Source organism: Barbus barbus (assembly GCF_936440315.1).
Source record: "Barbus barbus genome assembly, chromosome: 1".
In the NCBI taxonomy this organism is placed as follows: domain Eukaryota; kingdom Metazoa; phylum Chordata; class Actinopteri; order Cypriniformes; family Cyprinidae; genus Barbus; species Barbus barbus.
This window is the reverse complement of record NC_136729.1, coordinates 30,369,138-30,441,226: the sequence shown is the minus strand read 5'-3', so window position 1 is coordinate 30,441,226 and position 72,089 is coordinate 30,369,138. Positions and strand designations below refer to the sequence as shown.

The 72,089-nt window shown below is 37.4% G+C and overlaps 3 protein-coding genes across 4 annotated transcripts in view; 1 reads left to right on the top strand and 2 right to left on the bottom strand.

Annotated features, from left to right (window-relative positions):
• Positions 1–22,305: 22,305 nt before the first annotated feature.
• Positions 22,306–51,729, top strand: LOC306873507 (paired amphipathic helix protein Sin3a-like). Its single transcript, XM_079422844.1, has 21 exons — positions 22,306–22,535; positions 24,326–24,533; positions 24,630–24,803; positions 24,889–24,995; positions 30,043–30,334; positions 30,417–30,668; positions 32,887–33,039; positions 33,130–33,285; positions 33,383–33,469; positions 33,599–33,717; positions 33,880–34,090; positions 34,988–35,104; positions 35,219–35,457; positions 40,275–40,458; positions 40,569–41,136; positions 41,373–41,542; positions 41,619–41,792; positions 45,391–45,483; positions 47,512–47,606; positions 49,414–49,615; positions 50,263–51,729. The coding sequence occupies exons 2-21, from the start codon at positions 24,357–24,359 to the stop codon at positions 50,482–50,484; spliced, it is 3,792 nt and encodes a 1,263-aa protein (XP_079278970.1). The 5' UTR covers positions 22,306–22,535; positions 24,326–24,356; the 3' UTR covers positions 50,485–51,729.
• Positions 51,730–53,429: 1,700 nt separating this feature from the next.
• On the bottom strand, positions 53,430–60,596 carry LOC306873568 (cellular retinoic acid-binding protein 1-like). The gene is made up of 4 exons (XM_079422965.1): positions 60,356–60,596; positions 58,569–58,747; positions 56,378–56,491; positions 53,430–53,895 (listed from the first exon to the last, which is right to left on the bottom strand). Exons 1-4 carry the CDS (start codon positions 60,423–60,425, stop codon positions 53,845–53,847), a joined length of 414 nt encoding a protein of 137 aa, XP_079279091.1. The 5' UTR covers positions 60,426–60,596; the 3' UTR covers positions 53,430–53,844.
• Positions 60,597–66,065: 5,469 nt separating this feature from the next.
• LOC306873550 (solute carrier family 25 member 44-like) overlaps positions 66,066–72,089 on the bottom strand; it is an 8,878-nt gene continuing 2,854 nt past the window's right edge. Inside the window, exons 2-4 of one of the 2 annotated variants that reach the window (XM_079422934.1) lie at positions 68,520–69,182; positions 66,954–67,081; positions 66,066–66,617 (exon numbers count right to left, since the gene is read on the bottom strand). In XM_079422934.1, coding sequence (XP_079279060.1) covers positions 66,603–66,617; positions 66,954–67,081; positions 68,520–69,144 — 768 coding nt within the window. In that variant the 5' untranslated portion in view covers positions 69,145–69,182 and the 3' untranslated portion in view covers positions 66,066–66,602. Of the gene's footprint in view, positions 66,629–66,953; positions 67,082–68,519; positions 69,183–72,089 lie in introns of both variants that reach the window. The other variant, XM_079422933.1, reaches the window with a different exon arrangement.

Genomic DNA, 72,089 nt, shown 5'->3' with positions numbered 1-72,089 from the left:
CCACGCAGCAAAATCTCTTCCAAATTGTAGGGAGTTTCACAAGTCCATTAATTATTAAACAACACCTGCAGCAAATTCTGTTCTTTTGTCCAACTGTCCGAGAGTCACAAGTACTGCTCTTCAGGCTTTATTTATGCCCATAATGAAGTTGTATGCAGCGCTAGGGCTACTCTCTGAAGACATCATATCCCACTGGACAAACACAACAACAGTTGTTATAACCCAATTGAGTCCTTGGCCAGTGAAGCATATGCCTGACAGTTTGTGGGAGCCGTGAGCATGATCTTCAGGCCAGACGGATGATTTACTATTCAGTAGCCTGACTTGAGAACAGATTCTGTATGTGATCTATAAACATTTTCACTCAAAAGTGTCATATAATCAACAAAGACATTATTCTTTCATTTAAATACTTAAAGTGTCTCTTACTCTATCTACTACCAAACTGGGGCTCTGTAATATTTCAGTTACAGTATTAAAAATGGAAAGGTTTGAGTAAAAAATGAGTAAAACAATAAATGTTGTCTCAAACTGCCAGAAACCTTCCGGCTTGCCTGGCGGGCGTGCTTCGTTTTACATTAGAATTTCATTTCAGGAAATCAGAACAAAATAACAGTGGTGTCTACAAAATTACAGAAGAGAAAAGAGATGCTCTAGCATATGTCACACTCAGTCATTCACATTCTGGTTGGTAAAAAAGCAAAACAACAACATGCAATCCATCAGAAATGCATTCAGCACTTCATCATGCAGACAAACTGCTCAGGGACAAAACCAGTGAAATAGAGCTGCAGAAATCATCAGAATCATGACAGGCTGCCATTAGCCGAGACGACTCTGTCTGTTCTGTCATTATGAGTCAGGTTTGCCGCCAGCCACCTTTTGTTCCCAGGCCGCCCAGCTCTGCAGCATCAAAGGACGATGAATGACCTCATTACACACAGACTGCAATATCAGTATCACCAAACAAAGGTTGCCTCCAACATCCCGGCTTCTTACATCACCGGTAATTTATGGATGATACAGGTAAGTGGGGCTTCTGGTTGGTTTGATTTTAAAAAGCAAATGTAGGACAGGATTTGGAAATGTTGATCCAGAGGCCAAAATTTACATTTCAATGAAAAGACGTGTTGCTAGATATCGCTGTTTTCCTCTGGCCTAGATCCAACTGCCCCCAGTAGATCTCCCAGTCTCTTGAACAGCCTAGAAGTCTACATTAAGGACAGCTAAATGTTGCAGAACATTAATATTTTTAACCGCACATACACTGTGCGTTTGAGAAACATGTCAGGGGAAAACAAGACTAGACTAACATAAAAGCAATGCAGGTCACCTTTGGCTAAACTTAGTCATTTTCTCCTGAACAGATTTTAAGTGCACTAATAGAATAAAATAAAGACATGTTGATATATCTAGAGAGAAATGCCCATGGCAGAGCACAATGGAAACAGTTTTAAAGTTGGCCAATTGGTATGCTTAAGACTGAGATGGTTTGTGCGAGACCCAAGGGGCATATGAAAACTAGAGCTGTCACAGATGCTGTGTGTTTAGGGCACTATTAAACCTGCGGGGGAATAGATTTGCATAGATGGAAAGATAAATAATAATGTATAGCCTATTACCTTTCCTTTTTGGGGGTGATTGTAAATGCTAGTACATACAATAGTAGCATTTGGCTTTTGTAAATATTACACAGCTATCCAGAAAACTTGCCTTTAACAGTCAGATATTTCCTAATATTCATTGTCAGTGGCAACTCTGTATTAGACCACTCATTTTGGAAACTAAAACCGGCACTACTTTCATGTTTCTCATATCACATTACAGACTTGCTCTATCATTTCAAATGCAACTGTGTCTATCTTGTATCTCAGTAGTGAAAATGACTTTAGAGGACTTCAGTTATAATATTACTCCAAGTGTTCATCTTGTTGCTAGGCCAGTTGTTTTCTAGACTGTAGTGGTGTATTTTTTTCTGAGGAAGATAATGAGGCAAAATTTTAAGATCAATATTTCATTTCCACTTATTTGGTGAGCAGCCACGTAACAAGCAGGACAATGTACAGTTAGCAGGTCATTACTGTACAATAAACCTCTTCAGGCTGATACAAGACCCTTGAGCTGCACACTGGGTGTGGCTCCCTGACCGTGTCACAGATTAATTTGGAACAATACTTGACAGAGTGTACCGTACATACTCTACTGCAGGAACATCTGCATTGTTGCTTTTCTATTGGTTTATGATTAGGGGTTAAGGTTAGATCCATTTTGAGGCACCTCATTTAGCTGTACAGAGTCAGACAATTTACAACTAATGACCTCCGTGACACTTTAAGTACTGAATCAAATTCAGCTACTAAATTACATTTCTTCCTTTTATTGACTTGAGTTGCAACATAATTAACCTCAATGGGAAGGACCCATGACAAGGTATATAGCCTTTTACTGACAAAGTAGTCATGATTAACTGGCAACGTGCAACTTAGTGTGACCCACACAAGACCGCAAATATACAAAGGCCTAAATGTTCGGAGTCTCTCTTCACTGTGAGAGAGCACAGCAAGCCATCAAAGCTCAATGCAAACCTCAGGAGGAAAGGACTAATATATGTCAAGCAGCAGCAGCCACTCACCCATGCCCTCCTCCAGAAGTAAACAGCATGATGCCAAATAGCATGGCAAGCTGGAAGACAGCACTGAGTGAGTCAAAACAAATTAGGTGTTTCACTCCATGAGACCATGGGAGGATGAAGATAAGCCTAGAGAATTCAAATATAGTCATCTGGAAAGCGTTTCTTGTCATTTGAGTATTTTGGCTGTAATAAATAACTCATTAGCACTTTAATCCATCACCTTGTTTCACTGAATGCAAATTGATGGTTTATTTCCAGGAGTCATCAAGCTCTGCATTGTGAAGAATCCAACTTGTTAAAAATCTTCCCGACAAAAGGAATCTAAGCAAAGGTGGAACCCAAGCTATTAACAGTTGTGCTCATTACATGCAATATCATGTAAGGTACTTCATCTTACTACTGCTAGCTCAGACAGTAGGGCCGTTTGTAGCTTTCATCATTAGTAGGGCACAAGTCCTCGATCAAAAATGTATGCCTATATTTTCATACTCTTTATCTGATACTATTATGGATATAAATTGTCATTGACTGCAGTTGAGTCATTTACAAGCTGCATGTGCAATAAAGAGCTGCTTCATCATTTACAACCAATAGAAGAAATGAGAAAGTTTTGTTTCCTGGATTGTGGTCCACCTCATTCAGCGCTCTTTTTGTATCCTGTTACCATTTCGGTGTGAGAAACCTCTGCAAATGATTCAGTGCATGAGTAAACTGCCTGAATGCATCAACTGGAAAAGTGAACAATTTTAGACCTTTTAGCAAACCTGTTTGACCAATTACATCAGTAATGTTGTCACAATACCAACATTTTGAGAAAATATTTTATAAAAAAGCACTCTCAGGTCAGTAAACAGTAATCTCTTCAAGTATTTATCAGTAATTTTTTACTGGGGAATTTCACAGGGGTTCTTGCCCCAGTCAAAGGGTCAAGCGACACCCCTATCAGACAGTAAGTACTTTCTAAAACTTCAACCTATAAAGCAACAGCATCGAGAAATCATCAGTGTTTCTGAGGAATTTTCTCTATTTTCCATGTCAGTCCTGTCCCTGACATAATAGCACTGCACAACATGATTGTTCGCCAGGAGATTCAGCTTATTGAGGCATCTCGATGGACATGTCCATCCTCAGATCTGACTGCCTCAGTAAAGGCAGAGGAACAATAAAGGAAAACACAATCTCATTCAGAGCTGTCTGACAGCGCTGGGCACCATTATACATCACACTTAGAATGGGCACATTTACAGGAAGAGCCTGAAGAGGGGGAAATGGGGAGTCGGGCCTGATGCACAGGGCCATTTGTCAAATCCCTGTGATGCTGGCAGAAATCTGATTAGCCGAGATAATAATGGAGGTATCATGCTTCGACCCAAGTGCACAGAATAGAGAAAGGTCTCGGACTGTAAGTTGCTAAATGTGTGTTGTGGATGATGCTTGCCCAGAGGCATCGCTGCTCGGCTGGACTTCTGTTCTTGCACCTTGCCAAGCCATCGAACAGGTCTTGTATCTGTTGTCAGAGGTCTCCAGTCTGAAGAATAGACACAGCACAGGGCACCTGAAGGGAGTCTGATTTGCAAAGTGGACACGGAATTGGGACAAGCAGCGGAAAATCACCACAGGAACTCTCAGCTTGAAAGGAAAATGAGACACAGGATGTGTCATTGAAAGGACAGAATAAATTGAAATCGCCTCTGAAATCTCCCACCTCTGAACTTTTCGCAATTGTGCGAGTGAGAAACAGTTTTGAGGATACCTTTTCTGGGGTTTTTAATGAAAACCTGATTTTGATCTTAGAAGGGTCCTCCTTGTTAATTGCAGTCTTTAACGATAACTTTTCCTTTTTCCACATGCCTCAGTGATACAAGTGGTTGTCTCTCTTTTAAAGGATTATGCCCTTATGATAAAATCAGAATTTTCTTTGTGCAATTTACAGATCTCGAGAGATTGTTAATGGAGATTCAAAAGACACACTGACAGAGTCTGATATGGAGATCAAGATGTGACAACCATATGTATGGGTCATCACCACAGCTGAGGGCTCATTTGACCTCCAATACGTTAAATGGATATTAAGCAGAACGACTACTTGAATTTGCATTAATCTGTCGTTTCTGATCATCATGCAATTTCTGATGCCCCCACGGGCATATGTCACGCTGAGGGTAAAGTCGCAATGAGACAGAGAAACGTATGAGCTGCTGAAATCACATTACCATATGTAGAATATTGCCTACATATTGCAGCATTGCAAAAGCAATCCGAGTAAATGCTTTAGAAATACTTCAAAGCCGTTGCATCGTGCTACAATATTTAGTCATTACATAAAAGGAAGAGTTCACAATGGCAAAAATTACAGAGAACCTGGAGTTACTGGACTGTTGCAAAGCATCTGTTGTGTGGCCATACATAATTTATGCACCATTCAGTAAATCTACTCTTGTCATCTTTATTTTCATGCAATCTTTCACTTATGTATTCACTTTACTCCTGCAGCCTTTCAAATTGCCTTACTTTCACATAATGTTCACATGTAACACCTGCAACCTCTGCCTAAACCGTTTAATAAAATGTGTGTTGCTGTTATATTTCACCTATTTTGATACAGTCACACAAGAGAGCATTTTCAAGGCTTATAATGCTTCATTTTTATGGAGTATCATGCCCAATTTAAGATCTATCACAAGGAGTCATCATGAAGGGCAATAAAGTAATTGACATGGGGGATTCATTGCTATAGATGTCTGTGGGTTATGTTCATATTTTAATTAATTTTGTCAAGAAAGAGCATAGAGTACGGGCACAAAACACTGACAATATACAGAAAAAACACACACAAATGCATAATAACAACACATTTTATGGAGAATCATGCACAATTTAAGATCTATCACAGCATTATGTTTACTGCTCGCAAAAAAGGCACTAAATTGCACTGAAGGCACTAAAGTCTAGATGTATTTGTGTTATTATATATGCTGCCTGAACACTAAAAACAATAAAAATAGCTTCCAATTTCTTTGGAACTTATACTTCCCAGCTGAAGTATATAACCTGCCCACACTTAGACCAAGCAGTTTTGCATAGTGGCCAATCAGTTAAGAAATAATTGGAATATTTGACAGCACATTTCTGTTTTGTGTGCAATACTAATAAGACAACCCTTTAAAGAATATTCAAAACATTAGTTGCTTTTATCTAGAACCACCCTGTTACGGGAATCAGGTCAATATCGTTCCTGGACAAATAGTGAATTGATTGTGCTGGCCTGCCTGACAGCATGCCATAACACTTTCAAGTCCACAACAGGGCCTTTGCCATTTCATTCAAGTAGTCTATCACAGGTAATCCGATATCTTGAGATGAGCCAGCATCCATCCCTCACACTCCTTGGCTTAATGTAATCAAGACAACTTGTTTCCCTCAACCACAGAAAGCTATGCAGCATCTCTGCTTTACATTTTTATGTGCTATATGTACCTCGCCATTGCATCTACTCCATACGGCCAACATCTATTCAACAAGAGGCAGCGGTCAGAGGCAGGCTGAAACAAACATAATATACATTCATAATAAAAAAAAAACCCTGACTACAATTTGCTGAAGAATAGTTTACCAAAAATCTAAACAGTTTTTTGGCAATTGACATTTGTTATTGACACATGTGTTTAACATTTTGTGTATAGCATGGAAGTTTGGGACAACGTGAGGCTGAGGTAATAACAAAATGCTAAATGTTTGGAAGAAATATTTCTTCAAGGTGATGGAAAAAGGTCAATAGGCTGACAGTTTCCTATATTTCCATGTAAGTGAACTGTGTCTAGAAGATCCTCTCAAAAGTGAGATGATAAGCCAGCGACTCTTTTTGGTTGAAAGCATTGCTAGGTCAAGATCAAACCAGACTCAATGGAGTGTTCTACTGACCTCCCATCTGATGGTTTCCCTAATGACCATGATATCATTCCTCCACCTGCCAGTCTTCTAAATTTGCCTCAGTAATTGTTTTTCATCTTTGTAAATAGAGTTAAAATTCAAAAAAGCACAATAGTTAAATTTTTAATGTCTAAAAACATGTTTTAATAGTAACAGCTTCTTGAGGGTGCAAATATCACTTCTGGAGCAGAATGTTTCTCTCACAGTCAGCAACTGTTATCTTCGGTGCTCTGGAACAGCACCAACACTCACATGCCAACAACTGTTCCTGCACCAGACTGGCCACTATAACTGGCTTCACTTGCTTGCCCTAGAAACTTCCACAGTGCCATATTGCACTCACTACTGAAACCTCTCAGCTCACCACTAATTAAAAATGACATTGTATTTTGGTACCCCTGTTTGTTTTTGAGGACTAAGCATTTGTGATTTTAGACCCTCTTTAAACCAAACTGTATAGGTGACACAAGGAAGGGCCAAGACATCAATGGTGACTAATACTGATAAATATAGCAGCAATTACCAATGTCATTGTAAGCATATTCGTTCATTGTTTGGTCATAGCATAGAATTTATTACACTTCATTTACTAAAATTAAAAGGTGGCACTGCTACAGTGATATGATAATGTAAGGATAATGTAATGACACATTAATGGCACTTAAAGTCACTATGAAATAAAAATGGACCTTTATTTTTTTTTTAATGCATGTACCCTATACGTTAATCAAAAACATTAACTTCCTAACCCCTCTCCCCAGTAATGTTGTCTTTACTCACGACAATATTCTCTTCCCTCCAACAATCTGTCAGTCACAGAAATTCAACAATCCAATCTATTCAAGATGGATAAAAAGACTTACATTTTTACTCATTCATAAGATAGTCGCAATTTCTGCTTTGTGCCCACTAAGTTCTCTGTAAATACGCCAAACTATTGCGAAAATACATCCTCACATTCAGTCTGGCAAATTATTACCATAGACTCTAAGCCAGACAAGAAATTAAAAAGAAATACACACCACATGCTGGTGCCTACACATGGTGCTTGGCTCAAAATAATGTGACAGTGAGCATACCATAAGTAAATAAAAATACAAAAGTACATTCACATAACCCACTAGATACACCATGCATAATATATGAGTATCTGGTGCAATAGTAGAAATATTTTTTTAAAGGAAATTTGACATTCCAAAGTAGCAATTTTTTTTATTATTAAAAAAAATGTACAGAGCATTTATTATGTGCAGAGTAATATTAATGTAATTAATAAACACTGTTGACGTCTAATCTACTTTGCGGTTTATGCTGGACCAGATCCTCTTACTTAAAAAGAGGCCCAAGCACACCATTCACAGATTGTTTTGTATTTTATGTAGTTGTATTTCATCTAAATGAAATTTTACCTTCAAAAGGCTCACAAAGCCATCCACACACACTACACACACTGAAATAAAACAAACTTTTATCATAAAGTGTTAAAGTATTGCTTAAAAATATTACTCATAAAAATGCAGCATGAGAAAAAAAAAAAATAAGACTGTATAAGAATGTGACATCTCAGTTATCCCGAATCAGCATTTTGTCTGTGCCACATCAGAGAATCTCATCTACACCACAGTCAATGTTACAGCACTGTAGCAGCGGCGGGAAGTAGCCCCTCTAGGCCTTATAAACTTCAGCAAGACTCCAATGTAACATTCTTCTGAGCAACCTCTATTACTTGCCAAATTATTTCCTGCTCATTCAGATTTCTGTCATATACCTTGCAATCTTACACAGAGAAAGACATGGTCAACTAGCACAAATCTTATCAGAGACAAAATGTTCTCATTGCCTTTCCTACCGCTCACCCGCCTCCTCTCCCTTGAGCATATTTTCCATTGTTTGTGTAATTCCAAGAACTCACCTGTGACACTAAATCTTGAGGTTCTGACTGGTGTGTGAAAAATTGAGCTTTTCTGGCGTTCCCATGGTGAGAATTGTGATGGCGTAATGATTAATGAATGCTAGAGCTTTCTACAATAGCACATGGTGTAACATGCTGAATGTGTAATTATAATTAAATAAAAAATACAAATAAAAACCTTGCAGTTTGACTTAATCAGGAATAGTGTTTTATAGTTTTGAGAAATTAGTCCTGGTGTTAGAAAAGGAAATTATGGTTTGTTTGGCAGAATGAGTTTAGAGTGTGTGAGCAATTGAGAAAAACTGCCAGAGCTGACTGTGAACAAGTATACATTTGGACCTTCTGCACCAGTTGAAAATGCCCCTTTGTGTAATTCATTATAGTTGATTCAATAACATGAAAGGGAGCTAATTTTATTAACTATGTCCTTAAAGAGAGAGATAACAACACAAATTACTCTGTCTCCCTCTGCTGTTGTGGGCCCCTCCATACAGCACTGTTCATCACAACTTTCCCAGAATCACCAATGTTCTCTGTCATGTCAAAATAAAATCATGTATGTGTGTATATGTGTGTATATATATATATATATATATATATATATATATATATGTGGCCGGCTTGACGTCCTTATATGTTAAGGGAAAAGATAAAGCCAAGACATCTAGCAAAAGGATTCGTTTATTCTTGACTGAGCCTAAAAAAGGGACTCAGCATTAATGTTTTGTTGGGGGAAAAGATTTGGGATTCTAATCCAATTAGATTAGAAAAATTGTACAAAACAGAGAAATGAAAACAAAGACAAACAAACAGAACACAGAATGAGCAATCAGCACATTTCACCACATGAATGCATCACCTACTTTATACACAGTTCACAGGTTTATCTTCTTTTGAGCATATTAATCGGTAAATAGACTAAAGATAACTGTACACACTTTACACATGGTACAATCCTTTTCATGCAATATACGGAAACACTTTAGAATTAAACGATCAAAACTCACTCTTATAAAACTCACTCTTATTAAGCACACAGAAAAGCTCACGTGGTAATTGGCACTTGTGTGATCTCACGTATTATTTCTCTCCCCTCTAACACAGTATAAAGGACAAGAGTTACTGCATGTTCAGTTAATATATGAAATGAACAGAGTTATTTAACACTTTAACAACTCTTACAACATATTTTAGGTTAACTCGCGCTCAATCTCCGTCAATGTGATCTGAATTCCCCTCTCCCACGGGCGATCTCTCATGTGCAGGAACACAATGCTTGTATGATCGGCAAATTAAACCATTCACTCAAAATCACACAACTGTAGTCATCACACACTCACAAGTTCATATAAAGCTGGAAATGTCCTCTCTTTAACAGTTTTATCAACTATCTCTTCCTCTGTGTAACTCCCGTTTTTAACTTCGCTCTCTTCCAGTCTGACGTGCACTTCCCTCTAGCGCAGGGGTGTCAAACTCAGTTCCTGGAGGGCCAAAGCCCTGCACAGTTTAGATGCAACCCTAATTAAACACACCTGATCCAGCTAATCGAGTCATTAAGGCTTATTTGAAAACTACATGGCATGTGAGTTGGAGCAGGGTTGGAACTAAACTCTGCAGGGTTGCGGCCCTCCAGGAGCTGAGTTTGACACCCCTGCTCTAGCGCATGCACAAACTCTTAAAGGGGACAGCACACATAACTTAGTTAAAGCAACAAAGGTGAATTACTGGGGAACTTAACCAATATATATATTAAGTGAACTGAACAAACGGCCGACGGCCAAGTAGCACGTCCGTTCTGTGCCTTTCTCGTGCACTGGTTCGCCAGGTGAACAGCCAATCAGAATGATCAGATAGCCCGACTGACTGACGAGCTCCGACGCCGATTCAACATGACGAATCGGCCGAAAAAAAGCAGACGGCGCGGAACACACTGAGAAAACTTAGTCGGCAACGAACAAAAACTGCCAGACGGCCGACCGTCGGCTTGGTGTGTACCAGGCTTAAAGATGTCTATGATATAATAACTGGAGAAATCTACTTGTTGGCACACATTAATCTCATTCCTCACACATGCCTAGAGTGAAAACGTAATGAGCATGTGGACGTTGTCATCATTTTCACAACTTTTCAATGATTTCAGTGAAACCGCAGTATAAAATCTGAAATCAGCCATCTTTGTTCATGACAGCTCATGAGCTCATAGTTCTGCTGCCAGGTTATTCTGAGTCAATCACCTTGAGCCATAAATGCCATGTGACTAATTACATTAGAGCCACACGAAGCCATGATGGGACCGCAAAAATGTGCACAGTCCCAAGACCTTCACAAGCAACTATTCTGATAATTGGAAACTATAGTAAAAGATCTAATATCATGAAATATCATGACTATGATGCATTTGACAAAGAATTGATTGGAAGAAACATTTAAAGCATGAATTTTCAAACTCATACATACCAAATATGAATATTACCCTTTAAGGCTTAAGCTATTCAATACTTATTAAAAGCAAGACATACACAATGAGTGATTAAAACAAGGATAATCAAATGTGTGGGTTACATACATAATATGCAGTTATGCATAGAAATGATTAGTTTCATTAAAAATTGAAAATGAAAGTTTTAAGATGATTTTAGGTACATATGGAAGCAGACAGTATTTGTGAACCAAGGAATTTCAGTTGGGTTCTTTGTCTTCTATGCGTGGGGGTAGCCAATCTAAGCAAGTCTGTAGCTCGTGGTTTTCCAGCTTGGAACCCATGTGATGGCCCTCTCTTTGACCACAAGTCTTGATTACTTGCCCCAAATTTGACAGTCTTTTTCCAGAATTTGAATTATCAATAAGTGTTATTTTGTCTCAAGGTTGTAAACTGTTCTGTGAAAGAGGCTTGCTGGTTAGTTTGCTTGCTTCAGACTAGATGGAGCTAGGAATCTGATTTACGACGTTGCCCTGTTTTCGTGGGGCATCTCTGAATCCCAGCTCCTCAGGTTTCAATGTTCTGATGCATCTTAAATTTGTCTGATTCAGTCTCTGATATTCTACAATGCTAACCAGGCAAATATTTGACCCCTTGGTTTAGTTCAGCAAGTTGCATCCATTTTTCATCTTAGCAATACAAATGTTTGTTTTGCATTTTTATGGTCTAGTTTATGTAAAAATGACTTCACATTTAGCAGTCAGATCAAATGATGACTCGAAGAATACATTTAAAATTACTGCTGGTAACCAGGTACCATGGTAACCAGAACACCTCACCCACGTCAGATAAACTTTACGACCTAAAAGTATGTAGAGAGAATCTTCCCCCTACTAAATTCTCTCTAAAACAGACAAATACTGCTATAGGAAACAACTTTTTTCATTAATTCATAGACAGATTTTTCTTTGACCTTCCTATCACATTTCCTCAGGTCATTGTATATATTATTACGGTTCTTGTATATTGTCTTTTCTATTGTATACTGTTTTATGCATGCTTATGATAGAACCATTCGTTCATGTAACCTTTCCTATGCCATGTTTAGTATCTATGAATTCATCTTTGGATGATCTAATCGAGAGTGAATATTACATGTTGATACCTATACAACATATTAGTGTCCTTAGAATCTTTAGTAGTTTTTGCATTAACCCCAGGCGAATTACATATGCAAATTACCATGTTCAGAGACAAAGAGTCGTAAACTTTCCCTCCAAAAGTTAAAGTCACCATTGGCTCTTTGACTCCCCAGAGGTGTGACCTCTATATCATATAAAGCTCTCATATCAGTGACCCGCCTCGCCAGTCTGCGGATCTTTTCGATTCTGAGAAGATGAGGATGTAAGCTAGAACTCTTCTGGACCCTTAAGTTTTTGTGCCAGGCCTTGCGGCCTTGTCTTTCCATTCAACCAAAGATCCTCGGCTCTCAGCTGATGTCTCTTAACTCTTCTTCACTTTTCACCAGGGAAGAAACTCACAATCACCATCGAGTCAGAACATCTTTGGAATTCATCACTCTTCAAACCAGGAAGAACGGGGGGGATCACGTGACGCTTTCATGAGCCAAGCGCTACTGTTGTTCGTCGTCTTTTTTTACATTTGGGGTAGTTTTTTTGTTTGTCGTTGGTCTGGAGATGTCACACATTCGGAAACTCGCTTATCTTTCACCATCATCCTCGCCAATTAAGAAGAAAACAAAACCAGCAGCTGCGGTGGGCCGAGCCGACATTGAAGACAATATGGCGGTCACTATAAAGCGATTTGAGGACATTTTGAAGGCTTAATAGCACCAATGCGCACCGAATTAACCTCTGACATAACTACAATCCAGAATATATGCTCTAAAGTTGACTTTTTAATCGGGGAACAGAGAGAGCAGAAAAAAGTGATTGGCGAACACACTGGCCGTCTGGATGCCCTCGAGCAGCAGGTGACTGATTTACAAGACCGCAGCAGACGCAGTAATCTCCACCTGCTGGGACTACCTGAAGGAGCCGAGAAGGATGACCCGACTGGCTTTCTGAAACGGTCACTGCTGATCTGGATCCCATCACTTGCGGGCAGAGATATCGAGATTGAACGCGCGCACGAGTTTACTCCAGAGCTTCAACGGATCACTCCAAACCGTGTTTCTCTTCAATCTGTTACGCTACAACGACAGGACTTTGATCCTTAATGAAGCAAGACACCGTGGTTCTGTGAAAGCGGGTGATGGTGCGATGTTGAGCTTCTTCCCACGACTTCTCTCACGCGACGGCAAAGAAGCAGAGCTCCTTCAGTGCAATACGGAAGGAATTGAAAGAGGCAGGTCTGCAGACCTTTCTTCAGCATCCTGCTACGCTGAAGATCGTCATGAAACACGGCGAGACCAAACTAATGCGCCGGACGAAGCGAGTCAATTCCTAAGCTCCATTCCTGCTCCTCATTCTCCTGGGATGGACGTGGCATAAGGGTTAGATAATACAGAGTGACTCAACTTCTGATTTACTGATCTAGAACTTCATGTATCAATCGACTACTGGCAGTTCTTCATGTAAACTAGGAAACTTGTTATCACTAATGTACAGTTTTCACTGTACATGATACAATTATTTATGTTTGTTTCCTCGTTATGGAAAGTACACATACTCTTTTTTTTTAACCCCACTTTATCACTCAAAGTTATTCTGTTCTCTTATAATAGGGCTAATGGCGGTGTTCTAAAGAATGGTACTGGCTGCCATGTTACTGTCACTGATTAAGACAGCGGAGGGCGGCAGCCTGGAGTTTTCACCCCAAGTTTTATGGGGTGGGTTTTCTTTATGTTAATTCATTTTTAAAGGCAGACTTGAATTAATTCATTTGCAGTACAACTTTCTCTCATTTGTTCAGTTCACTTATTAGTTTGATAGTAATGACTGATCTTAATATAATAAATTGTAATGTCAATGGTTTAAATGGCCCCCATAGATGTACAAGTTTTTTACAACTACTGTGACGAAAAAAGGTTGACATTGCTTTGATCCAGAAAGCTCATTTGTGGATGGATGATGTTCATAGATGCAATAATAAATATTACGAGGTGGTCTCTTTTGCTGCGACTGACAATAAAACTAAAGGTTTTGATAATTGTTTGATGAAATTTAAATATTTCCATTTTAGACAGAAATGGTGATAATGCTGACAGAATTGCCTGTGCATATCTTGTGAAAAGTAATTCTCCCTGATCCTAACTGATAATTATGTTGTTTCTGCTTCAGTTGTTTGCTCTTTTCTCCTCGTACAATCATGCGGTCCATTGTTGTTTTTGTACTCATGTATGTTTTTTTTTTTTGTTTGTTTCTTTTCTTGAGTACTTGAGATTGCCTTTTAAATAAAATAAAATAAAAATTGTTCACAAAAAAAAACAAAACAAAAAAAAAAACAAGAAGACTGTAATCGCAAGTCCAAAACCTTGAAACCATCAAGACTTTCATCCGAGACTGCATCAGGACACTCGTCAACGACCAAGGCAATGCAAGTATTGTACATTTAACTAAACAAAACAGAGGTTTAGTATAAGATATAGACCCCGTAATAAACGGCGCTGATGGTTTTACTCAGGTGGTTAACTGACTCTTTTCATAGCTTCATTCTTTGGTTTCCTGATGGTTTCATCCATCAACTCTCATTCAACTCCCCATGTATGAGTGACTGTATGTTTGTTTGTTTGTTAGACTAGTTTGTGTTAGTGTTTCGTTAATAAAACTCTTGTGCACAAATTACATGAGTTTCTGATTCTGCCTTGCAAATTAATATCCCTTTACGATTTTGATCCTTACTACATGCTCTAATGCATTAATACTTAGGAAATTATTTTCTGTGGCCACGAAAATATCCTTTCTTAGAGTTGATATGAACTTACACTGAATGTACCCTGGACGATTAGATTAACAGATAAGATGATGGCAATTTAATTCTGCTACAGTTACTACTGGCAGCTGATATAAATAATTGTAATTAATCATAATTAATTGTAATTATTTATATACATTCCCTTTTGAGCTAATTTGCTACACTGATCAGTCACAACACTAAAACCACCTGCCTAATATCATGCAGGTACCCCTCATGCTGCCAAAACAGCTCTAATGTATTGAGACATGACCTTCACAAGACCTTTAAACGTGTCCTGTGGTGTCTGACACCAAGGCAGCAGATCCTTTGAGTCCTGCATGTTGGAAGATGGGGCCTTGATGGTTTGGATATGTTGGTCCAGCACATCCCATAGTTGCTCAATTGGATTGGGATCTTGTGAATGTTTACAGGCCAAGGCAACACCTTGATTTGTTTGTCATGTTCCTTACACCATTCCTGAGCAGTTTGTAGTGTGGCAGGGTGCATTATCTGGTTAAAGGTACCACTGCCATCCAGGAACATCATGAAGGGGTTTATATGGTCTGAAACATTCTTTACGTAGGTGATACGTGTCAAAGGAACATCCACATGAATGCCAGGACAAAAGGTGACCCAGCAGAACACTGTCTCCGCAGGCTTGATTTCTTCCCTTAGTGCATCCTGCTGCCATCACTTCCCCTGGTAAACAACACACATGGACCCAGGCACCAGATCTAAAAGAAAATGTGATTCATCAGACCAGACAACCTCCTTGCATTGCTCTGTGGTCCAGTTCTGACACTCACATGCCTATTTAGATGCTTTCGGCAGTGGAATGGGGTCTGAATGGGCACTATAATCAGTCTGAGGCTACACAGCCCAATACGCAGCAAACTGCAATGCACTGCATTGCTGTTCTAACACCTTTCTATCATGGCCAGCCTTATGTTTTTCAGCAATTTGAGCTACTTTGTAGCTCTTCTGTGTGATTGGAAAGAGCTAGCCCAAGGGCGCAACTGAAAATCTGCTAAGGGGTATGCGTGATCAGTAATTTGTTCAGTCAAAACATGTATTACAATACCACCCCCCTCCCCCCTCCTTTTTAATGCATTTTGTATTTATACAGTACATAAACATTTTTAAATTATACGATAAAAAAAACAATGTTTGATTTTCATGCAAATAGTTTCTGAAGATTTTTTTCATAAATAGTTTTTTAAACTTTTCAAAAGTTTCTTGAATAACAGATATACAGTGTGACCGTACCGAACACGTGTGTGTGTGTGTGTGTGTGTGTGTGTGTGTGACAAAGCCGATGCATTAAAACCATTCATTTTAATCGCTGTTCTATGTTAATGCACTGCTTTAAAGGTGCCATAGAATGCATTGATACAATATCTTAAATTGTTGTCTGATATCTGCATAGAAGGTATGAGGCTTAACAAATACTCACGTTACAGTAATTAAGTAGTTTTTATCAGTAATTGTACTTTTTTTGAGTAGTTTAGAAATGTTGTACTTTTACGTTTACTTGAGTACATTTTAAGTGATGTATCGGTACTTTTACTCCCCTATTTTCATCCGTTTGTGGTCGTTACATGCTTATTTTAATTTATTTATTTTTTTTATCCATTAATGTGATTGGATAGAGAGAAGTCTCGTGACTTTCGTCAAATCAAATTGTGCATACATAGAAAACTTTAACCCCCAACTGCTGTTTATCATGGCTGCTGGAAGTGCATTCTTCAAGCATCAATTCAGTCACATCTTCCTCTAATGTGTTAAGGTAAATTTCGGATTTCTGCTTACTAAATGATTTATATATATGCTTGCCTATCTACAAGGCCTGAAATTTGGTGTGAGGTTGCGGGTATTGGCCTTTGGGAAGTTGGGGAAGTCATGGCCTAATGGTTAGAGAGTCGGACTCGTAATCCAAAGGTTCCGGGTTCGAGTCTTGGGCCGGCAGGGATTGTAGGTGGGGGGAGTGAATGTCCAGCGCTCTCTCCACCCTCAATACCACGACTGAGGTGCCCTTGAGCAAGGCACCGAATCCCCAACTGCTCCCTGGGCGCCGCAGCATAAATGGCTGCCCACTGCTCCGTGTGTGTGTTCACAGTGTGTGTGTGTGCACTTTGGATGGGTTAAATGCAGAGCACGAATTCTGAGTATGGGTCAGCGTACTTGGCTGAATGTCACTTCACTTTCTTTATCACAATAAACGTAAATTTTAAAACTGCTTATTTATAGTGATTCCAAACCATGCATCATGTCATCCCTCATTTTAATGTGTAACATTAGCCTATCTGAGCGAAGCGACTGTCAGCGCTGCCAGTCAGATTAATGAAGAGCACGCAGCTCAAGTTACTGCCAGAGGAATACTCGGACTGATTTCATTTTATTTTTAATATTATTTTGTTTATTTTTGAATTATATTCGTTGTGATTAACCTCCCGCTCTTGTTCGCAGTATAACAATATTCAATCTTCGCATGCAATCACAGAGAATAACTCGATTAAGATGATCAAACTTATTTTTAATTATCGTCTATGGGTTGGAAATATTTCTTTATTTGAACAACTTCAGTTTTATGCAATTGTAGAATATTTCATCACAAACGTAAGCAGTATATGTTTAATACAACAAAGTTTTAAACCTTTAATTTAATCCTTCTATACAGCCTTTAGTCATAATTAATGCGTATTAATGTGATATGTTGTTTGTATAGTTTTCTCGCTGTTCTGTAATGAAATAAGGTGATCAGACTGTGAAGAATTGCCTATACACATACAGTATGGCTCGCACGCTCCTGTTTAAGTCACGAAATACGTATCGGGATATCGTGACAACACATTCAACACATAGACAACACTATGTAATATACACACAATCCCCCACGAAATTCTGGACATGATTAATAATAATTTTGTTTGTATTTTTTTCCCCCTAGGCCTGGAAATTGCTGTTTTCAAAATTTAATAAAAGCAACTGATGCACGCTGTTAATCACTTAAGCTGGCCACCAATGTGATCGGCTGAATGCTCCGTTACCTCTCCCTCCTCTAATCACATGCCGGAACCATTAGCCCACTTTGTTCTAGGACCTCGAAATTTACAAATTAAGGTCTGGTGTGTAGTCGTCTATTACGATGTCTCTGGGACAAAAGCAGCTGCATGAATGCAAAAGTTTGATACAAAAATGAAACCATCAACAAAAAGACTGACCGCATATACCCCTCCATGTTTACAAATACAAGCGCAGTCATTGGAGGTTAATGATGTCCCAGAATTTACCAGTATTTTGGATGGATGTGTGAATGGTGCTTTTCCGGAAAAAATACGGAATGTCGTTGCCTGTGTGAACAGCCCATTTTTGAATTTTCCGGTAAAGTCGTTCCTGTAATTTTATGGCAATTTACTGGTATTACTGTGAGAAAGGGGCTACTGTTTCACACCTGATCACTGAGGCGGCAGCGATTAATTGAACAAGTCATATAACATCAACTCTGCACTGAATATTAAAATCCAAAATATAGTGAAAACACTATTTAATAGTACAGTAACAAGATCGGCAGATAAAGACATACCTTGTAAGTACAAAGCACAAGATACTTCTCTTTTCAATATAAATAAGATTTTATTTATATAAACCTAAGACAAACTAATCTAACACATGAAGACACACATTCACACATTGCAGAAAGAGAGAAAGTGAGAAAAGGATGAGTTTAAGAAAATGATCATGTGAAATCCCAAGTTTACAGCAATATGTGCAATTGCATAGACCTGAACAACCATCAATCACTTAATTAATCCTCGCATTGAGTTTCTCAAGGAGGCTAAATTTTATATTAAATGCACCAGCTCAGCAAAAATCTGGAGTTGTACTTGCTTGCATGTTAAGGGATTCCCTTGAGTCATTGTCTTGCAGACAGTGGCTGTGGTCGTTTGTAGTGATGTCTTGGGAAGCCAATGGGCGTTGGCTGGTGATGGTTTCAGTTGCTAGTTGCAGTTTGAAGCAGGTGCAGTCGAACTGGACTTTGCGGCAAACTTAACTTTTGAACACGAAACGCAACGGAAAAAAAAGAAACTAAAATAAAAGGATAAAAGAATGTAACGGGACTAGGTAGTTTTCCTTCTCATTGTGGTAGCAGCTGACATGTAGGCCAGAGCACGCTGGAATGACATTCAAAGAGCACAGAAAGTGATGACAAAAAGCATGGCTAAAAGTTAGAAGAGCAGAGGTTGAAGCGTAGGGCTGTAGTACTCGAATACGGACTCGAGACATTTTTCTATCGTCTCGGACTCGTTGGTGTTTGCACTCGGACTTGGTTATTGGACTCGCCAAATGTTCTCGTTGGTCTCGACCGAGTCCAGCATTATGCCTTTTTTCTCCTTCAAAACAAAACCACATTCGCATGTCGCGCCTAAAAACGCGTGGAAAAAGCTAGGCGCGCGGCTTTCTCCTTCTTTCCGAAGCACTTTGTAGCTGCGCTCTATGCTCACGCTCCTGTGGCTCCACACAAAAAAAACTTATCACACATCGCAGAATTTCCTCATTTCGTGCAGGACTATTATTACAAAGGCAAAATCAATGCAAATCCGTGGATATGTCTATGTTATACACAATTATTATTATAAAGCAGTATAATATATTATATATAATATTGTATAACAATACTGTTACACTATAATAAAAAGACTGAAAATGTGAAGTTGCTACACAGCAAAAAATCCAGAGTGAAATTAACTCTCCTGAGAGTACGTGTGAGACCACACTCAAGAGTGTGAAATAAGAATGTTAAATTAACACTGAAGCAGAGTTAAAGTTAATGAGGTAATTAAGAGATTCATTGAGTGGTGATTGACCATTATTTAAGACACCTGATGTTAACGAGCAGAATCACCAAAGATGAAAATCACAATTTCTGTGTCACCATTATAGTGGTCAGCGTTTACTTTAGTTGGGCTCTTGACTCTTACATTTTTAAAGTTAGACTTTGCTCTGCTGTTATAACAGAATTATAACAGACAGACAAACAAAAAGAGGTCATGTGATGTTGGTAATGTTTCACATAACAATCATTTGATCTATATCGCCAAACTCATTTAGAGCCTAAAACAGTCAGATTTACCTTGTTGATTATAAAAATACTGTTATTCTACAGTGTTAAATAATTAAAAGGGTTAATAATAGTAAGAATAAAGGAAATTACTAAGAAAATTCAGCTAATAGTTTATTCACACCGCAATGGATGCCATGGATGAAATTGATTGGCGGCACCCAGAATGCACTGCAACATGCTTTTTTGATTGTCACCGTTGTTGAGATTCACAGGTTGATTCTTGATGTTCGTGTGTCTAAATAATAGACCCTTTTCAAAGATTTTTGAACAAACAACAAGAAATCCCTCGACTTGTATTGAAAATGCTGGTAATCCTATGCTAATGAATCACAAGACTGCTATAATCAACAATGATCTAAATCAGAGATTTGGCTCTAATTGAGTTCAGAGATTTAGGAAAAACAATACACACACACACGTTTATATGTGTGTGTATATGTATATATATATATATACACACTTTTTCCTTGTTTGTCTGTCTGTTATAATTCTGTTATAACAGCAAAGCAAAATCTAACTTTATAAATATAAGGGTCAAGAGCCCAACTAAAGCAAACGCTGACCACTATAATGGTGACACAGAAATGACACACCCTAAGACGAGTACATACACTTCTGCCTCGTTTCCACTGAGCGGTACGGTACAGTACAGTACGATTTGGTACGGTAATCCTGATCAGGCTTGCGTTTCCACTGCCAACAGTACCCTTTAATTGATAGGCATGGTGTATGCCGAAATGTAGCGATCAACAATAAAGCGCGACAATAAGCACAACTCTGCCTCTTTTATGTCAGTTTTAATGAACAATAATAGCCATTATAAAAGTATAAGAGTTTTATATAAGAGGAAATAAAGACAAAAGCAAACAATTCACAGTCAAACGTTTGCTACAAAGTCAGCGCTGCAAGTTACTACGGTAAAGTTCAAAATAAATATAAAGTTAAACTTGTGCTCAGTCAAAATGATATGACCACGAACAAATAATAGATTCATGAGACCACGAATTTATATGTTAAATATACACAACACGAATTGATTCTCGTTTAATCACCACAGAGACATCAGAGCCAGCGGCAAATGTCGGAAGGACTAGCCGAGCGTAAGGCTGCTCGAGGCGGATACATGAGCACTGAGCACCCGCTGATCGCCTGGAGCTTCGAAATCGGCATAGCAAATTTTCAAATAGGCGCTATATCTTTATAAATAAACCGCAGATTTGAGTTTTAAACGACTACATTCTCGCCTGATAAACTCTTAAAACTACATTTCATGACAGAATAACAGTAATATTTTGAAAATTATGCGGGTTTTTGGGCAATGACGTTTCACAAGTCCACAAGAACAGACAAGAACACATATTGAGAAACGGCTATTGTCTGTGTGAAAATATAAAAGTATAAAATACACTGTTATATTTTTGTGTGTGTGTTTGCACGCTCTGGTGTAATAAGCAGAACACAGCAGAGCGGAACGAGCGACGGAGAAGCTTTATCCCCTTGTATCACGCACAAGTGACGATTCTAGTAAACCAATCAACTTCTGCAGTGAGTTTAGCTCCACCCTTTTGCTACCCTTTGCTGTGCTAGGTACCCCAACGAAAGGATACCAAAAAAGTGGTATGATACGGTACGCTATTTTGGTACCATTCAATGGAAACGGACATAATTGCGTACCGTACCGTACTGTACCGAACCGTACCGCTCAGTGGAAACGAGCCATTACGAGCTACTTTTAACTTCCGCTGATAAAGACTGCTTCTCTCAAAGAGTATTTCTTTACACTGTTTTCTGCTGGCGCTTGAACACACTTTCCTTATTTTATCACAACAAATGGCCAAGCAAGCGCAGACACTGACAAGATACGCGAGACAGGTTACTGTCAGACTTTCAAAATCCTTCATGATTTTAATTAAGATTATTTAATTTTAAAGCACAGACACCACTGCCTTTGTAATAGTTAACATTTTCATATGTAACTGTAATTTAATTAAAAAAAATTCTCAGTAACTGTAACAGATTACAGTAACATTTATATTTTAATTAAATTACGTAATTCCGTTACATGTAACTAGTTACTCCAAAACACTGCTACATAGTAGGGAAGAATGCAATTGCAAGGAACCATAACCAATGTAACCTGCAAAAGAAATCACTGAATGCAACAGCGAACAGATCAGTATGAATCTTTAGTGAACAGATTCAAAAGAGTCGAGTCTCTAAGATGAATCAAAATCCCCATTGCTATTCCTTTTGTCAGAGGAGGCGGGAGGATAAATCCTGCAGAAACCTGATATATTCGAATTTCACCAGCGCTCCACCAATCGCTGTTCTCGGTTGGAGTTTGTTGGTACCGCCTCCTCAAAGACCACGCCCCCGATAGAAAGGATCCTCCTGCTGAGGTTGTTTTCCCATGTTAGCCAATTAGCAACCTAGCATGCAATTTGAGGTCTGGCGCCTTGACTGAATGGTGCTTACGTGTATTTTAATTTGCCATTCAAATCCAAACCTTACACGATTCAACGTTTGAGAGCGCTGTTACCAGGCTTCATAGGCTTTGATTTATCGGCGGAGCAGAAAGAAGTGATCCGGAGTCTGTTGCGGGGTGAGTTGGCTCTGGGTGCTAGCGGACGCTCGCTAGCTGTCGTCGTCGCAGTGCTTCATTCAGGCTAAAAGTAGCTAACTCTCACAGTTAATGACGCTTAAACCACTATACTCTCTAGATCGCCAGTAAATCACACGGGTGACGTGAAATTCAAAGATAGCGACATTAAATCATGTGTTTGTTTTTTTTTTTGAAGTGATGCATGTCAAGCTAGTGATTATATAAGAGTATTTGTCGATGCGCTAGCTTGCTGCACTTAGCCTGAATGGCTACACAAGGTTTTTAAGCTCTGCTCCGTTCATCAGCTGCTCATCCTGAAGGTCTAACGTTAACTATCATTATATCATATCACTGCCTTTGACCTGTCAGCAATCAGTACTGGCTTATTTGTGTCTTCTGAACTACCGTATAACAGTGCTGCTTTGATCACTGAGCAGTTGTGTGTTTACCGGTAGAAACCATTCAGTAGGACTTCCTGATTTGTAGCTAGAAACAGTTGGCAACATCGAGTGCTAATCAAACTGCCTTATCGCATGTTCTCGTTGTTTGGTGGGTTATTAGATGTTATTTGCCGTTTTTGATCGATTAGGGAAGCGCTAGTGGTCGGATCGTGTTTTTATTTTAGTGTGATGATCAGTTTGTGTTGGTGTGAACTCTGCATCGGACAGAGGCGGTTACTGCTCGCCGCCTCTTTTACGCCTCGTAGAGGTTCAAGAAGGTTTACTGGTTTGATCAAGCGCGTTTTGAGATCCAGAACACTAGTAAACATGCAAACGCACATATTTAAATGCATAATAAATTACGTGCATCCGAGCATGTTTTACGATGCATTATAGTTTGTTGTGAAGTGTGTGGGTCATATGGTCTCAGGCCTGACACACACACATTCAGACGACGCGAAACTATCCGGTTGGATAAAACAGACTTTAGTCATTCAAATAAAAGTGAGACAGCGCACAGGCCCTAGCATGTTTTCCTTAAAGTGTAACTGTCTACACACACTACTCTCCGCCTACACAGGTTCATAGAAAGCTGTAACATTGTTTAAAGTTTTGTCGCAGTCTCATGTGAGTAATGGCAACTCTCATAACATCGCGGTATCCGTTCAAGTAGGACTCGCTGCAGTCCACAATATCCAGGGAGCGTGGTTGGATCCACATCTAGGGGGTGGAGATTGGTGGATTTAGGGATCAGGGGGTGGAGATGAGTAGGTTTAGGTATGTGTAAAGTGGGAGGAGCTGGATCCAACCACGCCCCCTGGATCTTGTATCCTGCAGCGAGACGCCCAAAAAAATGAGTATGTCCATCATTTATGCATTCATTGTTGGCACATTTTGGAATATTAGTGAAGTCTTTGAAACTATGAAATTGCACACATGGAAGTTTGAAAATCGTCCAGTCACAAAATGGTGAACAAATTAAAACTATCCTATGTTTTAGAGTCTGCATAGTAACACTCTGGGCTTTTCTCAACCAAACTTCTTGAAGTGCCACCTGACACTTTGTTTGATTTCACTATCTAGTCCAATTCACACATTAAAAGAATGCTTATTAGTTTTGTTGATTTATATGTGACTGCATGTATTTGTCTACAAAACCTATTTCTTTAGATTATTTTTTGGTTTTTAAAGGAATAGTTAACCCAGACCTTTGGTATTTTGTTGTTCAAACAGTTTAAGATCATAAGAAACATGAATTCAGTCAAGTGTGTCTAACTTTTTGTCTGGTAGTGTATTTATATTTAGTGGTAGCTTTCATATGAATATTTTCTGTTTGTTTGTTTGTTGTAGATTCCGCCGCAGTGAGGAGCATGAGTACATAATGAAGCGGTGCTTGGAGGATCAGGACACAGTGATCGGCTCTCAGCGGCGGCTCCCCGGGGGTGTGGACAGCTTTCAGCACCGCGTCCTTAACTCTGCCTCCTCCCTCTACGAGACGGCACCAGACAACATGCAGCCATCGTCCAGCATGCAGTACTCTGTCTCACAGACCTATCAGGTACAAAAGTCAAAAAGTTATCAACAGTTTTCTGTATATACTCATATTTATGTAAGCAGGCCTGATCATTAACCATTTCTCATTCTGCTCTAACAGTTGTCAATGGCCCAGAGTTCTGGTGGACATGGACATACCAGCAATTCAGCTGTGCACAGTGGGCCTCATCACCATGGGCCAGCTGTCCAGCCTGTGGGCCAGGGTCACTCTCATGCTACACCTACCCCTGCCCCTGCCCCAACACTGGGTCAGCAGCAGTTTCAAAGGCTCAAGGTAAGAGATTTGTTTAGAAGAGCATGGGAATTATATGCGTTAGTTGAGATGGATTGCTGGAGAGCTGAGATGAATGTAATTTCAGGTTGAAGATGCTCTGTCGTATTTGGATCAAGTTAAGCTTCAGTTTGGCAATCAGCCGCAGGTCTACAATGACTTCCTGGATATCATGAAGGAGTTCAAGTCTCAAAGGTCAGTTTGAGTTTTGTTTTTGTTAGATTTTTTTTGTTCTTGGGACTTGTATTGTTTCTGTCCCTTCTAGTTCGGTCTAGCTCCACACTTCGAATGGGTTGGTCTAGTTTTGGTGAGCACCCTTGGGACTTTATGCTCGGCCAAGGTAGCTGAGAGACACTTAACCGGTCTTTGTATGTGCTTGTGGCTGCTTTTGTGCTCTGGCCCCTCTGTTCATTGACAGTGATAGAGGAGAAGAACTGTTTGTGCCAGTAGGCCAAGCACTGAACAGAGCAATTCTTCATTTATTTTGAAAGAACAGTAATCATACCTGTGTACAGTATACTATTTATTTTCTTTTAAAATTCATTTTTGATTTACTGATGAATTCTATTCTTGTTTTCAAATGTTCTGCATTTTCAGATGAAAGTACAAATGCTTTGCAAGGCAGCTAAAGTATAGCATTTCAAGGTGTCAGGCTTTTAAGAAAATAAATGTTAAATTAGAACTGCTCATTACACTCAGTATTCACCTTGAGTTTGAGAACCAACAAAGCACAACAGTTTTTGAGACAGTGATGAGAAACTCTGCAGAGCTGTGGCGCTCCAGAAACTGAGTTTGAGAGCACTGTGCCATGCACTTCTCATCCGTGCTTGTTTACATCAGTGTGCGCACGTCTTTCACGCAGCATACCGCAGTGTTGTGGATTGTGACCAGTTGATGGGAAAAATATTCTTAAAATGCATTCAAAAAATCGGAATAATTTGTAATAATTATTCATGGCATTTTTAATTGCCCACGATAACAGTATCGTGCATATTCATTACCGTGATATATCGCATTACCGAATATTGGCACATGTCTACTGAAGATACGTTATAAGTAACATTATTTTTCTAATAATTCAATGGACCGAAGTCAATTATTCCGCTTATACTACGGTTTCCACACCTCAAGACATTCATCAGATGATATATTTCAAGGCATTCGTCTGGTTTTTCTACTTAAATGTAGGATTATTTCTTCCGCATGTCATCCAACGCCTCCCTTGCTAATTCCAAAACGTAATTTTAAACCGTAACGGATAGTAGACTAATGTAGTAAATACAATAGGGATGCCACTAGGGGTGTGCGATATGACGATTTCTGATCGTGGACGATAAAAATGTCTCCACGATCTGCTTTTGAAGAAATATCGTAGTATCGTGCTTCAGCACACATTATGTCAAATACAGTTCTGGCCTCCGTCTCTATATACTGTACAACACGACATACAGCAGTAGAGTTACTCTGACAGGACACTGCACTTATTCGCGATCGCAAAAGTACATTATTTGCACACAAGCCTTGCTGGTTAAATGTTTCATTGCTGGTCTGACGTGGCTTTTTTCTGAGCTCATACACCTGAAGCACGCACACTAAAAAGCCTGTCTAACAGCGCCTGATTACTCAACTAACTTATCTTTTGCGCTAATACTGTCAAAACACACAAGGTTTACATACAGACTCAGTTGGTTATCTCTAAAATGAAAGTAAATTGTTAAGAGAGAAACGGATGATTGCCTGTATATTAGATGCGTGCAGGTCTTAAAGGGACAGGACACTAAACGTGCTGTTGACTGTCATTAAAGGGATAGTTCACCCTAAAATTTAATTTCTGTCATTATTTACTCACTCACATGTTGTCCCAACCCTCTATTAATTTATTGTGCTGAACACAAAATAAGATATTTTGAAGAATGAGGGTAACCAAACAGTTGCTGGTCTACATTGACTTTGATAGCAGGAAAGAAAACTCCTATGGAAGTCACTGAGGACCAGCAACTGTTTGGTTTTCCACCTTCTTCAAAACAGCATTTATGTTCAGCAGAAGAAAGAAACTCATTCAGGTTTAAAACAACTTGTGAGTAAATAATGGTATAAAAATAAAACATTATGACAGAATTGACAGATGACAGAATATTTATTTTTGGGGGAACTATTCATTTAACGTTAACAAAACAATAAAACGCAAAGAGAAAAATCACTCACTATTCTTGACTGAAAAACTTTAACACAGTTACTTTAGGAATCAGTCTATCTAGTGTTTTATTTTTATATTTGTTCATTCAATTTCATTGAATGCTCTGCTAAATACACCTATTGTACCTGAAAATAAAGCACTGTTTGTTTTATTTGTATATTATGTGTATTTGTAATGTGTGTCTTTGTTCTTATTTTTTAATAAGAAAGATAAAATGATGACAAAGATTTTTATCTTCGCCCACTTTGGCCTAAATATCTGCCATGCATCTTTGTCTTTCTAGTTTGGCTGTAATGCTCAGACAACTTGTAAAACCAAAATAGTAAAACCAACATGACAAAGAATCGTGATATTCCGGTATTTTGCCGGTTAGTCGACCAGAGGAAACTGAAGTCGCCGATTTTTTTAAAAATCGACTAAAATCGACGAATCGCAACAGCCCTAAAATACAGTAAATAACTAAGTTATGAGAGGAGAGAGAGATTACCTCTGTGAGTCTGTGCTTCTCTCAAAAGTGTCAGAGTAGTGCTATATTATTCTGTGATAATATGGTAAGTGTTGTTGTAATGATGTGCGATCTGACATTATCAAGTAGGCTATATCACCAAATCACACACAGAGTGCACGCACGTAATTTATTAGTCCATTAAATCTCAAAAGTCCAGGCATTCACCGGCAAAAAATGCTTCTGTATGCTTTTTATATGTATATAATTTAATATAGTTAACTTAATCTATATCACACAAAGAGTACCGTTTTTCTGCAGATATCAGCATAACATTTAATAATCATTTATACAAGTTCAGTAAAGCAATAAGTGACTTACATTTTACACATAATATTACTTGTTTTTGCTCAATTTTGCCAACGTAAAATAGTTCCAAAGAAAGATCACAGCACTGTTTTGCATCTCTGAGCAATGGACGGTGTTTACTTAATGAATGAATCAGCTTTTTGAACGAATCGGATGATAAAAATGATTCAGTGATTCACTCATTAACACAGTCAAATGCTTTGTTTCTGAATGAATCAGTTGAATCTCAATCACTCACTCATTAACAGTCACATGCTGCCACATACTGGCCGTTTTAATTTCACATATCGACTATTTTTTTTTCATGTCTTAAATAATTTTAAATATCAGTATTCAACGTTTTATGTTAAAAACAAAACATTAGGCCTATTTATGCATCTGTAACTGCAGTTTAAATGCGTCCATGTCCCCTCTGCGATATATTAAACTCTGTAAATGCTATTTCAGATGCAGATTCCAGAAATGTGTTCTTATGTTGGAATGAAAGTCACTAAGAACCGGATGAAGTGCTTCTTATTCTTACCCAAAAATACAAAATGGAAGAAAGATTTAAAACTGAACACAATCTTGCTGCTCAAGCTGTGTATGACATTTTTTTGGATATATTTATTTGCTTCTTTTCCATTTTGCATTTACTTCTACTTTTACTTTCAATACTTAAGTATGTTTAAGATTGAAAACATACGTTTTGTACTTAAGTACAATAAATATCACATACTTTATGACTTTTACTCAAGTAATATTCTAAGCGGTGACTTCTACCAAAGTCATTTCCTGGTAAGGTATCTGTACTTTTACTTGAGTATGGCTTTCAGATACTTTATACACCACTGCGAGTTACTGTTAGTTACTACAGCCCAGAGGTGGGAGCAAGTCACACATGTTCAAGTCACAGTACAAACAAATCAAGCAAGTCAAGTCAGTGGTTCACCTCAAGCGAGTCAAGTCGAGTCCTGATAAAGGTCAAGTCAAGTCACAGTATCAAACAGGAACAAATAAATTTTTGCCACACGACCTTATTATTTTTTTAATTATATATTTTAAATAATAATGTTTTAAATAACATTTTGAAAATAGACAAAATACTACTTTGTATACCAATAAGTCTGTAATTGACGGGCAGGGACATGCAGCTCATTTGCATTTAAAGTGATACACTCCAAAACAGCTCTTTTTGTTTTTAGAGACACCCCAAAATGTGTTATGTTTTCTAGTAGTTATAATAAATGATCAGTGAGGTATTTTGGGCTGAAACTTCACAGACGCATTCTGGGGACACCAAAGTCCAACATTACATCTTGATAATATAATTGTTTCCATTTAAAAGAATAATCACACAATAGGCCATTTTGTCCATGTTTTAATTTTAATAATAAACCCCTTTGTCGCAAAAAAAAATAATTTGTTGAACTTTCATTTGATTAAAAGATAAATTTAAATAAATGTTTTATACCTTCATTTGATAATCAGAAAAATGTAAATATACAAAAAAAAAAAAAAAACTTTAATAGGGCTATTGTAAAAAATTTAGTTGTTTTTATGCATTCAAATAATGCTTAAACAGATTTTGGTAACAAATAACATGATAAAATAAAATAAAAATTCATAGGTTTCAAAGTTTTTTTTTTTTTTTTTTTTTTTTTTTTGTTAAACTTTCAATAAATTGATGTGAAATTTTATAAGTTTCTTGATTTGTAGCATGCTTTTTGATTAATAATTTAATTTAACCATTAAAAACAAGTTCAGGAAAATTAAAACAGAATCCAGAAAAATTAAAACAGAAGAAAAAAAAAAAACAAATTGGAAAAAAATAAAATGGAATTTGGGGAAAAAAATAAAACCGATTTCATAGGGCCCTAAAATAGGTATAAGAAAGTTTAAGATGTAAGAGAGTCACGAATTGCTATGCATGCATCGCCGCTGTTGGTTAGGTTTTGAATGGCCAGTAATCATTCTGTGTTAGTAAATGGGAAATTTTGTAATTTTCAGCATTAAATTTCTATAGTATAAAAAACTAAACTTAATCATCATGTCAAAATTAAATAATAACATGATTACAAATGTTTTAATGGCGTGGTTTTAATTGCAGATCTTTAATGCTTGGTGTTAAGAATTTAGGAGACAGGAATATCCAAACAGTGCTTTTCTTGCAAGCACTTTTATGATCGTATTCTTGGACTCAAGGATACTGCAAATCAAATACCATAAATGCACCGTCCTTGTGTTGTCAGCATTGATACACCAGGTGTGATCAGCAGAGTCTCCCAGCTCTTCAAGGGCCATCCAGACCTCATCATGGGCTTCAACACCTTCTTGCCTCCTGGCTACAAGATTGAGGTTCAGACCAATGATCTGGTTAATGTGACCACTCCCGGCCAGATCCACCACATCACCCCGCATGGTATCTCTGTTCAAAACCTTCCCATAACACAGCCAGCGCAACACCAAACCCAAACAGCAGCTCCCACCAGCACTGCAGCCTTGGTCATCCCTAGCCAGCCAACCCCTGCCAAGATCAGCAAGGTAAAATGGAGTTGTTTTACCCTCTGCACATACTTGGGTTGTATATTTGCAAAGTTGTTTAAATTAATTTTGTTTTCCACAGCCAATGCAGTCTCCTGCACTTACCCCAACCAGCCAGCCTAATCCGTCCATTCCCTCGTACGCCTCCCCGCGCTCGCCCTCGGTCCAGTCCCACACTCCCATCAGCAGCAGCACTGCCGGTTCAACCCCGCTGCAGAACAACCAGCCTGTGGAGTTCAACCACGCTATCAACTACGTGAACAAAATCAAGAACCGGTTTCAGGGCCAGCCAGAGGTCTACAAATCCTTCTTGGAAATTCTGCACACATACCAGGTGAGAGCTGAGGCACTGAGGACAATATCTGTATGTCAGAATGCTCTGTACCGCTGTGTAGTACAACCAACCTTTTTATTCACCCAAGTACGCTATCAAAAGTTTGGGTCCGAAAGACTAAAACCATTACTGTTTTTATTGTATTTTTGTTCAAAAACATTTAATAAATCTTACCGACTTCAAATTTTGAAACCGTAATGTGAAGGGATGCACTGAAATGAAAATTCTTGACCGAAACTGAACAAAATGAAACACTGGGCTGAAGGCCGAAGTCTGAATACCGAACATGGTTTTTCGGGTTTTTTCTCCAATGCTTTTTGCCAGTTTTTTCACCATTGCATAAATCAAATATGCCAAAATATGCTTTTTACGGTTTTGTCTTGTTTTTCAAAGAAAAAAATCAATAACAAAACAACAATTTAAAAATATTTACTTAACACTAAACATTTTTAATTCTAGTAGACATTATACCAACAAAGCACAATTTAACTTTAAATTATACGTTAGTAAAGTCATATATTTTGGCCATTTGAGACCCCCTTCTTGAATCAGGCTTGTATTTTGTACTGGACAAATAAATGCAGCCTTGCTGAGCAGAAGAGACTTCTTTTAAAACATTAGAAAATATTACAGATCCCAATTAGAACACTATTTGTGAATGTTATAACAAATATATTAATAGAGCTGTTGTAATTATTATGCTGTACGATAAATCGAAATGACATCGCGATTAAGCAAAAGCTGCGATTGTCATGTGCATTTTGTCAGTGAAGCAAGGTTCTGTGATCAGCAGTTAATCTCCATCCGAAGGCCAGAGGGCGCTCTCAGAGCAGCATTTACTACACAGAGCCGTAGTTCACTGAGAAGCTAGTCAAGTCATTATCGCAGAACGATATCTTCGATTTCATTATCGTGCGATTCAGTTGTGTGTGAACTCCGGCTCTGTGTAGTAAATGCTGCTCAATCTGAAAGTACGTGCTGGAGATTTATTACTGATTACAGAATTGGCTTTACTGACAAAATGCGCATAACAATCGCCTTCGATTAATTGTGCAGCCCTAATTATTGTTATCATTATTATTGTCTTTTTTATTTTATTTTACAGAACAACAGTAAAATTACAATACTAACATTTATGAATGGCATATAATGGCACCGTCCCCCACCGTCGTTTTGATTTTTATTGTAGTTCGTTTAGTTCAGTTAGAGGACACTACAATTAAAACCGAACGCGGCTACTCAATGCAGCGCACCAAACGAACGACAGTCGCGCATCACAGATCAGATTTCATTTATGACGCGTGAGGAGAGCTGACTGACAAGAAGAGTGAGGGGAAAAAGACAAGACAATGGCGGAAGAGTTTCAAAACTAAATGTAAAAGCGCCTGTTTTAAAAATATTGGATTTTGAAAAGCCTGTTGACTTCTGCCATTAATCTACGTCATAATGGAATTTTCTCATTTATTTGGTTCCTCAGTATTTGCTGATTTTTATTTTATTTAAACTGTGTATTTTTTTTTTGCCATTATTTTACATCAAGGTGTATGCCGTCCGTGCCTCCAAACATTCTTATTCGTTTTGCTAATAAACGTTCTACGTTTCAAAATTATTTGTTCCTCATTCTTTACTGATTTTCAGTTTTGTATACCTATTTAAAGTTATTTGTTATTTTATATTAGGCATAGCATGGTGTATTTTTATTTGTTTTGTTAATAAAAGTTCTATGCTCTACTTCGTATTTTGTTGTTGCTTGAATTGAATTCAAGCAATTGATGTCGAATTGCCGCTATTTTAAAAGTGAAAGTAAAATGCGCACAATGCTTTTATAAGCCATTTAAGCAAAGGAAAGAGGGAAAACTCAAACAACTGCTTGATACGGAATTGCCGCAAATTTAAAAGTGAAAGTAAAATGCGCACGGTGCTTTTTCAAACTAGGCTATTTAAAAGGGAAGGAAAGCAAGGAAAAGAGGGAAAACTCAAACACCCCCCCCCCCCCCCCCACCCCCCACACGGTGATACCGATATTACCGATTAACCGGTGGGAAAATTTCCTCACCGTCACAACCCTAGTGTGCACGTCTATTTGATCGCGTCACGTTATTGTTCGGTTCTATTTGCTCTATTTTCGGCCAAACATTCAGTGCATCCCTAGTAGTGTGTGTTTACAGCCCTTTATGTTGCATGCTTACTGTAAACTCGTGTTTTGTTTGTTGTATAGAAGGAGCAGCGTAATGCTAAGGAGGCAGGGGGAAACTACACACCCACTCTCACAGAGCAGCAGGTCTATGCTCAGGTGGCCCAGCTCTTTAAGAACCAAGAGGACCTTCTTTCAGAATTTGGCCAGTTCCTGCCAGATGCTAACAGTTCAGTGGTAGGTTTTGAGATCTGGTCTGTTGAGATCTGTGGTAATATCAAAAAATCATGGAGCTGAACTCACTCTGCTTTTTTCTCTTATCCTCAGTTATTGAGTAAGACTACAGCTGAGAAGGCTGAATCTGTGCGTATTGATCATGGGGTGACCGTAAAGAGACCCCAACTGAACAGTAAGCAGAGGTTTAATCAGAATGGCTGTCAAATCCGCAGACACCCAGGGCCGCCCACTACGCCCCCTGTTAAGGTAATTTTGAGTAAAACTTTAAATTAAAAATTGCTGGTTTTTTTTTTACATTATATTATCAACCAGCATTATTCATCCTCTTTTAACTCTTCAACAGAAAAAGCAAAAATTTATGGGAAAAGACCATTCGATGGCTGAAGCCAGCAAACTTGGAATTGGTGCTGAATCTCTCTTTTTTGAAAAGGTGATTGCTTTTAATATAGACTTGCAGTAATTACAATGGAATGCAAAAATAATTGCATGAAGTTGGTACAGTAAATATTACAAGGAATATAGTGAGTTATGTGGCTTATACACAGTGTTCCCTTTTCAGGTGAGGAAAGCTCTGCGGAGTTCAGAGGCTTACGACAATTTCTTACGCTGTTTGGTCATCTTCAATCAAGAAGTAATCTCACGGGCTGAACTTGTGCAGCTGGTCTTACCATTTTTGGGGTAAGTGGAATTCAATTTAATTTCATATTGACATACTTTCAGTCTGATTTAAAGGCTTTTATGTAGCCATTATTTCATTTAATTAATTATAAATCAGAAATCAATAAAACTATTATTTACATTAGTTCTGACATTTTTCTTATTGCTTTTTGTGATAATCAGGAAATTCCCTGAGCTTTTTACATGGTTCAAGAACTTCCTTGGCTATAGAGAGTGTGCCCATATTGAGAGCTTTCCCAAAGAGCGAGCCACTGAAGGCATTGCAATGGAAATTGATTATGCGTCCTGCAAAAGATTGGGCTCCAGTTACAGAGCCCTTCCCAAGAGCTTCCAGCAGCCTCGATGTACAGGCAGGACTCCACTGTGCAAGGAGGTGAGTTCACCATCCTGTCACACCTTGTACAACTTTAATTGATTTATTTTGCACACATAACACTCAACCTAAAGATTTTGGACTATGGGGTACCCATTTTATTAGGGTGTGTTGTTTTTACACAATTTCAGCTCTTTGAATTTAGTTTTCAGTTGTTAGGAATTATGCTGTAGAGAGAGTTTTGTTTCTCTTTTTCATTGATACATTTAGTGTTATTAAAGAATGAGTGACGGCTCATTTGGCACTGATATTAATTCTGTTACAAGAAGACACCATGCTAAAGTAGATTAATGAAATTAAATAGGGAATAGTAGCAAAGGTACTAATGTAGGGGTATACTAATATACTGGCATTGATGATAATTGTGATATTTAAAAAATGAAATATTTATATAATGTTAAAGGGGATAGTTCACCCAAAAAAGAAAATCATGTCATTTAATCACCCTCTAGTTGTCCCACAGCTGTATGATTTTCTTTCTTCTGTTGAACACAAAAGAAGAGATTTTGAAGAATGTTGGTAACCAAATATTTGGTGACAGCAATTGACTTCCATAGTATCCATAGTACCTCAATTGTTACCAGCAACTGTTTAAATGAGTAAATGATGACAGAATTTTCATTTTTGGGTCAACTATCCCTTTAATGCTATGCATACAATAATACTGTACATAATCCAGCAGGTTGACAGTTCAACACAGTATTGTACCTTCATTCATAAAACTAAAAATATGCAATTGTAGCTGCTTTTTTGCAAAAAAAAAATCATGTTGGATTTTTCGCAACCAAAAAAAAAAAAATTTAGGTTTCCAGTGTGGGAGGAGTTTGGCTCAGAATAATCATGTAGTGAAAATTTAATGTTGTGACAGACCTATGCTAATGTTGAACAATTTTTCAGGTGTTAAATGATACGTGGGTGTCATTTCCTTCCTGGTCTGAGGACTCAACCTTCGTCAGCTCCAAAAAGACCCAGTATGAAGAGCATATATATAGATGTGAAGATGAGCGCTTTGAGGTAAACAAAAAAGAGATCACATGTTTATATAATTTTAGTTTACCAAAGCTTCATTGTCTTCAGTGTAATAGGATATTCAGTTCAGTGTTTGATCAAACATGTCGTATCTTGCAGCTTGATGTAGTTCTGGAGACAAACCTCGCCACCATTCGCGTTCTGGAGGCTGTTCAAAAGAGGCTCTCGCGCATGTCTGCTGAGGAACAGGCCAAGTTCCGGCTGGACAACACCATCGGAGGCTTTTCTGAGGTCATCCATCGTAAAGCTATTCAGAGGATATATGGTGATAAAGCTCCAGACATCATAGATGGACTTAAGACGAACCCTGCTGTCTCTGTACCCATTGTACTCAAAAGGTCAGCATAAATGTTATTGTCTGAAGGTGACTTCTTCCTAGAAATTTCATAAAACTAAATTTTGATTTGGCCTATTTCAATTTTTAAAACAAACTTCTCCAGGTTCACTTTCAGGGTTTCTGTGGGTCCTTAAAAAGTCTTACATTTAGTTTGGCCACAAATTCTCAATTGGTATAAGAAAGTCTTAATTATGATTTCAAGATTTCCTAAATTTGGGGGCGGAAAGAAAATGTCAGAACTTCAAAAGACTTTTTAAGGACCCGCAGAGAATAAATGTGCATTTTCAGTCAGCTGTCTGCTGTTTTTGTTCAGACCATTGTGAAAATCGACCCATATTTTTACGCAGAAAACACTGGATCGTCAAGAAACGAATACATTATACAAATCTAAACTAGGGCTGCAACTAACGATTATTTTGATAATCGATTAGTTGGACGATTATTTTTTCCCCGATTAATCAGATAAAAAAAAAAAAAAAAAACACTTTTTTTTTCTTTTGACAAAAAACACACTATTCCACATTCTGCCCAATGTCCTTCAGACAAACATGCCAACTGAATGCTATAAAAACATATAGTGCTTAACAATTTATTAGACCACCTGTCATAATGAGAAAACACAAATACTTTTGGAATCTGTCAAAGAAATTGTTTAAATCTAAAAATGTTATTGTCATTTATTGGGCAAATAACAAACTGAAACAACTAAATAGTATTTATTCACATATCAAAAATGGCCTCCTATGCCTTTCATAACAGCATTCTCGCTGGCATTTATGTACCTTTTGACCTGTAATTGGGCATCTGAAGAAAAAACACTAAAACGCTTGACTTTTTTTCGGCCTTTCTTTCATAGATAACAGCAATAATTATATTATCGTATTAGAAATAGCCTACTACTGTTACTAAAGAGCTTATGCATATTGGAGGACTAACCAATACAGAAAGCTTAAAAAATATTTTGTTAATCACCAATACTGTTAGTTTGGAGCAGCAGTGGCTCAAACCTTACATTATTTGTTAAAAACCTTACATAAATTTGTTTTAATAAATTTAAGCACTGTATATAGTGAACATAGTTTAATTAAATATTCACATAAAAAAATTAAAGAGTAAAGACGAATAAAAACAAACTTAGTGTTAACCAACAGGTGAGAGGAATGTTCACTTTGATCACAGTTACTGTCATTTCTTTATGCTGTAAAAGGTGGCTATGAAACGTCTGACATTTATATTCAGACACGCTGTTATCCCTTACAGTTCCTACTCTCATTAAATACGCACACTACATGTTGTCTTTTAAACCTACATTTTTTAAATTTCAGCACAACAAATGTTTTTAGCACTGAATATTAATTCTCTCTCTCTACTGTGTTCCGTCTGTCTGCTGTGCCGACGCTCATTCAGCAAAGATTTAAACTTAACACAGACTGTCAAGATGGACTTTTATGCAAAAATGGAAATGCTTGCATGAATTTGTGACATTTAGATAATGATATGACCGTAAACTGAAAGTTTTTGCGCTGAGGACGCACACACATTTGACAGGGCAAGCCATTGCTCTAATGCATTAGCTTAAAGCTTAAAATAAAGAATTCTCATGTTTTGGGCTGCTTGGGTCACGTATTTCTCCGGCAGCATCTCATTCGGTTTCCTGCACTATTGCACTATTTTTTTAGATGCATGCATTTTGTCCAAAGAAATGCATTTTTTCAGTGCTGTAATTTGACGCGACTGGCTGAAGTTGTACCTGCACTGTGGGCTAATCGACTAATCGATAATAAGAATCGTTGTTGATGATTTTCATTATCGATAATAATCGATTTTATCGATTAGTTGTTGCAGCCCTAATCTAAACCATCGAGACACTAAGCCAGATATTTATATGTTAGGCTGTTTGATTAATATAATGATTGATAATTGTTTAATATAATAATTGATATTAGGGCTGCACGATTAATCAAATGCGATTGTCATGCACATCTCGTCAGTAAAGCCGGTTCTGTGATTAGTAGTAAATCTCCATCACCTGTTTTCAGATGGAGCAGCATTTACGACACAAAGCCGTAATTCTCTTGACAAGCTGTTGTAGACGATATAACCGTACGATTATGAAATCAAAGAAATCGGTCGCGATAATGACAGCTGTTTGCGTAGCTTCTTTGTGAACTACCGCTCTGTGTAGTAAATGCTGCTCCATCTGAAAGCACGTGAAAACACCACATTTAATAACATGCTTTACTGCAAACTCACTTCATAACGTCAGTCGAGTGTTTGAAATAATCCTTCTGTGAGATGATGCGGCTTCTTACACAGAATAAGGCACGCAACATATTTCACAGTATTCAGTGTTAAAGACTGTCGATTAGCACTGCATTATAGATGTACTTTATTATAATGAAAATTATAATAATAAGAAACCATATATTGCCGTAGTCGTGTTTATTAGTCACGTTGAATCAATGAAAGCGGTTAAATCTGTTTATTCAGCTGCAGCGATAGGCATTTCCTGGATTTCTTCTGTGGGGCGTATGTGGAGTTTCCGTGTGAGCGCGCTCTGGCCTTCAGATGGAGATTTACTGCTGATCACAAAACCGTGCTTCACTGAAAGATACGCATGACAATCGCAGCTTCTGTCTAATCCCGATTTCGATTTCATTTCGATTTATCGTGCAGCCCTAATAGAATGGGGGAACGATGACGCCACTTTGTAGGCGGATCGGCTGCTAGCATGAAACTAGTTCCCTTGACAAAAAGCCAATAGGATTTTTCCATAGGCTTTTGGATTATCGCAAAAAATAAGCTCTGTGTTCAATCATAGTTCATGAAACTTATACGTTTTGTCCATAAAGATAATCTTCACAAAAAAATATAAATCTGACGAATTTTGAAGCCTAAATAAAAGCGCCAGAACTGAAAAGCTAAACTTGGGCTATAAACGAACTACTGCACCACGGTCGCTCGCCTTCAGCGTCACAACACCATGCTCCCGACAACTTATTCAAACTTATTTTTAACATGTTCAGTGAAACATATTTACTCTGTATATGAATTTTAATCCACGCTGCATGAACCTTTTCATGTAAACTGGAATAAATACAAAACTAGAGCCAAACAGAAATGAGACAGTACTAATAAATAGTATAGTGAATAAATGAAATAATCTTAACTAACGGACATTTAAAACCGCGTATTTCTGTACATTTCGAAATAAGGTGCTTTAAAAGTCAATAAATCCTTGATTAATATGAATATTTTAATTAAAAACGTATACCCACATAATCTTTTAAATCACAGCAGAGTGCGTGAGTTTTTGGATATGGTAAGATGAAACTTATTTTAGTGAACAAAATACCACATTTCAGCTCTCATTTTGTTAGGGTGGGTACACACAATGTTATTTTATCCTTGCTTCTAGGAAATACTCAATCTATATGCTTTCTAACAGCTTCTTGTGGCCGTAAACATTTAATTTTAACTTTGCTTTAAGCACTATGTATCATTAAAGTTTACTTTCACCAAGTAAAGTCGGTAAATGTGGTGTTTACATGTAATAATCGTAATTAGAGTTTACCTTATGGTCCGAAGTCTCCGCCTCAGTAACGTTAAGCGATAAAACGAGCATCTTCTCTCCGAAGACATGTCGCATTTCGGGGCAAAGCAAAAAAAACATTGTCGAACAACAATATAAAATGCGGGAAACTATTCGTTGTTTATTCTAAAATTAATTGTATTACAAATGATACTACATCTGGAAAATACTGTAAATTTATAAACTGTTCGGCATGATGATGTTTAATGTCTCCGACAGCGCCTGTAGTCCCATTTAGCAACTTGTTAGCAACCGTCTTTAAGAAACGTAACAGCTTAAAAAAATCAGGAGTGTGGTGTAACTGGTGTGTTTTATGTCGTAGAATAAAACGTGAAAGTATCTTGAGCCTGTGTGAACCACGGACCTTATTTAAGGGATTTAACCAAAATCCCATTCAAAAAACCCATCGACGATGCAACCGGAAATGCTAAAATGCTAACTCGCTTCCGAGTTTTCACCTACGAAGTGACATCATAGTTACACCACTCTATTGATACTTTTGACATTTAAAGGCTGAATTGTGAAGTTTATAATTTTCTAAAACTTTTTGTTTTTATGAAAACCTGTATCTGAACTGAAAATCAAGCTTTTTATGGTCATCTTACGGTATGTTACCATACTGTAGATATTGCCCTACCCTGCTCATATGGAAATAATTTTATTTGTGCAGGTCTTAAAAAGGCCTTAAAGTCTTACATTTGATTTTTAAAAGTCTGTAGATACCCTGACTTTATTTGAAGGAAGAACTGATAGCTACAAAAATATTTTAGTTTCTGACCACAGTAAAAATTAGAGACTTTAATGTGAATGCAAAGAGAACCATATAAAGCCATAAAAACTAAAGGGCGTCTGTATTTTGCTGTTTTAAAGAAATGAATATGAATGCCCTTACAGAGTAACTTTTACTCTTCCTGTTGGCAGCAGAATTTGGCCAAAACATGTTTTCACACTTTGTTAAACATTGAATGTGTGATTTCTATGTGATTTTTATGGCTCTTGTTATTTAATCACTAATATCTAAATAGCCTATGTTAAATTACAAACAAAAAAACTAACAACTGCAGTCCTAGTACCGAAGTAATTTACCATATTATTGCTATCCAATAGCTTCATTGTGTTTTCTAATAATCTCAAATCCTTTTTTTTCGGATAGAGAGAGCTCTATCTTAAACGGTTCTTTTCATTTCAGGTTTTCTTCACAGAATTCAATATGTTTGTATTCTTAGGCTGAAAACTAAAGAAGAAGAGTGGCGAGAGGCTCAGCGTGGCTTCAATAAGATCTGGAGGGAACAGAATGAGAAGTATTACCTGAAGTCTTTAGATCACCAAGGTATAAACTTCAAACAGAACGACACAAAGGTGTTTCGCTCCAAGATGCTTCTCAATGAAATCGAGACTCTTTATGATGAGGTATGAAACGTTCAAAGTACTTTTGCATCCAAAAGTGAAAAAAGCATCCAAAAATGAAAGAGATTTTAAATGTTGTCTGGTTGTACATAATGGCCTTTTCATCCACTTAGCGGCAAGAGCAGGCTTCAGAAGACAATGCCGCCCCTCCCTCAGGCCCTCACATGACCCTCATGTACGAGGACAGCCAGATCCTGGAAGACGCGGCCTCTCTCATCATCCACCACGTCAGGAGGCAGTCTGCCATCCACAAGGATGACAAGTACAAAATCAAGCAGATCATATACCATTTCACCCCCGACATGCTGTTCGCCCGACGCGGTGAGCTTTCTGATGTGGAGGAGGAGGAAGAAGAGGAGACTGAACCAGATGAAGATGGGACTAAAAAGCACAATGGGACGACGTCAACAAAGTCTAAGCTCCTCTTCAGCCATACAGCAGCCACCCAGCAGAAGCTGAGTAACTGTGACGATGCCTACAACCTCTTCTATGTCAACAATAACTGGTACATCTTTCAACGGCTGCATCAGATCCTGTGCTCCCGACTGCTACGGATCTACGCGCAGGCAGAAAAACAGATAGAAGAAGATTCCAGAGAGAGAGAGTGGGAAAGAAACGTGTTGGGACTGAAAAGAGAGAAGAACGACAGCCCGGCCATACAGCTGCGTTTGAAGGAACCCAGTAAGTTTCAGATTTCACTCAGGTTTTAAGCAGGTATTCTTTGTGTCTGCACGGTTCACACCAAAGATGAGAACTTGAGTGCGAGACGTCCTAAATTTGTGAAGACAAGTGGATGTTTTATCACCAGTCTTCATGGAAACCACTTTAGCAACTCGTAGATTAAGGCTGTAATTTGTTTATTTATAATGCTGTCGTTGGAGATTGATGAATTAAAAATGTCCTGTTTGTTTTTGCAGTGGACATCGATGTTGAAGACTACTACTCTGCCTTCTTAGAGATGGTGCGAAACCTCCTGGATGGCAATATGGAGACATCTCAATACGAGGACCAGCTGAGGGAAATGTTTACCATCCATGCCTACATCGCCTTCACCATGGACAAACTTATCCAGAGTATAGTGAGACAGGTAGGGATTTTTTAGATTCACGAGCATATTCATTGTTTCGGAAACTCATCTCACAATTTGATCTTTTTTTTCACAGCTGCAGCATATAGTAAGCGATGAGATCTGTGTACAGGTTACTGATCTTTACCTTAGCGAGTTTGCCAACAAAGCCACCGGTGGGTCAATGTCCACCCAAGCTTCTAGAGGAAGTGCCGAATCAGCCTACCAGCGCAAAGCTGAACAGCTGATGTCCGACGAGAACTGTTTTAAGGTATGGCTATCTCTTGTTTTCCCAAAACACACTTGCTACTTCTGAAATCGCATACTGACTGAGTAGGTACTACATTTGAATTTTAAATTGCTTTGCGACCATTTAAAAACGAAGGTTCTATACCAGGGCTGTCCAAACTCAGTCCTGGAGGGCCGGTGTCCTGCAGAGTTTAGCTCCAACCCTAATTAAACACACCTGAAGCAGCTAATCAAGCTCTTACTAGGCATATTGGAAACTTCCATGCAGGTGTGTTGAGGCAAGTTGGAGCTAAACTCTGCAGGACACCGGCCCTCCAGGACCGAGTTTGGACAGCCCTGTTCTATACAGTATGAATATGGAATTATGAAATTACCATGTTACTGTCACGTGACTTACCGCCGTTGCTTCACTGACATTCATAATCCTCTCTCGTGGCCTGGATAGTAAAGTTTCCATCAAATGCACACTTCAAATTTTCACTGGAAGTAGAAGGTCATCTTGGTACTTTACACCTACTGTTTTTCAAAAACCCTGAATTTGGACATACTACTATTTTGGCGTACTGTTTTTCACAAACTATAATGGGGAAGTATTCAATTTCAGATCCAGCAACTGTGTTCTTCTGTCTTTATATAATCAAATAGGTATGGTATGGATGAAACAACTAAAGATGTACATTTAAAGCTCAAGGTATACTGTAGTTTTTATGCATATTCTAGATGAATATCGTCATCAACATAGTATTGTACACATGCTGTACTGTACAAATGTAGCCTGATTTTTCTTACCTGTGCAAACTGAGTGTACAGAGTGTACATGCGCCTTGAGTTTTTTTTTCATAAGGTGGCAACACTGGCCTAGACCACTGTTTCAAGTCAAAAAAAGGAATGGCAGAGACAACAACATCTAGAGGGTACTAGAGACAGCGGCAACAGCAATAGATGTCTTTGTTGACGAGTACTAGTGTGAGGGTGTTAAGAGACACTTAGTTCTAGTTCAAAGAAGTACAAAGACATGTTTATAACGTCAGGAGATAAATAGTGCAGACATTAAACCAAACTATAAGGACAAAACTTAAATTAAACTATAGTATTTAGTTAGTACGCGCTGAGGTTTCGCATTCGTTTGTATGGCTACACTAAACATTTGTGTCAAAACTGAAGCATACTTTGCCCTTAAAGTTTTACACATTTCCTTAAAGGCACAATATGTACGTTTTCGCCGCTAGAGGTCTTATGTTTAAAACAATAACAAAGGCGAAGCTTGATGACGCTGTGAAGACTGGTGGAACGATGGGAGACGTCGTTTTCACTATTGAGAGATGTATGGAATTCACGAATCATGTTCACGGATGAGGTAATGAATTACCTGTACCTTCCACAGTTATTCAAACAGCGAATAAATTATACAGAGAAATTGAGCAAAGAACATTTATGAGTGTCTATTTACACTTAGTGCAAATAGCCCGCCTTGTTGGTAGAGGCTATTTACACTAAAGGTCATTGCACATTGAGTCTGAAATTTTCGCATGCGTTTTTCGTATTCCCCATACTTTCCTATCAAAATGCATGCTACAGATGCAAAAACGCAGAAAATCGAACCTGATTTTTGACGGACGAAAGATTCGGAGGCAGTGTGCAAACGTGATTGACACAACGTGAGGCTATATTTATTTTTTAACGTGCGAAAATTTCGGACTCAACTGTGCAGTGACCTTAACTCGTGTGATTGGGAAAGTCAACATTATAAAAAACGGCTATGAATCATCAGCTCCAGTAGTGCAGATGGTTAAGCGCTTGCCGTGATCTTTTTTAGGCGAGGTTCGAACCCACCTTTTGCCTAACTTTTTTTTCTCCCTTTTCAAATCTCATATCACATCGTAAAGGCATTTATTTTCAATAAAAATTAAGGAAATTACCAAAAAGTTGAAAATAACATATCAGGTAGGTGTAGGGAGGGCTTTATTGTACCAATAAGGTGGCATCCATTTAATACTGTTTTATAATTTAATACAATACTGAAGTGTCGATAATTGCCACTATTTGCAACAAGTAGTATAAATATCAGAAAATCTTGGTATTTTAACACCGCTCAACAGAATCGCGTGTGATTGGTTATAATGCACAACACTTTAAAAACGCGGAAAAAGAGTCATGATGTAACATTGAGCAGATATAAATTTAATGCTGTAGTCAACACTTTTCATTTTAGCCGTAACGGATTTATTTGAACTATGCGGTAGCATTTTTGTCCACGCTTGTAGATTTTACAAACAAAAACCGAGGATAGCGCAGAAATTACATCATTGATAGGCGACCATGACCATGGAGGAACAGGGACCAGTCAATTTGTAAAACTGGAATTTCTCTGGATTTACAAATCTTTGGGAACTTTTGGAATAACGCAAGCACACAACTGCATGAAATATATAACACTGCAAGTGGTTTTTGGATATATTATTACAAAAATCTTACATATTGTGCCTTTTAAGGAAAGCAATTTACAAAAAAAGTGTTGAAGTAGTATCAGTGGTATTACATGGTTATGTATATATTGTGCCATTCCTGTCAGGTGTCATCTTTCAATAAAAGTCTGTTTGCAAAGCTTGCAAACACATAATTCTGTTTGGAGACATTTACATAGTTTAACATAAATAGCTGTTTTCCTAATATTAGGATCCTTTGGAAGGTAATGCTATTTTTAGTCCAGTGGTACTGTTGTAGTATTTCTTCTGTCTGTATAACAAATGAGTGGGTGGGGCTTAATAGGCAGTGATGAAGTAGTAGCCGTTGATCTGTCTGTGCAGACAGTCTTGTGCTGATGTTTTCATCTCTATTATGTAATTAAAACCTAAAAGCAGAAAACGAGCCATTTTGCCACCTTGAATATGCTTGTGTATACGTGTTCAGTTGTACACATATGCCAAGTGTTCACAACAAAACTGAACTATACCTTTGGACTTAAATTTTTATGCTGTCACTTTTTTGAGAAAAGCAAAAAGGAGAGTTTTATCATTAGTTTAGAGGAGATATGATGGTGTGTTAAAAGAAATAAAGTGCTTTTTTATGCTACAATTGTGTTCACAGTTACAAAGTTGAAGTCACAGTAAAGGATGGTTGTATAGGAAATGCTGAGAAGACTTTTCTGTTGGTTTTTCAAGCAAACCAATTGACCATCCATCAAGCTATCGGTCAAAGTGGCTTAATCGGCCAAAATCACCGCTTTTTGTTTTAATGACCACATTTTTCAGTGTCATGCTGTTATCTGCTGCCTCTTTTCACCTCCTCCTCTTTATTTAACTACTTTGTTTAACCACAGTTTCATCTGTGTAAATAGATAACGTATCTATAGTGTCTCTTTTTTCTCAACATTTTAGGTTACATCCTGTGAATTTATAAGGGAAAATGTACAGCTTGGATTGTATAGCATGACTCCTTAACTATTTTTTACAAATGAAAATGTAGTTCAGATTTAATTTAGTCTCTCGATTTATATGAGACCATAGAAGCTGAATGTATAATTATTATAGTTAGTAAAATGCAGTCTACAAATAGTTTTAGAGTATGGATCTGCTACCCATGCATATTTAAACAGGACTTTTATGTTCTTTTCTTTGCAGTTATTGTTCCAGAAGTCTAAAGGGACTGTGCAGCTGGCCATGGAGCTGTTGGACACCGAGGAGGAGAACTCAGATGGACCTGGGGATACTGAGGTACATGCTTGAGACTTGGCTAAAGATTTTGGAGTGTTAACCTTTTAATCCAATCTGCACTGCTGGCGAAGTGTTGCGGCAACATCTTTTGACTCGAGATGTTTTGACTATGGGCTTATTCAGCCCAAGAACCCACTCAGTGTCAGAATGCTGCGTCACAGTGAAAATTATTCATCTACGCATAGACCAACAATTACAAAATTAGCACAGCGAAATGCAAGAACGCATCCGGTTTCAATCCAAGGCGGGACGGTAGTGTGATTGTCTTCAGTTGATTTTGACAAACTAAATATGTTATTTTAAAGCTCACAATCTGAAAACTGATTTAAAATCATGATGTTAGTGCTAATGGCATGGGCCACATAGAGTATGACATCAAAACCAGAGTCATTAAACCCACCTGCAATGCACAGTCTAGTTATGCTAACTTCCAATATAGCTGCCTCTGCAAATTTAGTACTTGCGCTATTCCGTTGCGCTACTTTCTGTGCTGTGCAATAGGCCTTCTGCTGACTCGTGTCATTCTGCTGCATCGCTGTATCCAACAACATCTGCTACATCTGTGCCACTTGCTACTGCAAGACTTGTTGAGGGGAAATGACGAAAATGGTGTCGTTTCCTTATTGCTCTTTCCTGTAGCATCTCAGAAGAGAGGTGACAATGTTCATGAACCAGATATTAAGCCACCAGATGTTTCTGACATGTAAGAAAAGCTGGGATCACACTAATGTCTAAATGGCCCAAGTATCAGAAAGAAATGATGTGACACGGCAAGACTTTGCACTGAGCCAATTCTGCTCAACAGACTATTGTAGGAGGTCTCTTATAGCACAAATCATGTCCTGCACAAAATTCGTGTCTGGTTTTGAAACGGTCTATATATCAGTATTCTGAAGATGGACTCCATGAGGAATGCAGGGATGCATGCAAGACGACTTTGTGTTTTACAGTTCATTGCTGTTGATGAATGAATGGTCGAGAGCTGTACTTCAACCAGTATTTGAAAAAAACCCACAAAGGTGAACAAAAAACATTTGTCCTGGCAGACTTTATTTGTGCTTGGGATTTTGGAGGGAACATCTCTTTGTGCACAGTTCATTTTGAGTTATTACTCTGTTACAGCCCTTGTGGATGACAAATTGTTGGACACTGACTACAAGCTTTTTGTTGAAGACTCTTACACCAGTTCTTCACTCTTCAGGGACTTCCTTCATAAATTGATTTGGGCTTGAGGCACTGTTCAGGATGCAGTGGACTCTTTGCAAATATGCCACAGTATTCTAGGGGACGCTGGTTGTGGGTCCTGCAGAAACATGATGTCAAAGTGCATCTGCTTCTGCATCAGCTCCCACAGTTCCTCAGGACTTTTCTATATTCTGAAGCCCATCAGTCAGTAGCACCACTGGAAGGCAGAGGTGCAGTCTCTCAGCCACCAGAAAAAAAAACAAGTGTGTGTGTGTGTGTGATGTTGCAGTGTGCTCTCAGCCAAAGTAGCACGGTGTAATGTTGAAAAAAGCCGTTTGACTTGAAGTAATTATAAACACCTATTCTGGCCTATTATTGTGTGTTTATTATATATTTTTAATAATATATCATGTTAATACCATCACAATAATCATAATCATTTCTCATCATTATATGGTTATTTGTTTAATTCATGAAGTTATGTAAATTAATAAAGTAAATTATGCAGTGACATTTGTACTTCATGATTTATTTGTTTATTCTTTTGAACTCTTTCTGTAGTATTATGATTTAATTCTGTTCTTTATTCTGCTCATTTTACACTTGGTCAGCTTTGGTCTTGTGCTCCAAAAAGAGACCATTTTTCAAGAGGTAAAATAAAAGAACAGAGCTTTTGCATTATATATGAGATTCATATAAAGAACACAAAACTGCCATGCAGAGCATATCCTGAAGGTGATATCCATGTATTCAACAATATTCAGTAGTTCCAGACAGTAATGCTATTAACAATGACTCTTAATTCTGTAAAAGTAACCTTGAATGTCTGCCTGTGTGTTTCAGCGCTGGCCCGACTACGTGGAGCGATATCTGAACACCAGCTCGGCCTCTCCAGAGCTGCGAGAGCACCTCTCCCAGAAGCCTGTGTTTCTACCCAGGTGAGGCTCAGCCAAGTACACCCATCTTTAGAGCCGTGAGTCCTTTACACTTCCCATGAAGCATCAGCTCAAGACAGGAACATCCCAGGAATACTTTCGGTAGTCTTTGGAAATGTCTGGGAGTCACACTGTACAAGTGCTGCCTGTTTGTAATCACCTGTTTTTTTTTTATTTCTACCCAAACACACAAGCTCTCTGCTTGCTTGCATTTGCACTTTATTGAGAATTTATTTAATGAAAACTCATTGCTAGGCTGTTTATCTTTGCTCAGATGTAGCCACAGTACAGGCATATTGGTTCTTTTACGCTTATTTATACATTGTAAGTATGGTGTTTGTGGGGAATGTGTGTAGAGGTGTTATCTAAAATTATGTGCACCATTTTTTTATTTTAGGGAAAAATCGCAGTTGAGACTTCTAACACGTTTAATGAAGTGGAAATTTCATTTCATTTTTTTATATTTGTTTTTCATCAATATGGAAGATGTTTTTATATGCCTGCTCTTAACAGGGTTCGGTTGAGTCACCATGTCCTTTGGAAGGGCAACTTTCTAAAGAGGCTGAAGATTGTGCATTTAGATAGATGAGCCTGTTTTAAAAAAAAAAGCAAAAAAAAAAAAAAAAGCAGAGTGCTTTGTTCAGAACTGTACTTTCTTTTGAATAGATTTTCATAATCTTTTTAAAGTAGCCCACTTTTGGGTTTTAGAAAACGTCTTTGCTTTCTCGCATAAAGTGTGCTGTGGTCTGTTTGTGTAATTCTATTCACAGATAAATCTCTGTATGTGACTTGATTTCATGATTGTGTATAAATGCTTTTATAGTCTGTAAGATTTGAGTGAATAGACCTTGTATGCTGAGATCTCAGAGACAATGTGTCCTCCCTTTGCTGACTCTCTCTTGAGTTCGATTGGGGATGTCAGTTTACAAAGTGGTGTTATGACTCGAACTTGAACTTAAACTCACCACGGTCTGATGGCTGTATTTCAGAGAGGGGCTTGTCAATAAAACTCTGGTCTGAATTTTATCCTCAAATGCGTGTATTTCTTTCCAACAGACGTTTGAGCTCTAGCATGGGAGGATGATTGATTTGCTTGTTCTTTCAGTTTTCATAATGCATGTTTTATGTGCAGTGCTGGAGAGATGCTCTTGATGTCTCCATGTTCATCCACAAACTGGCAGTCAAATTTTGATTTATTTTTGGATTGATTCATTTCTGTTTATGTGCAGTGTGAGGTTGAGTAGCTGACATTTGCACCGCTGTTTTTGCTAAGAAAATTAATGCAACAAACACTTCTAGTGCATGGTCATGCAATGCATAATGCACAATGTCAACCCATATCCTGGCCATTTAACCTTATTCCCTACCTGGTTTCTTTTTTTGTGACGATTGGCTAGTTTCTTTAAGTGAAGTCCTGAATTCAAAATAAGAGTCATGGTTTCTATGCCCATTCACATCTGTAACCTTTGGTAAGTACACTTCTAATTTTAGTCTTTAATTGAAGCGGGGAAATTACCTCTGTTTTTGTTTTTCCATCCAGTACCTTGATTTGGCACTTGATCGATACGGTTTTGCCATGGATATGAGTTTTCAGCGGAGATTATAATTTTTGTTGATAATTTATAATATCTGTTGAGACACAGGTGCACTGTAGACAGTTGCATTGGTGCATAAATTTTCTTTTTGAGTAGGATGTTCCTCCTTAGGCTGTCAGATGCTGAGCCTTAACATGTTTGATAGCAATTGTACTAAATTTAAGAAAGATTTAGCTTTTTTTGGAAATTAAACCATGTGCATTTTTCTTTTGAAGGAACCTAAGGCGAATCAGGAAGTGCCAGAGAGGTCAGGAGATGCAAGTGAGAGAGGCCAAAGAAACAGCCAAGAAATCCTCAGAGGGCGGCGAGGACTCAAAAATGGAGTGCATGTTTAAGCTCAACTCCTACAAGATGGTGTACGTCTTCAAGTCGGAGGACTACATGTACCGACGCACTGCACAGCTGAGAGCGCATCAGGTATATAGATGATAGCTCAATGGTTCTCAAACGTTTTGATTCAAGAGTCCGACACAATTTTGAAGCCCCACCCCCACCCTCCCATATTGACTAAGAAATGTCTGATATTTCTACTGTAATTATTATGGTTTAAATAATTATGTTTTATGAACAGAAACTGGAAGTGTTGAGATATTGAAGGGATAGTCCACCCAAAAATTATTTCAGTTTTTATTCATACTCAAGTCATTCCAAACCTGTATGACCTGTAAGTTCTACTGAAGAAATGAAGATATTTTGAAGAATATTGATAATAAAAAAGTTATTGACTTTCCTTGTATGGACGGGAGAAAAATAAAATTAAATGTAAATTGAAACTTTTATTTTTATTTCCAATATTTTTCAAAACATCATCTTTTATGTTCCACAGTAGAAAGTAAAATAGTTTCACTGGTAATGAAACCGTTTCGGTCCCCATTGACTTTCCTTGTATGGACACAAAATACCAAATGGCAACTGGAAATGTTTTTTTTTGCCTGTATTAGCATTTTAATTAAAATTATTTACCCCACTTATTAACTTACTAAATTATTTCACCACTGTCATAGAGGAATATGTTTTGAGATCAGCACAATTGATTGATTTCTGTTTATCTTGATGATTTTCAGTCTCACCAGCGAGTAAGCACTCGTCTGCATCAGCGCTTTCAGTTGTGGCTAGACAGGTGGCGGAAAGAGCATGTGACCAGTGATATGGCAGCCACTACTTCCAAGTGGCTGATGGGAGAGGGCCTGGAGGGGCTCCTGCCCTGCAGAACCGTCTGTGAGCCCAAGATCCTCCACTTCCAGAACATCAACAAATACAAAGTTACCTACAGCGCTACGTTGTAAAGCTCAAGTTTTCAAGAGAAGGCAGGGCTTTTCCCTCCATTTTATGTTGTTTTTACAATGACTGAAGTAGCACTGAAATTAAAATCTGACCGCCATTGAGTTCTTTAAAGATTGCTCACTTAACTTTTTTTATTTTTACATTTTTAAATTTTTAGATTGGAATCCCCCCCCATGGACTCATACTCAGTTGGTTAGTCCCCTTCAATCATGAGGGCAAGAAAACACATGCTGCAGCTCTAGTCAGACTTTTATTCGATTTTCAAGACAATAAGAATCTGGCTTTTTGTGAAATACAGGTCAAGTTCATGCCCATTTGTGTATCGTTTTTTATTTTTCATCTCTTCAAGGTGAATAGTAGTTTATTAGCAATATGTCTTTTGTGGTTCACTTCAACCACGTACATGTTCAGAAAATGAGAGAAAATCTCGAATCTGTTTTTAAAAAAGCCTCCATGTTTGGGGCTATGCAGCTAAACCAGGACTGATGATGTGAATTTCCCAAGTGTATTGTTCGCAATATACATGAAATGTAATCAAGGTCTCTCTTCACAGGTTAATTACAGCACCATTAATAAAGGCATTACCGTTAATTAATAGGCATCTAAGATACCAGCCACAATGTGTCAATCAGGAACACCAGAATAAGTAGAGTCACAAAAGCTCTTGTGATGTAAATACGATGTATATATGCCAGACTGTTTATATTCTGACAACCTTCACTGTTACGTAGTTCAGTTCTTAGGCTTCCTTATCAGCTTAGTGGAGGAGGCTAATGCTGGGATGTTTAAGAAAACACTTTGACTATTCTTACCAAAGGGAGTACTTGTTTAAAGTGTTCTGTCTGGTCACTCTGTCTCCTCTCGTTATGTAGTCATGAAAATGTTCATTTTCGACAGCTTCAAGTTTGTCCAGAACCTGAGATGTTGAATAGGATGGCTTTTCATGACGCTATATTTGGCCCTTATCTGAACTTGTATTCAAATTTGTGATATCACTGCCTGTGTTCTGAGTAGAACTTAGAAACAATCCTGTTTGGTCCCATTTTGCCCTCTTGTACCGAGAAGTCTGGAAATGTAACTTGGGGCACATTTGTATGTGCTTTAAGGCTTTGGTTTATGCTGAAAAATATGTAAAACATATTTAAAGAAGGCAATGACAGCATGTTTCTATGTTCTCATGTACAGCCCTTTTATATTATTCATTATTGTTTTAAAGATTGAAATAAAACAGAATTGTAATAGATTACCCTGCTGTGTGTAGAGCTGCCTGGAACTATAAGGATCAATAATGCATGCGTGTTTTCTCACTGAATTGCACTCATGTACTCTGAATATGGAGAATGCATAATTCATGTGCACTGAAACCCACTGTGTAGTTTTTCCACACTGGCAGCAGAGGGAGTGTTTGGACATTCTCTTGGGGGCGTAGTGTAATGTTTTACACTCAAATGTGACTTTAGAGTTAACTTAAAACATTAGGCAAACTCTCATGATCACATTGAGGCATGCAGTTATTAATTTGTAATGATGGAGGGCTTGCACTAATTCTCTACAGTTTTTAATTGGAAATGCAATTAACTCTTTTAACAGTCTTTAGAGTTTAAATAATTTGTGTACAATTAGTTTTTATGAACATACATTTTTCTATTTTTTTGCCCTAAAAAGGCAAGAGTGTTTAAACTCCAAAGAGAGTAATAGAAGTCTACAGTGACATTTAACTTACCAGGGGAAAAGGTGTTGGTTCGATATGGCTCATTATTTAATTGGGATTTGGCCCCATATTATAGTTAAGCAATCCCTGGAGAAATGGGTCATTAAAAGGCTCTCCAAGTCCATAACTCTCAGAGCATAAAATGGATCTTTTACCAGTTTTTAGCCATGTCAGATATTTGTCTTTTGCATAATTGCTGCTTAAAATTCAGTTTTGCCACTACAGGAATAAATTACATTTTAAAATGTATAAAAATAGAAAAAAAATATTTCAAGTTTTAATTAATTCAGAAATTATTTTATTTATTTTGCCAAATAAAAGCAGCCTTGGTGAGCATAAGACACTAATTAAAAAAACAAACAAAAAAAAAAATTATGACCCTCAAACATTTGTCTTCTGGAAAACATGTATTTTATCTATAAAGTCTACAATGTCGGTAATATGCGTGTGTGTGTGTATATATATATGTTTATGTGTGTGTGTGTGTGTCTGCCCACTGTTCTTCAGAAAAGACCTGCAGTGACTATGATTTAAAAATATATATATATATATGTTTATGTTTATGTGTGTGTGTGTGTGTGTGTGTGTGTCTGCCCACTGTTCTTCAGAAAAGACCTGCAGTGACTATGATTTAAAAAAAAAATATATATATATATATATATATATATATATATAAATATATATATAAATATAATCACTAAATGTTTTCACCTTTTATAACAGTTGCAAATGAGTCCCTCTGTCCTCAGTGTGAAAAGATGGATTTCAAAATCATAGTCACTGGAGGGCTTTTCTGAAGAACAGTGGGCAAGTGAACTATTCTGTGGTGTGTTTCTCAAAAGTGTCGTTAGCTAACTATGATTGCAAGCTCCACTGAACTCTGTTGGTAACAACGGAACTCGTGACCATAGATGCTTTTGGGAAACTCACCCCAGGACAAACAAGGGACTCAACTATCACAAAATATAAAAACAGAGTAACACTTTAACAAAGGGACCAGTTCTCACTATTAACTAGTTGCTTATTAGCATGCCTATTATTAATATATAGGCTGTTTATTAGTACTTATAAAGCACATATTCAGCATGACCATATTCTACATCCCTAATACTAATACCTGAACAACTACCTTATTTATAATCAGCAAATTAAGAATTTAGTGAGGCAAAAGTCATATTTAATGGTTTGTTAATGGCAAGAATTGAACCTTGAAATAAAGTGTGACCAAAAACAGTTGTGGAACATTCAACAACAATTATGTCTTTATTTCATCCACAGTCAATGACTACAAAAAAAGTTAATAAAGATCATTAGATATGGGTGGAGTAAACCATTACAAGTGTTCTAAGAGTGTTTGTCAGATATAACCATGAATATAACTAACACCAGGCCGACTCAATTCCTCAGCTGTCCGGCCCACCTTGAGAGTCCTGCAGCACTCCTTAAATCATCTTAGAGCTTGAGCCAGGCCTGACTAACACTGTACATTAAAAACATTATACAAATGAATCTAATGATTAAATTTAATAAACATGGTGATGAAGTCAGAACAGAAGAAAGTATCAACTAACACACAACAGTGCAAGTTAATCTCAAACAAAATGTTATTCCTCCAAAGCTGCAAGTGCTGGGATATCCCTCCATCCAGTGATTATTCCCGTACATATATCCGTGTGCACATCACATCATCGGCCCCAAAGGTCTGAGCAATGAAAATAAATAAAGAGAGAATGCCATTAACTCAATTCATTCTTTCAGTGTTATTCAGTTCATTTTGTTCGCCATGCTTTATTTGCAGTCATAGTTCGATTATATGTGACACTCCTAAAATGAAGACATTTTGCTCTGATGTAAACAATTTGTTTGTAGCTTCTTGGAATTGTTTATCACTGAAGTGCTTTGACTGATGTATTGATGGGATTGAGAGGAAGAGCCTCTGACGTCTCAACGCTAAATTTGGAAATCACATCAAAACAGAACTAGAGCAGCTGACAACACCATAGACCATCTGCACTCCAGAGCAGGACCACCTCACGCACTCTTTTAAAAAATGGTATTAGGACGGGCCATCTGCTGTGTGCACCGGTGCCGTGGGACACATTAGAGAGAGGAGTGTCAGGCCCTTACACACCGCCAGCATTCCTACATGTAACATGATCAATTAGACCCATTTGCAAAGTGTTTTCTGGGTCACTGCCAGTAACTTTGCTCTATGATGCCAGCTTTATGGAAATGTGGCCATTTTCACAAAAAGCCACACACATTAATCACTAGAAGGAAAAAAAAAAACAGGTAAAAATTAAGTAAACTTTATGTAAACCATTTATACTGAAGAGTGCTGCAAAGCACAAGACAAATGGTTTCAAGTGGTTCATAAGAATAATACATTAATTTCAATAAACAAAAAGACAGAAAGCAGTTACCATTATATTCATATGCAACAAGGCATTTTTTTGAATTAGCTGCAGTTGGTCATTATTATTCAGCTCATGACAAAACAGCTGGTCATGAATGGAAAGACATGCATCACCATCATGCATTCAGAAGTGTCTCCTCCTCGTGAGCCTGAAGGAGTTTTGATGTGAGCCAGCTGCATTACCAGTTCACTGTGATGCATCACATTTTCTGCTGTGCCTAAAACACAGATGTGGCTTGTCCGGCATGCTGTAATGCCCCCAACTGTGTCAAGTTCCATGAACCCATTAATGTGGACCAAAAATACGAATGCATACAAGTTGTGCTGTGTTAAAGGTTCAGTGTATTTCCCTGTTGAGCTCATTTATTTAGCAATAACTTTCCATGAATAGAGCACATACGGTCTAAAATGGCCTCATAAATAGCTTTTTCAATGCAACATAAAAGAATAAACAAATAAATAAATAATGAAAAACATAAAATCATGGAAAAATATGTAAAAGAACTGCAAATTTTGCTTATAGCTATCACTCAGTAGCAGCTAATGCTAATTTGGAACCAAATGTTGGTGTGTTGTCATTGATAGAGTTATATTTCCCCAAAAAAGGAAGATTAATATTTGTTTGGTCAAAAACTTGAGTAACAAGGTTAAATGTTTGATCGTGATGGATGCCATCAGTACTTAAAATTATGTAAAAACTATGAAAATTAAACGGAATATTATGTATTTATTGTTGTTATTTCTTAGGCCTAAAAAAAAAAACAATTGAAAAAGTCTGTCAGGGCTCTGGGTTGCTCACAAAATTGCAATCAAGACTTGTTATATATTTAAATATATATATATACACATACACACATTTTATTTAATCAAGTATATCAGTTCAATAGATTATATCAAATTAATGTTATTTGTTGTACATCTCATTTTAAGACTTCTCAAGTGGGACAGTCCAAAATCTCATTTTAAGGGAGTCAATGCATTTGCTATATTTTTGAACTTGTGAATTTTCATGCTAGGCCAATTTTATGCAAGATTAGTGCACTTAGTTCATAACCTCCTCAGTTATGGTGTTTGTGCTTCCAATGCTTTAAAGAAAAAGTGAATTTTGCACAAGTGGCTACTGAATACTGCAAAGTAAGCAATTTCAGAATTGGGCCTTGGTTTTAACTTAGCCTCTATAAACGTTTAAGTACGGCCTACACATCATGCTATTTATAAATAGCATGAACTTTATCAGGATGCATGTGATCCACAAGTGAGTGTCACACAAGGTTAGATGCTACTGTAGGTTGTGTTCGCTTGTTATGCACAAGTTACCTTTACTGAATGCTCATGAACTGCTTTTTTTGGCACATATTTTCAGTGACCCATGTGAAGAATGGTGAAAATCATTTCACAGCGTGAGTGTTTCACCATCACAAGTCTTTCCCAAATTCGCTTTAAAGTTTACAACAGATACTTGAACGAGGAAGACATTTGATGTCCCTCAGGGACAGCAAAGCAAGTGAATAAAGCCAATAATAAAACCTTCTCAGTTATAAGGCCAGTTTACTGTTGTCCATCTGGCCTATGAAACAGGCCAGATGCTTACCCAATCCTGCATTTTTGTAAAAATTCCAAACAAATCCAAGCGATCTGTTTCTCATGGGTGTTAGCAATCACCAAGCAGACTGAAACATGTCACACTCAGAGAAATTCGGCACAAAACACACAATGACAGAGAGAATTGTTTTAAAAGGAACTATCAAGTGATGGACAAGCTCCTCACCAGAATGAGTTCGTTCCCTCTCAGCTCTCGTGTCCAGTATGTCTTAGGGCCGTTACCATCCAGAAGGGTTTGCCTACAGGTCATCTTGTTCTCTGTCTCCCATGTGACCAGGCTCTGTGGACAATGACAAGCAATCTCACAACAGCCTTTTGAAGATCAACATCTGTATCTATATGTACTGCACACCAGAAGAACATTTATAGTTTCTCAGAGGAAGTCTTCTGTCCGATTGCACTTGAATTATGATGTTCATTGAATGTTTAACTTTTAGGACACTGATTTGAGCAAATAAATCATAAGTAATGGACTGAGGACAGATGACCACCTCAGGTGACCTGCTATACGTCATGCCGATGAGTCACAGATATATATTTGACCACCCTCTCATATATTTCATCACCCTCTCTGCTTAATCTTTTGTGCTGCATTTAACTGAATGACTAAATATATAGGTTTCATTTCATGATCATTTAATGTTGCCTCTGCCAAATAACTAAACAGTAAAATTAAAAATGCTTGGGTGTCTATTTATGTCAAAAACAGATGTTTATTTTGTGCTAGGCCTGTGGTTGCTTTGATTTGCTTGTAAAAAGGCAGCAGTCATAAAGGTTAGCTTGTTAAAAAGGCTTTAGTGCAGTTTGGCCTGTTGCCACCCATTGCCCTATCAGCAGCCTCTGATGGGTTGACAGGCTCAGAATGAAAACACATCCTGTCATATCAGTGCTCATCAGTTCTTTAGTATGCACACATTATCTTGCACGGTGCTGGATGTGATGAGAGCAGCCGTTTGAGCCAGAATCGACCTCAGATCCATTCAAATCCTGGAGATTAAAGGTGGAAGACATAAGGGCGACAGTAGCTAGTTTAGATAAGCCTGCAGTGTTGCTTTGATGCACTTGTGTGTCATATAATCTAATTTACCAAACTGTCTGTGACCTGGCTTTGAGGTGAAAAAGAGATTAGCACAGTCACAAACTGTCAATGTAGCTTTAGTGATATTCTTTTACAAAACGTTAAAACATATTGTAATTTCATTCATTTTGCACACCTCTGTGCTGTTACACACACCCACCCACACCGGCATGTTTTATGGGGACATTCCACAGATGTAATGATTTTAATACTGTACAAAAAGTATTTATCTCCTTGGCCTAAACCTACCCATGACACAAAACTCTCTGCATTTTTACATTCGCAAAAAACATAATTCTGCATGATTTATAAGCTGTTTTTCTCATGGGTACCAAAAATGTTCCCACAAGGTCAACAATTACTGGTAATACTATCCTTGTAGGGACATTTGGTATACTGTATAGGCACACACACACACACACACAAATAAATAAAAAATGTAGGGTTGGTAAGACTTTTAAAATGTTTCTAAAAGAAGTCTCTAACGCTCAGCATCGTGCATTTAAAAATAAAATACAGCAAAATTACTAATATTGTGAAATATTACTACTAAAAACTTGAAATAACTGTTTTCTATTTTAATCTTGTAAAAAATAATATTCTTGTGACGTTAAAGCAGAATTTTCAGCAGCCATTTCTCCAGTCCTCAGTCATTTTATTTTATTGTATTTATTTGGTAGAAGCCGTGATACACTTTAGGATTCTTTGATTAACAGAGTGCAACTTTTAATCAATTAGTTTAGTCCTTTCTGATATACGTATTATTCATATATATTTACATGAATATAAATATATTAATTTCTGTAACTAAATAAATATATCTAAATATAAATATACATAAGTTATATATAGCTATATATATAGATATATATATATATATATATATATATATATATATATATATATATATATATATATATAATTAATATAGATTTTTTAATTTTCAAAAATCATGTTTTGTATTATGTTATCATGTTTTTATTGTGTTAGTGTTAGTTGTGTTTCGTTACGTTTTAACCTATTCAAAATAACCCAACTGCAGTTTGATTAAGATTAATTGTAATGCACTATGAAAAAACACGATTTTTGAAAACGAAAATTGTTAAAAACGGAGTTATCGGTTTTTGCAAAATAACTCTTCATACACACAAACACACACACACACATATATATATATATATATATATATATATATAAATAGATCTCTGTATGCTGTATTCTCATTTCTAAAGAATAAAGATACTGATCAAGAAAAGGGAAGCCTTCTAAGCTGTATTACCTTGCACTTTCGCCCATCCACGGTCTCCTCGTTGAACTCTTGTCCTATCTGGAAGTTAATTTCTGTAGTCCTCACAGTGGTGGAGGTTTTGATGTAGAACTGTTCTCCGTTCTGGCGGATCTCCACGTGGGGTTTAGAGGCTGCAGCACAGGCCACCTTTCTCAGCATAGCGTTCACCCCTACATTACACAAAACATCTAATTACGCCACGAGTTATGTCAAATTCGCCACTTTGCTTCTGTAAATGTTTTCAGTTTTATGTCACTGAGGCAGAATGGAGCAAACAAAAGTCTCCAAATGAAAAGGTTATTTTATACAATAAATGATCGAATAACTCAAGCATTCATTGCTCTTGACTGTGCTGTAATTATCCACTTGTATATCTCGCTCTAATTCCCTCAAGATGGCATACTTACATCATTTATTTGAATCTGCTGTAATAGATACTGGGGCAAAGGGAATATCTGACCTGCTTTCACTTGTGTGGCTTTCATGTTTTTTAATGTGACTGACGTTCATTTTTCCTAGTCATAACTGGGGCAAGTTAAGCATTCATACAGCCGTGGTATGCCATATTTTCTGCATAAATAGTTATCAAGTGACCACAGAGTAGATTGTTATCAGCAGATGTTGCAAATAAGGAGTTGCAATGACAGGGTGTTGACTGGAAGGAATGCCACGGCTCTTGGTCTTGTGCAGTTCCTACATGGACAAATGCTGTAACTACAAGGGCTAATAGCACTTCTTTTTTCTTCTTTTTGCCACAGCATTGTAGTGTAAACTACTAGTGCGAGTAACTGTCTGATCACTTTCATAAACATTTCAGTTCTGAGAAATGTCTCTCTTCATGCTTAGCAGTTTTCTGGAGAATTGTAGGTGTCAGTTTCACTCGCCCCTTTTTTTTTTTTTTTTCTCCCTGATATCAGTGAACAAAAGTTCACTACCATTTAAATGTATGGGGTCAGTATAAAAATACTTTTATATTTGAAATAAAAGTTGTTCTTTTGAACTCTCATCAAAGAATATTGAAATCATGCATCACCGCTTCTACAAAAATATTAAACAACACAGCTGTTTTTCAACATTGATAATTAATGTTTCAAATCAGCATATGATTTCTGAAGGATCATGTGACACTGAAGACTGGAGTAAATTCAGCTTTGCCATTACAGAAATAAATTATATTTCTAAACATTAAAATAGAAAACTGTTATTTTATATTAGAATATTTCACAATATTACCATTTTATACTGTATTTTGATTAAATAAGTGAAGCCTTCTTTAAAGACTTTTTTCAAAAGCATAAAAATCTTACCCCAGACTTTTGAACCTTAATGTAAAAATAAATAAATAAAATAATGATAAAATACAAATCTAATTGTTCAGTTTGATCAAATCATAATTTCAGCTGCACAACATATTTTTTTTTTCATGATTATTATTCTTGGTATGAAGCAATTATATATAAAAAAAAAATATATATATATATAATCCACTTTGTTGGTGCATTTTGTGCCCTTGCTAAATCTCTGCACTGTCTCTGTAGCTTTGAGAATTTGAATAAGAATCCAAGCAACTCATGCTGCCAAAGAAACAAAAGAGACTGAAGACGCAGTCCAACAGCCCGAAGATAATAGTGATTTACTCTTCACACTAGTTAATCCATGAATATGCTATTGAAGACTAAACAGCAGACGAAGGGCGGATTCTGGACGGGGCCTAAACAACAGGATAAAACAGTCTATACTACACACTTAGTGAAGGATGAAGTGAGAGAATCACTTACCGAGCGCTTTGAGGAGTTCTTCAAAATTTTCACTGCTCTTCATCTTCCAGGTTCCAGCAAAATTAGGCATCTTGACCTGTTCCTTTTTATCACTCTGGCTTTCAGAAACTTGCCTTTTAATTCAGAAACCCAGTAAACAGATCTTCGACCACTTTTTAGATCTAAGAAGCTGTCAGTTTCTTCTTTTCTTTCTCACCCTGTCTCTTCTAGAGTGTCACCCTCTCTTTCTTTCTGTCTCTGTGTTACGCCTTCTGGACCACTGCTGATAGCAAGCATCTGTGACGCACGTCAGTGGTCCCTCCCTCCCTCCCACCCTCCCTCCCAGATGGATGTAATGGCTTACAGGAGCACCCATTCTCTAACGCTTCTTATTCATCTCACACCCTTGAATTCATTGCTTTAATACTATCCGGGCTGTCACATTTATTCTCATATAAAGCTCCTAAAGACTTTAAGTAGTCAGTTCATACTCTTCTATGGTCTCTTTTATCACTTTGCCAGTTCTTCAACTTTTGGATTAAAGTGAATGTAAATGATAGTTTTCATTTTCCGCCAGTGCACTTTTTAAATCTATTCAGCAGTGCTGTCACTATGACACTCAATATGAATTATAAATACATCCGGTTGATAAAATTGGGAGAATGATTATTGGAGTACATTGCATGAGAAATTACTTTTTCAGTCTTTCTACTTCAAATTTTCATCTTTAATTCAATGTTGCTTGTTACATTTAGTAGCAATTTCTGAATGAAAAGTGTTTCAAAGTAAATTCCATTTTTCTTTCAGTCTGTATGCACTCTAGATATACATTGTATCAATTTGAGTCAATTTTCTTGTCTTTCTTGCACATTTTAAAAACAGCCCTCAACACATTTCCCATGAAGACCCATTCATCCTGGATCCTACCTCCCAACAGGAGAAGGACAGGAGCCCCAGGAGAGAAAGAGGGGCCCCAGGCTGAACCCCCCCTCCCCTCCTAGGCAGTCTGATTTGTTCCTGTCCCGATGTTGTTTCATTTATCTCTTTGACAAAGTGCCTTTGAGACAGCAGTTGATAATTAATGTAGAGAGAGGGCAGAGAGCACTTTGTCATTTCTCCAGGAAGTATCCAGGAGAAGGAACGGACCCATCCACTCGCTTGCACACCCTCATCAGCCACTGTTTGTCCCATCAATCAATTGATTTGGTATGGGCCTTCAGATGTTGCTGTGTGTGAATGTATCTTTTCTCTCCTTTGTGTTTATAAGGCCCTGGTGAATGTGCCAATGTGTGGTCCATGAAATAGACTGTGCTATGCCAAGATGATGTGGAGGACCATTGTTCCTCAAGAACATGCAGAAAGGTTGCATTAACATACTGTATAGTATTGCGTATAGTTATTGCATGAACAACAATGGAATAGAAAATGGAATGTTGCATTTAAGCACTTTTGGGTAATATTTTATTTTACAGTTTCCTTGTTACATGTACTTACTATAGAATTAACCGTAAACTATCCATAATTACAAGCCTAAATCAAAGCCTATATAGTAAATACATTTTGTTAGTCAATATTACTCAGTATATGATTGTGTAATTACACTGTAACAAGGACCTTAAAGTGTAACCCATTTTTTTTGTATGGGTAACACTTTACAATTTGTTAACATTATTGTAATGTATTAGCTAACATGAAGTAACAATGAGTAATATTTTAAGGCACTTACTAACCTTTTGTTAGATGTTTAGTTAATAAAACTGTTCATATCAGTTCACAACACATAACTTTGAATCTGAAAAACATTGTGATTGAGATTAATAAGTGCTGTCCATTGTTAGTTCATGTTAACAAATCAGACTTATTGTAATATATTACCAACATATGCATCTTTCTATTTGTCTTTCTACAAACACTCTTGCACTTTTACGAACAGACTTGCACTTTTAAAAATAGAGGTTCATCATTGGCATTATGGTTCCAAAAAGATTGTTTGACATCCATGAAACCGTTTCATTCCACAAAAGACTCTTTATAGTGGAAAATAGTTCTTTAGATTTTTAAAACGTTTTACATACTAAAAAAAAAAAAGGGTTTTAAGAACCATTCACTACAAGACTCTTTAGGAACCAGAAAAGATTCTTCTATGACATTGCTGAGAAACCCCCTTTAGGAACCTTTACTTTTAAGAGCGCAGATGGACCTGGCTTGAGGTCATACAAGATTAAATCACAAATCACCAATCGACATACACTAATGGAGAACATCCATCAATGTCCAGCTCTGCAAAAGAGACACGGCCCAGTGTGACAACACCCTGTCCACTGATATCACCGATATAGAGACCCCCAGACTCGTTAGGGCATCTATTATGCTCAGTCATTTTTCACTCAGAAATGTACCTAATGGAAGTCACTCCCATTGGGACGACATGCGTCAATGCCCTGGGTGTCTGACTATGAAGAGCAGAGCTTCAAAACAGTCCATCTGATCTTTGCTTGATCATTTATCTGCATTGACCTCAAACTAATCAGGGATTGAGTCATCAGACCTCAGCTTCCCATCTGCTTATCACTGAACGTTTCTCTCAGCAGAAACGTTCTTTAATTAGGATTAAGAAAATTGAAGTACCTATACTATACAGGGATGAACACTGAACAATACTTCTACTCTATTTGTTAAACTGCATACGAAATCGCATACTTCTCCAACTTCACAATATTCATACAACGGTACGTGAAAAATACCCAGATGATGCAATACTTCCAGCAGGATCCTGAAGTGCGGCTCAAATAGAAACTTTTCCATCCCAAGATGCCATGATGACAGCAACACAACTGAAGCTGGTAGGTCACATGACAATGACATCATGGCGAATGTAGTACGTCCAGATTTGAATCATACTACATGTGTTCTACTAAAGAACAAACAAAAATAATTAGTTATTCATAAAGTATCTAATCAGAGAGTATGCGATTTTGGACGCAGCCACTTTTTGTCAATTTTAATATTTACTAATGCATTTTTTTAAATCAAATGTTGTATCTGGTAACATTAGTTATTGCAACGAACTTGAACGAACAATTAAGAAATGCATTTTTTTTTATTAACTAATATTAACAAAGCTTAATAAATACTGTAAATTGTACTGCTCATTGTTAGTCCATGTTAGCTAATGGGGCCTTCTTGTAAAGTGTTGCCAACAATTTATAAATTCTACAAGTGTTTTTTTAATACATAAATGTAAATAAATATAACTTAACAACAAATATAATTAAATAGTAATACAAATGTTATAGACAAACCTAAGAAAAACAAATAATGTATTTTCATAAAATGTGAGTTTTATGGGAAAGGACAGTAATGCTTTTTTGAGCGGACCATAGATGTTGTGGGTGTAAGATAGTGGCTTTGGCGGCAGTGATGAAGTCTGTGCCATTGTGTTCTGACTGAGACATGGATCATTGACAGCACTTTCCTGGCCTGAGGACTGAGGCCCTATCACAGCACTAGTTAATCACAGCTGCACATCACCCCCCCAATCACAAAATATTGCCGCAAACACACTGATAACAGGCCATTGTTCTGTTATGATTTAATTATGTTGCTTAAAATCTTGGGCTGTGTGAATTATGTGAGAGAAGCAATGGCATATCTTGTGTTTTATTTATTCTCTGTGCATTTAAACTGTCCCAGTTTTTATTTATTTGGATTGTTTTGTGTTGTTGGTTTTTTTCAGTTATATTAAGCCATTCGGTATAAAAAAAAAAGGAACCATTTCACCAGCATCCCAACTGAGTAAATCAATTTTGAACATTTTAAGTTTAAACCTAAATACTACAGATTATTTTTCTAATTTGGAAGTTGTTTTTCCCTTTAGATCCGATCACGCTTCAGCAGATTCATCAAAATTTCAAAGCTTTCCTGATAGAAAAGGAATGATGATATCTTGCAAACTTGATTGAGATTTGAAATGTAATGTTTGAATGAGTAATATCTTCCCCTCCCCAAAGTTTTGAAGTGCAACTAACCATCATGTGAATGTAGCTACAGGGAAACATTTGTCTCATCTGTAACCTCGGGCTTTACAGAAGCACTGCTCTGGCACTAATCATTAAATCAGAGCAGAAAGAATCTCCGCTGCCTAAAGACAAACACACTGTAGGGGGCAGCGTACTTGCCCTGAAATGTAACTAATGAATATACTCTTCTCAAACAGTCTTTTTGTCACGTTTCATCTTCTGCTGCAGTGTTGAAGACATAGCAGTACAATTCCTGCCACTGCTTTTGAATTTATAGCTACTATATAATTTTATAGATATTATGTTTGTATGTTTTCTACAAAAACACTGATGTCTCCCCGAAGTGCCTCTTTGACTCCGAGCCCCCATTAAGATTACATGACTTTTATGGTTGTTCCAGTTGCTGTACTGATTTTTGCAAAAATATTAGCATACTAGAGAGTGTTAAAGAACTAGAGAAATGTATATTCATTATAAAAATGCCCACATAAATTAATGATTACATTACATTACAGTAATTGACTTCTCTGCATAGAAATCACACTATTAAAATTAGGCTTAACAAATTTAATAACAAATATATTGTTTTTTAATTGTTTTGTCTTTAAATCATTTTAAGGGCATTTTATATATATAAAGAGAGAGAGAGAGAGAGAGTTCAGATTCAAAAGCCTCTAAGTGCCGTCTGAAATTTTCATCTAAAATTAGGATTATTATCCGGCTCCTATGTTTAGATTCAGTCATTTTACTCTAACGGCAATATGTAGGTCCTCAATTAAAGTGAACTACATGAACAAAAATATAGGAGCCTGTTAAAATTGCTAATTTTATATGAAACTTTCAGACAGCACTTAGAGGCTTTTGCATCTGAACTCTGCATACATATATATACAAGTATATAATTTGTTGATGCTTACATATATACAAGTTTAAATTATTCAAAGCTAAACTATTGATTTGCTGTCTATCCTGTTGTTCTAAAGCAGCCGGGATGAGGTTAAAGTGAAAATGCAGGTCAAAATGCATCAGAACAGCAGCAGTTGCTAAATATATAATTAGTATGACTGGAACAAGTTTATCTGGCTTATCTATGACTGAACAAAACAAGACTAGACTTTTTATAAGTGGCTGCTTCCTAGTGGTGACAAGTAGAATCACACAGCACAGAATCTATGAGCGCCGATGCAATATTTACAGGTACATTTTCCTTATACGTTCTCACAGCTGCTTCACAGACAGCATATATAAGGGATATGGTTTAAAAATTTGTTCATATTTTTACAGTTCACTCCAATTGCATCATAAGATGTTCTCAAAGAATAAATACTTTGCCCAAAAATTAACATTGCATCATCATTTCTCATTTCCTCTGAAAACTGTAGCAGAATGTCCAAAATGGTATACTTCACAGAATGAAAGAAGATTTGCACTTCTGTTGGATTTTAGCGATGACTCATCTGAAAGCCTCTGATTGGCCATTGCATTCATAATATATGGATATATAATATATTCATAGAATATTCGCTCAGCTTTGGCAACTTAAAACATCCCAATACCTCCCAAAAACAACGCAAAACATTCAGAGGTGAGCATGGTACACATGAAAGACCTAGTTACATAAACTTAATAAAAGTTGAATAAAGTGAGTTCTCTAAATAAAAATATATTAAAAGGAAATATTGTTGATATCCTAGATAAAAGCAATGAATCAAGACATTTAAAGCACCATTTATACAATGAACAATAAATTAAAGTCAAAACATGGAATTTTTCTAAAACATTTAATCTGTTAGATCACATACTTTTAAAAAATTAATTCAAGAAAAACTTTTGTGCTTCTTACACAATTACAAACCAGAGCAGCATTTCCCCTCATTGACAGACAGTAACACAGAGCTCAAAAGCTGCAGTGTTAATATCAGTTAAAAACAATAAATATTTCAGAATCACCCGAAAGTAATCAGCTCTGGCACACTGAAGCATCACAAGGCAGGAGACTTAAAAGGCAAAAATGGAAAATAAGGTGGAGTGAAGGAGTCAAAAGGGAGGCGACAGACACTGTCAGGTTTTTTTTCTTTCTTTTTTACCAATGTCGGGAGTCAACCAGCTCTGGACGTAAGCTGAGCTTTTTGAGAGTTTCATAACCAACCACCATGACTATTGCTGTGGGCGCTGAGGATATGATGCGAGCAGAGAGGCCTTTGGTCATCCCCCAGAATCCTTCCTCTCTGATCAGCTGGCTAAATGTCTCAATGACTGATGTCCTGCCCTCCACCTGCCCCCCCCCCCCCCCCCCCCCAAAAAAAAAAAAGAAAGAAAAGAAAAGATCAGATATTTGGTTATTAGGTTTTTTGGGGTTTAAGAAAAATTTACGTAAAAAAATTTGAGAATTGGTGAAAGCACACATCAGAAAAATAAAAATATACAAAGAATTACACATATACGTCAAATCAGTTCTGTTGTGTTGCTGGTTTGCATTTTGCATTTGTTAACCTTATTTTAAAGAACTAGCCGGTTTTTGATAGGACAATATAAACACACTCATGCCAGCTATACATATATCGGTTGTCTGATTTTTGACTGTGTTTAATGGAAATCACCTGAACCCGGGCCCTGATGACATCCATGGGGTTGGTGACAGTGGAGGCAGTGGCAGCTGCCAGAGGTCCAGCCATTGCCTGCAGCACTAGATGAGGGCAGTTACTGGGAGCCATCTCAGACAACTGTTCTGTGGAGCCAATAAGGGCAAATTAAATTTCAACTGCTTCAGAATCCGCTGATATTATATCAGTCTCTAATGAGATGGACAGATTGCCAACCAAGACAACTTCTGTCCATGTGACTCCGAACAGTATTTTATCAATCAAGACATTCAAAGTACATAAAACTGGCATTGCTACTTAAATACACACACAATCTGCCACTAAACTGAGCAAATGAATTGAATATAATATAGCCTTTAAAATTACTTAAAATACATATATAATAGCAATGAGGCAATAATAATTAGTTCAAATAAAGTATCGAAAGCAAGAAATCATATGGTTTTATTGAACAAAACTGTTAAAATACATAATGAGTAATAAACAATAGAGCTAATGTAGATTACACATTACAAAAAAGGCCTGAAGGGGGAGCCAACGGCCTGACGATTGTTTTTACACACTACTGCGCAATCTAATCCTTGTTTGATATTGACCAAGCACCATTTAATTCAAATGTCCACTTAATCTTTAATATTTGGCCATTTCTTTAGGACAGAAATGCTATAGCCGCTGTAATTAAATTTTTCATTCTCGTGAGTGTCTACATTCCTCCGCAAGCGTACGTGAGCTCAGCTTTACAGAAACTCACTGATCATTAGGGCTGTGTATTGGCAAGAATCTGGCGATACGATACGTATCACGATACAGGGGTTGCGATACGATATATTGCGATACATTGCGATACTGTAAGCAAGGCGATATATTGGGATATTTCTTATTTTAGGAATAGGATATATATTTTTTAGGAAAGCTGTCATTAAGAACACACCACCATATGCATACCTTAGCAAAAAATAAATAAATAAAAATAGTTTAACCAGAACACACTGCAGAACACACTGGGATCTGCATTTGCAATAATCAGTCCCTATAACATTCAACATTATTGAAGTACTTTTTGTCCAGTACAAGTAAAGGGGGAAATATTCAAGTGCTTGCATGATTCTTTAGTTAAATGTATGTATAAAATGTATTTTATAAAAATATATATTTATAGACTCTACTTTAAAGTTTCACAGTTTAAGTTTACAATTGTGACATGCAATGTCATAACATTTGATCTGAACAAAAAATGACATCTGCTTAATATCAATGAAAAATAAAGTGCTTGCAGGATTCCTAAAGAAAACAAAGCAATTGTAAAACAATCAAATAAATACAGATGTTAAACATTCGCAGAACTTTTTCTGAGAAAGGTTGCTCAAGAAAGGTTGTTTATTATTTTCAATGTTGAAAACCATTGTGATGCTTACATTTTTTGTTGAAACCATGACAGAATTTATTTAAAACAGAATTTTTTTAACAATGTAAGATTATTAGTTGTCACTTTTGAACAATTTAATGCATTATTGAAAAAACATTTAATATTTATCAAAAAAACTGATGCTGAGGATCTCTTACCTGCATAAAAGTGGTAAAACGGCCACCAAACGGCACTGTTGGGGATGTATGTGAGGAGAGACGCCACATATCCTCGATAAAAGCCACGAATGCCATCCACAGCAAATATCTGCCCAATAATGTCTCTTGTCTGGCCGAAAAATACAGAGTGCTTTGCTCCCATTTTGGTTTTCACTTTAAAGCGGGTCAGATGCTCCCCTTGGCCCTGCATCATGAGCTGCTGTGATATGACGTCTATGGGAACAGTAATGCTCTGGGCCACCAGTGACGCCGAGCCACCTGCCACCAATGACTTCAGCGTATTGTCTTTAGAATAGTTGGAGACATATTTCCTTACCAGTTCATAAGTGGTTATGTATGCCTGCCCTGATATGAGTGTGAACGTGGTCACCATGAAGCCCCTGTAAAGTCCTCTCAGACCCTCATCTCTCAGAATCTTTTGGAAGGCATCGTAGGTCCCAGTGTAGAGAGACTTCCCCTTCTGAACCTGCAGCCTGGTGCGGATCAATGTGGCGGGATAGACTGTGGTGCGGATGGCCATGGTCATGAAGACTCCAAAAGAGTAGAACTTGCGTTTGTCCAAGTCCTCCCATTCTATGATCTGAATGTTGCGCTTCTGCTGCATGTTTCCTGCCTGTAGTGCCCGGCATGAGTCCCAGCCACCTGGAAAATAACAGGGGATGAATACACGTGTTAATGGGATAGCTGACCCAAAATTAACATTCTGTTATTATTTTCTCACCCTCATGTTGAAACTGAACCTCTTGAACTTTCTTGCTTCAGTGGAACACAGAAATACAGTGCCTATAGAAAGTCTTCATACCCCTTCATTATTTTTTTACATTTTATGTTGCGTTATTATGTTAAACTGCTTTAAATTACTTTTTTTTTTAATCTACACCCCACTCACCATACTGACAAAGCAAAAACTGGATTTATCACAACTTCGCTAATTTATTAAAAAGGAAACACTGAAAAAAATGGCATTGCACAAGTCTTCATACCCTTAACTCATACTTTAAGCACTTTGGCAACAATTACAGCCTCAGGTCTTTTTGGGTATGATGCAACAAGCTTTGCACATCGACATTTGTTTAGTTTTTTGCCATTCTTCTCTTTAGATCATCTCAAGCTCTGTCAGGTTGGCTGGGGACCATTGGTGAACAGCCATTTAAAGGTTTCTCCAAAGATGTCTGATTGGCTCCAAGCCCCAGCTCTGGCTGGGCCACTCAAGGACGTTCATAGATTTGTCCCTAAGCCATTACAGCTTTCCGTCTTCTCTGATCACTTCCCCAGTCCCTGCCGCTGAAAAACACCCCCACGGCATAATGCTGCCACCACCATGCTTCACCGTTGGGATGGTATTATGCAGGTGATAAGCGGTGCTTGGTTTCCATCAGACATGAATAAGGAATTGAAGTTCATCAGACCAAAGAATCTTTTTTTTTTTCATAGAGTTATTAGGGTGTATTCTTGTAAATTCCAATCGGGGTTTCATGTATATTTACTGAGGAGAAGCTTGAGTTTGGTCACTTTGCCATCAAGCCCAGATTGGTAGAGTGTCGCAGTGATGTTTGTCCTTCCGTAAGTTTCTCCCATCTCCATATAAGATCATGGAGCTCAACCAGAGTGACCAGTAGTGTCTTGATCACCTCTCTAACCAAGACCCTTCTCCTTCGATTGCTCAGTTTGGCCAGGAGGCTAGATTTAGGAAGAATCCTGATTGTTTCAAACTTCATCCATTAAGGATTATGGAGGCCAAATGCTTCTGTGAACCTTCAACACAGCAAACTTTGTTTTTGTAGTCTTCCCCAGATCTGTCTCAACACAATCCTACCTCTCAGCTCTGCAGACCATTCCTTTGACCTCATGGCTTAGTTTTTGCTCTGACATCCATTTCAGCTGTTAAACTTTCCAAATCATGTCCAATCAACTGAGTTTGCCACAGGTTAACTCCAGTCAGAGTATAGAAACATCTCAAAGACGAAACAGTGAAACTGGAATGCTCCTGATCTAAATTTCAAGTGTCAAAGCAAAGGATACGAAGACTTGTGCAATATTATTTTTTCAGTGTTTCCTTTTTGATAAATTTGCAAAGTTGTGATAAATCCGGTTTTTACTTTGTCATTATGGTGAGTGGGGTGTAGATTTATGTGGGCAAAAAAAGTAATTTAAAGTAGTTTAACATCATAACGCAACATAACAATGTGAAAAAAACGAAGAGGTATAAAGACTTTCTATAGACACCATAGATGTTAGGCAGCATCTTTTGTGTTCAACTAAAAAAAAAAGTCATACAGGTTTAGAACAACATGAATGTGAGTAAACGATGATTGAATTTATGAGTGATGAGTGAATGCGATGAGTAAATTATCTCTTTGTTTAAAAGTAATAAATCGATAATGTGATTAGGAATTGAGTTTGCACTAAAACAAATGTAAGGAACTTCAAAACCTAGTCTATACAAATATGTATATTCTGGGGGGAAAAAGTAAATTTCAGAATTTGAGTTAACATGGATATTATTAGATTTTTATTAAATGTGTAGATCTTAAAGCAATTAAATTATGCATATTAAAATGATTGATCATTCAGCCAAAAATGATATTTCTTTCATCATTAGGCCTTCTTATCTGGATGTAATTGTATGACTTTCTTTCTTCTGTTGAACTCAAAAGATAGTATTTTGAAGAATGATGGTAACCAAACAGTTTTGGTGTCTATTGAATTTCATTGTATGGCCAAAAACCACAATGACATTTCTCAAATATCTTCTTTTATGTTCCAGTGAAGAAAGAAAATAGATTGACATGACAGCGTACATGACATGACATAATTTTCACTTTCATTTTTGGGGTGAACTAAGTTATTCTTTCAAGACTTATTGTTTTTGATGCAGGAAACTAGTAGTTTTCACTATTAGTTCCTAAAACATCTAGTATGTGCACCGATTCATTATAAAGTCACATTGCTCGCTAGCACAGTTGCTAAGTCCGCGTATTATACACGACTTTGGGCTTCTTTTTTTGTAAAGTTGCGTGAAAAAATCCCTGGTAACGGGTTGTGGTTTTTTGGGCTTATTTAAAAAAATATTGTTGCCTGTTAGGGAAATCTGACAAGCAACTTCGTTTCTTTATGTTCGCCGTATTCTCCACTGCATTGATTGACACTCTGTCTGCTCGCACTTAATAGCCAACCAGTGCAATAATATAGTGCTGTAGCGTAATTTGCCAAATGTTCCACCCCCTCGTATATATAAATGAAAACAGTTTTGAGAATTTAGCTACATCAAAATACAGTATGTGGGACAGAGAGACAAACAAATCTAATAATAATAAATGTACATGTTGCATGTTCAGAAGAAGTGAGCTGCCCTGTCCTGCAAAAAATGTAAACAGGTTTGTGTAGGTAAATTGCTCAGTGCCAAGAAAGAGAAGTAATGGGGTATTTCTTTTTATTCATGTGTCTATAGACATGAACAAGTTCTTTGAAAAACATCTATGACCTTTGAAACACGTCTAGTCTTCATGCTCTATGTTGACTATGGTTTCAATAATAATAAACACATTT

What these genes read in the sequence shown, in the direction of transcription:
- LOC306873507 (XM_079422844.1), top strand. Translation starts at nt 24,357, where the DNA reads ATGAAGCGGTGCTTGGAGGATCAGGACACAGTGATCGGCTCTCAGCGG. An exon ending in AGCAGTTTCAAAGGCTCAAG is followed by an intron (nt 24,804 to 24,888) that starts GTAAGAGATTTG and finishes ATGTAATTTCAG; the next exon opens with GTTGAAGATGCTCTGTCGTA. An exon ending in CACAGCTGAGAGCGCATCAG is followed by an intron (nt 49,616 to 50,262) that starts GTATATAGATGA and finishes GATGATTTTCAG; the next exon opens with TCTCACCAGCGAGTAAGCAC.
- LOC306873568 (XM_079422965.1), bottom strand. Translation starts at nt 60,425, where the DNA reads ATGCCTAATTTTGCTGGAACCTGGAAGATGAAGAGCAGTGAAAATTTT. An exon ending in AGAACTCCTCAAAGCGCTCG is followed by an intron (nt 58,748 to 60,355) that starts GTAAGTGATTCT and finishes TGTGTAATGTAG; the next exon opens with GGGTGAACGCTATGCTGAGA. An exon ending in TGGATGGGCGAAAGTGCAAG is followed by an intron (nt 56,492 to 58,568) that starts GTAATACAGCTT and finishes CATTGTCCACAG; the next exon opens with AGCCTGGTCACATGGGAGAC.